Source organism: Artemia sp. Qi Xiang Cuo, chromosome 10, assembly GCF_049724085.1.
Source record: "Artemia sp. Qi Xiang Cuo chromosome 10, ASM4972408v1, whole genome shotgun sequence".
NCBI classification, from domain to species: Eukaryota; Metazoa; Arthropoda; class Branchiopoda; order Anostraca; family Artemiidae; genus Artemia; species Artemia sp. Qi Xiang Cuo.
In genome coordinates this window covers 52,183,274-52,243,145 of record NC_142803.1, presented here as the reverse complement: position 1 = coordinate 52,243,145, position 59,872 = coordinate 52,183,274, and the positions used below count along the sequence as shown (strand labels likewise).

Genomic DNA, 59,872 nt, shown 5'->3' with positions numbered 1-59,872 from the left:
GTGACGTCCAAGTCAGCTATCTTCTAATTGAGCTTCCAAAAATTTACTCTCTAAAAGGAGATATATTCGCAATATCTTTAGTAAACCCTTTTTCTGACACTTGTAAGACATCCAATGAAGGGTGTCTTGCACTACACCTACGCTTTCAGATATCCTCAAATTTGAATAGTGAAGAATATACATTGTTGAAATCTATCATACATCTCTGGTTGTTTTGAACTTTAACATTACTCTAAAGCTTTTTTTTTCTATTTACCTTAAAGTAGATAGGAAACTATGACTGGGACAAAAAAAAAGTTTACCTCTAATACACATTGGCATAGTTTCATATACTATTCAACACACTGAATTCGCGTTATTTATCTGCATGCTTTGCTTTAATAGACTTTGTTATATAAATTATCGCGCAAAAATCATTCTCTTAAATAGCTTGAATCCTTGTTTTTGCTCTTCTAGAAATATGAATCCATAGCAACTTTTATTTAAAGAACAATTTTTTTTTTGTCTTTTTAGATGTCATTTTGCAGGTTTTCGACAAAGTAAAATCAAAACGGCGATTTTACAATAGCCTGACATGGACAGTAAAATTACAATAAGGAAAGTAGAATTTTTATTTTGAAATGAAATTAAAGCCTAAAAGTAGAGAAACCATTGTAAAATCTGTATTTAAGGAATCTCAGATGTACGAACGGTTCTTCTTTTCTTATTTCGTGGCAAAATCACTGCGGGATTGGACATTTAAAGCAGTTTGAAATATTTATTTTTATCTTTGTCACATTCAGCGTATAGATAGAAACTTCTTCTAAGCTTCCATTTTTGGTAATTTCAGAACAAAACTTGCCTTCTGAAAGGTTTGAGCAAAGCAATAATCAATCTTTATCATAAACTGTTCAAGAGTTGTTAACCCACTTCATATATATGAAAATTTCTGTTTTGATTTATTTTATTTAATCAAAAATTAATAATCAAATAATTAAAAATTCATAAAAGAAGTTTTCAAAGGAAAGAGCTACATTAAAGCAAAGACGAGTGGAAATGAAGTAAAAAAAAACTTGCAAACTTGAAATCAAACTGTTTGTGGTAATGAACTGTAAGTAAGGAGCGACTCGGTCCAATAGTAGCTGAAACTCTAAGAAACAGAATTTTGACAACAATAGATCCATCAAAAGAATTGACTTTTTATGCTGATTCCAAACATATAAGATTTATTAAATTTAATGTTACCTTTCAAAATCTACGAGCCTGAGAAAATTTGCCAGATTTTTGAAAAAGAGGTGGAAAAATCTTCTAAAAGTCAAAGAATCTTAATTAAAATCACACCATCAGATTCAGCATATCAGAGAACCCTACTGTAGAGGTTTCAAGCTCGTGTCTGCCAAAATATGGGATCTTGTGTTTTGGCAGAAGAAAGATCATGTGTGTTTTTGTTTGTTTTTTTTGCCAGGGGTGATCGTATCGAACAAATAGTCATAGAAGATCGGTAGAGGGTTCATTTGAATTAAAAATTCTAGTGCCCTACTTAAGTGACCAAAAACATTGGAGGGCAACTAGCCCCCCTCCTACGCCTTTTTCTCTCCCAAAGTCATCCGATCAAATTTTAAGATGTCCTTTTTGTTCAGCATAGTTGAAAGGTCCAATAAGTATATCGGAAGGACAACATAATCCCCCAGAGCTTCAGGGAAAACGGCCTCTAGTTAAAAACTTCATCCATTGTTTACATATAGTATTTATTATTGGAAAGTACACAGATATTTTCCGGGAGGGGGGGGGTCTACATGGAGAATCGCGATTTGTCTTACTTTGTCTTTGACAACTTAATGTTACATATGTAGATTTTCTAGGGGAATTGTCCGGGGGATATTTTTAACGGTGTTGAACTCCACCTTGGGGGGGGAGGCCGCGGGAGAAATTCTCTGAAGAATTTTCCAAGGGAAAAACTTTCCATTTCCGTCGACAAATTTTCCATATAGGGGGGATTTCTGGCATGACTTGAAAAACGATCTGAAATAAAATAAGAGAAGTCTCTTTTTTGTCAATTGAAAGTATGCTAAGGAAAATCTTTGGAGATTTTATGCGGAAGAAACTTTCTATGGAGAATTCGTTTTGGGAGGATTCTCCATGGACGGGGAGGCGGATTTCCCCGCATTATTGAGAAACGATCAGAAATTAAATAAAAAAAACATTTTTTTAACTGAAAGTCAGGAGCAACGTTAACACCAAAATCGAACAGAAATTATTCCATATATGAAAGGGGCGATAAAGTTTGTAGTTCCTTCCCAATCCCTTAAAAACGACTGTTGAAACACAAAACCATTTTATTAGAATCAATATTAGGTTAGAATCAGTAATCAGGTTAATAGGTTTGCTAATAAAACACTGTTACGAGCTTTTTTGTCAGCCTTTATTTTACCTCTGCAAAAAATGTAGATCGTTAGAGTTCACGCAACAGAGTTGCCTAAGTTTAGAGCGATGTGGACACAATGCATTATTTATTACTTTTACCTTTGTTCATTTCATTAAGGCACTTCGTATAGAACGAGTTGTCGTAGAAACTTCGGAAGGAGTTCATTTGATTGAAAATTGAAAGTCCTAGTACCCTTTTTTGGTAGTCAAAAGTAATTGGTGGACAATCGGCCCATTAACTCCCTAAACACATCCAATCAAAATTTTTAGATAACCATTTTGTTCATCCTAGTTGAAAGGTCCTAAAACTATGTCTCTGGGGATATCGACCCCCCACAGCCCCCGGGGCAAGGGCAGTAAGATATTGAATTCGCCCATTGCTTGTAATTGGGAAAGAGGCAATGTTTGACCTCAAGTGTCAAAAAGACCAAGGCTATTCAGGCGAAGCTTTAAGAGAATGTTAAGGGGAGTGCTAAACTAAATCAAAACCGTTAGTACATGCAGGTTTTCAAAAGGGCGTAATTCAGGAGCGACTAAGGGTATTAAGTTGGAGCTTTCTGGAAATGACGAGGAATCGATTGACCAAAAAGGCAATATTTGCATGCTGCTACTACCGCTAATACCACTGATTCTATAGCAACTATTGCTAAGGTTGAGGACATTGTGGCGAAAATTTTAGAAAAGTTAAACTAAATCAAAACATACTAGAAGCATACAGATTGTCTCAAGAACTTAGAACCAATATCTTAGAAACGGCTAACCATATCTAGCTGAAACTTCCAGGGAATGATGAAGGGGATGCTAAACTGACCAAAAGGCAATATGTACATAATGCTACTGCTACTATTGTTACTACTACTGCCAATAAGACACTATTAATATGATACCATTACTGCTAAGGGTAGGAAGATGAATATTTAAGAGAGTGTTGACGGGAAAGCTAAACTAAATTCGAACAAACTTTGTGCATGGAGGTTGTCAGAATGGTGTTTTTTCAAGAATGCCTTAGGGAATTAAGTTGGAACTTTCTGGGGGTGTTTTGGGGGAAGATCAAAAGGCAATGTATATACGCTACTACAAATATTACTACCATCACTACAACTGCTATACCTACTGCTACTTCTATTGTAACTAAGACTAAGAGCGTTAAGATGAAAATATGGGGTAAATCGATCCAACTTAAAACACACTATGGTGTCAAAAGGGCATATTGGCAATATCATAGCAACGGCTTATAGTATTGAGTTGAAGCTTCCAGGGCTTTATGAGGGGGGTGTTCAACTGACCAGAAGACAACATACTACTACTACGAGTAATACAGTTACTGCTCTTAGTAGCCTATTACTAATGCTAGTAGTAATACTCTTACTACTACTTCTGTCACTGCTGCTACAACTAAGGCTATGAAGGTGAAAATTTCCGGGACTGAAAATGAGGGAAAAATGTAATTAGATCGAAACACACTATGTGCGTGCATGTTGTCAAAAGGACGTATAAGCAATATCTTAGGAACGGCTTGGAGTATGAAGATGAAACTTTCATGGCTTGTTGTAACAGATGTTGAACTAACCAAGAGGCAAATATTTGCATGTTGCTATTTCTACTACTACTCAGAGAAGGCAGAAAAAATAATGACAGTTTGTCCAAAAAGAGATAAAACGATGACATTTTGTTCAATGGTAGAAAAAAAACAGACTATTTTTTCTATATGCTTTTTCTAATGACAAATTAAAATAATAGTAGCGTTCAATTATTTTTTTTGGCTGATTCCTTGGCGTGTGAATTCTACCCTATGATTACGATGTGTGTATGACATTGAAAATGCTCTATGACCAACCAGACGTGTCATCTTTTTTTTCTGTCATTGAATAAAACATCATTGTTTTTATTTATCATCGGTCGAAGTGTCATTGTTTTTAACCGTCACGGGAAAATGTCATTCTTTTTCACCCATCAAACAGACGGTCATTAGTGAGGTTTTAGCATGCGTCTAGCCCCTCCCCTAGCTTATAAGAAAGGCTATCTTATAAGGCGTTTTCATTGATCTTCCACTCAGGCTAAAGCGCCAATGGCAAAATCCAAAATTGAGGCTAACGCTGTTCTTGAAGAATTGTTTTGCTGTTTTTAGACTAACTTGACTTGCTAACAAGGCTTTTTCGTCGGGGATTCACAAGGTAAAGTCCAAAGGCTCAGGGAGAAAAAAAAATTAATGTGTGTTGAACAAAATGTGTAAATGGGAATATATAGCCTAAATTATATAATTCCCACCTATTCTGTCACTTGTCTTGTTTCACGCTAAGCTGAAAGAAACGAACGAAGAAACCGGTTTGTTCTCGAGTTTTACACAGCGTAAACTTGAGTGAGTGGTGTATAATACACAAGTACCAAAATTCCTTCCCCCTACGGAAAAAACTCAAATAAAATCCTCAAATTTGGAAGACCTTATTTTCCGCGGGGGGGGGGGGGGATTTTCAGGGGGTAAATGCCGGTTTTTGGGGGGCGGGGGGCGCCTAGAATTACAGCTAATACTACTACTATTGAACTAAATGAAAAGAACTTAAGTAAATCCAAGCTGTCAACATAACATAGATGCAATATATCTGAAAAGAAAATATGCCGTCAAATTGGAACTTTCAGGTAAAGTTGAGGGGAATTTTGGACTAAATTGAATTATAGTTTGTCAATCCAAACGCTCAAAAAGACGTATATGCAATGTATCAGGAACGACTAAGGGTAATAAGTTTAACTTTAAGGGTATGTTTAACAAAATCTACAGACACTGTGTGCATCCAAGATTGTCGAAGGGGCTTACTGAACAGTTCTCTACCTCTAAAGGTGTTCTCCGAGAATGCTCACCCACCCTTTTCTGCCTACTCCTACATAGTGTGTTGGCACTTGCCCCTAATAATACGAGAATAGTCTTCGATCTACTTGCATATGCTGATGTTAATAATCGTCTGAATGGAAAAATAGAGGAGATCCAAGCAAGTGCAAACACTATCGATAACGCAGCTAGTTCCTTTGGAATGAATATAAACACCAGCAAGACCAAGGTGATATTCACTATTCGGGGCGTGGAAATCGAATGGGTTGACCAGTATTTTTTTACCTAAGGAAGTGTGCTGACATCCACAAATGACTCCTCAACGGACATCAAACAACGCCAGGCTCTTGCCTCCGCACGCTTCAAGTCACTGCGCTCTATTCGAAAAAAATTATACCTGATCTTAAAACTGGATGAGTTTTCTGTGACTTAGTAATCCCAGTTGCAACGTATGGAGCAGATACATGGATTCTAAAAGCTAATGACAAGCACTGACAGCTGGAATTTGAAACTAAATCGCCCCGGAAGCACACTGGCATCACTTATCTTGACCGAGTATCAATCGAACGACTACTGTCCTCCCTGAATTACTATCATGCAGACCATCCAACAGCTTCGATGGTTAGGACACATTCAGCGTATGTCCCCAGACTAACTGCCCAAAATAGCCTTCGAAGGAAGAATAAATGCCTCTCGCCCAAAAGGATGACCTCCCAAGCAATGGCGGGAAAACTTTTCTGATTTTCTGAACTCGTCTCAGTACTGCTGAGCACGGCAACAAACAGGGAGGCATACCGAAAATATGCTATGATGACATTAGAGCAAGAAACCCCGAATCAGCCAACCCAGCGGGATGGGAGTTAACTAAGTAAGCTGATTCGTATTCGTTGTACGCTTGAATTACTATTTGACCATATTTTTGCTCGTCTTAGGCTTAAATTGACTCTTTTATTTTCATTATGAAATTCTTTTTATACGGAAAAATCATTTCTTTTAAATAGAGCACTTAAAAAGTTAGTTAAATTATAAGAAGTTTCTTGCATTTTTCACAGAAGAATCCTTTGGATCATGGTTTATGCCATTGATCCACATAATATGTGAAAACATATTTTTCGCCGTAGCACCTTTGTCTTTGGTAGGAGCGAAAAATCAATTTCTTTCAATTAGAGGTAGCTTTTCTTCTTGGAAAATCTGGTGAGAATTTATTTTATTTTTTCCATCATATTTTCTTTATTGGCTATTTCGTTTGGTTCGTTAGTATACGTAATCTTGAGATTGGTGCTTGAAACAGAATTAATTTTTCGCTGTCAAGAATTCGTAGATTGTAAAGGGAAGTAGTGAAATCATTAAAAAAAAGCTTTTTTGGCATAAAGGCTTCTTGGAATGATATCAGTCCTAAAGGCCGAGCCATGTTAATGGGAATAATAAGGCTTCCAGTCAAATTTGCTACTATTGGTGTTAGTACTGTGAATAAACCTCGTCCTCTTTGGACATCCCTTACTTGTTAAATGTCTAAGATTTGTTTTTCTGCTAAGGAATCTTAGAGTGGGCTTGTGTTTACAGAAAGCTCCATTCAAAGCGTCTGGCAAGTTGATGTGCGAACCAGGATTATTTACACAAAGCTCAATAATTATTCTTTATAAAATGTGGGTTCACATTTTCGAGAATTGTCGTTCTAAATTTCGGCTTTGATTTGGAGAGCAACTCTCAAAGAAAGTAATGCTGTTTCAACCGCCCCACAATTACAACTAAACTATTTCCTCTTTCTACACTGTAAATAAATTCGTAGTCAAATATATGATTAGTGACCATATAATTTCTATCCTTTTCATAGCAGGATGTGAGTTAGCATGATTTTTGTCAACAAAATAGTGAGGGTTTGTTGGCGATATGTTTCTTGGTATGGTCATGATTGAATACATATCTACAGAAATTCAGAATATAATTAAATGAACTATGTCAAGAGATAAAACTAAAAACTTTATTCAGACTGAATAATTATGACTACTTGTGAACAAGTAACACAGTATACAAGTGTAAACAAGCACTGTATAGAACTGAAGATGATATTAAAACGGTCCAAAGCTCAAGTATAGCTCAAGTATGTTATCTATTTCATTCATAATGTGATGTGTGATTAAGAGACCATTTTTTGTGACATTCTTTAAGACATCTTACTTAATGAACCAACATTGAGCAAACTTAATGTAAGGGGTATATAGTTTTATTTCCTAGCCATAGTATTTGGTGCCTATATAGCCATGGTGCCATAGTATATGTAAGTGTTATATAAGATATTTAACAGTGAACAATGCATTTAGGGCAGGATTCATCAGTGTCTAGTTTAAGGGAGCAAGAACTGAAAAAGTATGAATTAGCTGAATAAAAATTAAAAAAAGCAAGAGTTTGCAGACTAAAAACAATGTGTATTTAAACTTCGTGACAAAAGTTTAAAATAGATGAATATCTTTGATAAGATTGAAAATTAAGCGACCAAAATTGAAAATTAAGTGCATAAAAGTTTAATACAAAAAACTATGTAGACAAACTTTAAAATTGTGAATTTTCTCGACAAAAAAAAAATCCAAATTTTCTCGACAAGAACTGAAAAATTCTGATTTTTTAAATTATGAAAAATACGTAGTTATAAACTTCCCTTCTTGGTAATTTCCTTCAAACGCGAAATTGACCAGCCACAGAGAAAGTATGGCAAATAAAAACAATCAAGGACAGAAGGGTTTGTAAGTATTCTACCTAGCTTCCAAAACACAGGCGGAATATTTGGTGTAGAAAATCCCATAGCATCAATTTTTACATTTTCGTTTATTTTAATTCTCTTTTCGGGTTTCGGGGGTTGAGTTATCATAGAAGGGTAAAATAAAGGTTGAAGAGAATAATTTGAAAATATGAAATTACCAGCAACTGGTGAAGAGCTGTCCTACGATGTAATTGCACTGAGATAACAGGCTGGAACTAAGGACCAAGAGATTATTCAGAAATTCAGCTCATTTATTTGAATAATATTCCCTTTGCCTACCCATTGAAAGTTCGATAGTATAATTATTATTAAATATGTTGCGAAATTTAACAAAGCTGTAGCAGACATATAAATAATGAATCAAAACCTAGATTTTTAGGAAAAAAACAAAAAAGTAAAAATTTCTTTGATTGACAAAAAAATATGGCAATTCAAAACTAACAGAAATGGATTAAAAAAAAGAACTTTTCCACAGGAGAACATTTTCAAGGAAAAGTAAAGAGCTATGTTAAATTATAGACAAGTGGAAATACGGTCCAATAAAATTTCAAACATAAAGCAAGCATAAATCAGGATAAATAAATAAATCAAAACCGAAACAAACATAAATTTAAATAAATAACACAGTGTAACTTAAAACAAACAGAAACTGCTACAAAATGGACAAGTTCAAGCGTCCTTGTGTTCTAAAGACCAGAACGTTATTTACGCTTTACTAAAAGCGTACATTACGATATATTTTGAGCGTTTTTTTTTTTCTTTTTTTATATAGAGTTATAATATATCCGATATTGAACACTTTTATGAACAAATTCTAAGAATATATTAAAAAGTCAATCTGCATTCATTAGGCTCTTTTTAGTAATCGTTGTTACTACAGTAATTTTCTTTCTATTTTTTGTTGATGGTAAGACAAACAAAACACATGGCTCTAGATATGATTAAATAAAAAAAAACAAGTTTTTTTAAATAGAAAGTAAGGAGCGACATTAAAACTTAAAACGAACAGAAATTTGGCCTTTTCTGACAGGGGCTGGCCCCTCCTAAACGCCTAGCTATTTACTATAATTTTTTTTATTTTTTAAAAAAATAGTTTTTTGCGAAAGTAAAAAACTTTAGCGTAATGAGCGAGGTGTTGTGGAGGGAACAGCCCCTTTCATATACGGAATAATTTCTGTTCGTTTTAAGTTTTAATGTCGCTCCTTACTTTCAGTTTAAAAAACTTGTTTTTTTTTATTTAATTTCTGATCGTTTTTTAGCTAATGCAGCTTTTATTTGCATAAAAATTTTACTTTTCTTTTGCTAAATGGATGTCTTTACAAATTAACTTACGTAACTAACTTCTATATTCGTATATTTTTCTTCTGGCAAAAAATACAAAGTTGCAGATTTTTGCAGATATGAGCTTGAAACCTATGTAATAGGGTTTTCTGATACGCTGAATCTGACGGTGTGATTTTCATTAAAATTCTTTCACTTGTAGGGGATGTTCCCCCCTCTTTAAAAAATCGAGTAAATTTTCTCAGGCTCGTAGCCTTTGATGAGTAATACTAAACTTAATAAAATCTATATATTTAGAATCAGCATTATAAACACATTCTTTTAATACATTTATTGACATCAAAATTCCGTTTTTAAAAGTTTCGATTACTATTGAGCCGTATCGCTTGTTTTTTTATTGTTTTTTTTTATTACGTATATGTTATTACGTATATGAGGGGGTTGTGCCCTTAGTGAAGAAGCCCCTCTGTACGTTAAAAGTTAAAAAAAAATTTTTAATTAACAAACCCCAGAATCACAAAGGCCGTTTAATTATAATAGATAGCTCTTTTTAAAGCACTAAAAAAAAACTGTAGCGTAAAGAGCGAGGTATTGACTTGGGGGAGAACCCCCTCACATACGTTTTAATTTCTGTTCGTTTTAAGTTCTAATATTCCTTCCTACATTTCAGTTGAAAAAACTTGTTTTTTTTTATTTAATTTCTGATCGTTTTTAAATAATGCTTGGAAATCCGGTGCCCCCTTCATAGAAATGTCCCTTACCCCAAAGAAACATCCTCCACGGAAATATTCTCCAGAGTAACCCCCTCCTCTAGCCCCCCCCCTCCAGAAAAAATCCTTCCTGAAAATGGTTGTATACTTCCCAATAACCAATAAATAATGCTGGCAAGTCCGGTGCCCCCTTCATGGCAATTTCCCTTCCCCCCTGAAAACTTCCTTTATGAACAGATCCTCCAACATAACCCCCTGCCCACCCTTCCCTCCCACTACCAGAAAAAAAACCTCCTGAAAACTTCTGTATACTTCCGAATAACCAATACTATATGTTAACAGTGGGTAAAGTTCATAACTTTTAGCCCTCCCTCTGGGTACTTCGGGGGATTAAGTCATCCTAATAGACATATTTATCATATTTTCGACCCAGTTGAACAAAATGTATATCTCAAATTTTGATTGGGTGACTTTGTGACCAATATAAGCGTGGGAGGGGGCCTAGTTGACCTCCGTTTTTTTTCGGTCACTTAAAAAGAGAACTAGAGCTTTTATTTTTCGTTCGAATGAGCCCTCCCACGATATTATAGGACTACTGGGTCGATACGATCACCCCTGGAAAAAAAACAAAAAAAACAAATAAACACGCATCCGTGATCTTTCTTCTGGTAAAAAATATAAAATTCCACATTTTTGCAGATAGGTATTTGAAACCTCTACAGTTGGGTTCTTTGGTATGCTGAATATGATGGTTTGATTTTCATTAAGGTTCTATATAACTTTTAGGGGGCCTTTTCCCCTTTTTTTGAAAATCAGTCAAATTTTCTCAGGCGCGTAACTTTTGATGGGTAGCACTAAACTTGATGAAAGTTATATATTTGAAATCAGCATTGAAATATGATTCTTTTGATATATCTATTGGTATCAAAAAACCGTTTTCTAGAATTTCAGTTACCATTTAGCCGGGTCGCTCCTTACTTACAGTTAGTTAACACGAACTGTTTGAAATGAATCATTTTCAAAATACGCACAGTCAAGTTCTTTGTGAAATATTGTTTGGCATAAGTTAAAACTTTAACTTTAAAAGACTGGTTTATTGGGCAGTAGTTCACTTCATTTATATATATATATATATATATATATATATATATATATATATATATATATATATATATATATATATATATATATATATATATATATATATATATATACAGTGATGTATATATATATATCAAATCGGTATTATAACTCTATATAAAAAAAGAAAAAAAAAACGCTCAAAATATATCGTAATGTACGCTTTTAGTAAAGCGTAAATAACGTTCTGGTCTTTAGAACACAAGGACGCTTGAACTTGTCCATTTTGTAGCAGTTTCTGTTTGTGTTAAGTTACACTGTGTTATTTATTTAAATTTATGTTTGTTTCGGTTTTGATTTATTTATTTATACTGATTTATGCTTGCTTTATGTTTGAAATTTTATTGGACCGTATTTCCACTTGTCTATAATTTAACATAGCTCTTTACTTTTCCTTGAAAATGTTCTCCTGTGGAAAAGTTCTTTTTTTTAATCCATTTCTGTTAGTTTTGAATTGCCATATTTTTTTGTCAATCAAAGAAATTTTTACTTTTTTGTTTTTTTCCTAAAAATCTAGGTTTTGGTTCATTATTTATATGTCTGCTACAGCTTTGTTAAATTTCGCAACATATTTAATAATAATTATACTATCGAACTTTCAATGGGTAGGCAAAGGGAATATTATTCAAATAAATGAGCTGAATTTCTGAATAATATCTTGGTCCTTAGTTCCAGCCTGTTATCTCAGTGCAATTACATCGTAGGACAGCTCTTCACCAGTTGCTGGTAATTTCATATTTTCAAATTATTCTCTTTAACCTTTATTTTACCCTTCTATGATAACTCAACCCCCGAAACCCGAAAAGAGAATTAAAATAAACGAAAATGTAAAAATTGATGCTATGGGATTTTCTACACCAAATATTCCGCCTGTGTTTTGGAAGCTAGGTAGAATACTTACAAACCCTTCTGTCCTTGATTGTTTTTATTTGCCATACTTTCTCTGTGGCTGGTCAATTTTGCGTTTGAAGGAAATTACCAAGAAGGGAAGTTTATAACTACGTATTTTTCATAATTTAAAAAATCAGAATTTTTCAGTTCTTGTCGAGAAAATTTGGATTTTTTTTTTGTCGAGAAAATTCACAATTTTAAAGTTTGTCTACATAGTTTTTTGTATTAAACTTTTATGCACTTAATTTTCAATTTTGGTCGCTTAATTTTCAATCTTATCAAAGATATTCAGCTATTTTAAACTTTTGTCACGAAGTTTAAATACACATTGTTTTTAGTCTGCAAACTCTTGCTTTTTTTAATTTTTATTCAGCTAATTCATACTTTTTCAGTTTTTGCTCCCTTAAACTAGACACTGATGACTCCTGCCCTAAATGCATTGTTCACTGTTAAATATCTTATATAACACTTACATATACTATGGCACCATGGCTATATAGGCACCATATACTATGGCTAGGAAATAAAACTACATACCCCTTACATTAAGTTTGCTCAATGTTGGTTCATTAAGTTAGATGTCTTAAAGAATGTCACAAAAAATGGTCTCTTAATCACACATCACATTATGAATGAAATAGATAACGTACTTGAGCTATTCTTGAGCTTTGGACCGTTTTAATATCATCTTCAGTTCTATACAGTGCTTGTTTACACTTGTATACTGTGTTACTTGTTCACAAGTAGTCATAATTATTCACTCTGAATAAAGTTTTTAGTTTTATCTCTTGACATAGTTCATTTAATTATATTCTGAATTTCTGTAGATATGTATTCAATCATGACCATACCAAGAAACATATCGCCAACAAACCCTCACTATTTTGTTGACAAAAATCATGCTAACTCACATCCTGCTATGAAAAGGATAGAAATTATATGGTCACTAATCATATATTTGACTACGAATTTATTTACAGTGTAGAAAGAGGAAATAGTTTAGTTGTAATTGTGGGGCGGTTGAAACAGCATTACTTTCTTTGAGAGTTGCTCTCCAAATCAAAGCCGAAATTTAGAACGACAATTCTCGAAAATGTGAACCCACATTTTATAAAGAATAATTATTGAGCTTTGTGTAAATAATCCTGGTTCGCACATCAACTTGCCAGACGCTTTGAATGGAGCTTTCTGTAAACACAAGCCCACTCTAAGATTCCTTAGCAGAAAAACAAATCTTAGACATTTAACAAGTAAGGGATGTCCAAAGAGGACGAGGTTTATTCACAGTACTAACACCAATAGTAGCAAATTTGACTGGAAGCCTTATTATTCCCATTAACATGGCTCGGCCTTTAGGACTGATATCATTCCAAGAAGCCTTTATGCCAAAAAAAGCTTTTTTTTTAATGATTTCACTACTTCCCTTTACAATCTACGAATTCTTGACAGCGAAAAATTAATTCTGTTTCAAGCACCAATCTCAAGATTACGTATACTAACGAACCAAACGAAATAGCCAATAAAGAAAATATGATGGAAAAAATAAAATAAATTCTCACCAGATTTTCCAAGAAGAAAAGCTACCTCTAATTGAAAGAAATTGATTTTTCGCTCCTACCAAAGACAAAGGTGCTACGGCGAAAAATATGTTTTCACATATTATGTGGATCAATGGCATAAACCATGATCCAAAGGATTCTTCTGTGAAAAATGCAAGAAACTTCTTATAATTTAACTAACTTTTTAAGTGCTCTATTTAAAAGAAATGATTTTTCCGTATAAAAAGAATTGTATAATGAAAATAAAAGAGTCAATTTAAGCCTAAGACGAGCAAAAATATGGTCAAATAGTAATTCAAGCGTACAACGAATATGAATCAGCTTAGTTACTTAACTCCCATCCCGCTGGGTTGGCTGATTCGGGGTTTCTTGCTCTAATGTCATCATAGCATATTTTTGGTATGCCTCCCTGTTTGTTGCCGTGCTCAGCAGGACTGAGACGAGGTGATCAGAAAAGTTTTCCCGCCATTGCTTGGGAGGTCATCCTTTTGAGCGAAAGGCATTTATTCTTCCTTTGAAGGCTATTTTGGGCAGTTGGGCTGGGGACATACGTTGAATGTGTCCTAACCATCGAAGCTGTTGGATGGTCTGCATGATAGTAATTCAGGGAGGACAGTAGTCGTTCGATTGATACTCGGTCATGGTAAGTGATGCCAGTGTGCTTCCGGGGCGATTTAGTTTCAAATTCCAGCTGTCAGTGCTTGTCATTAGCTTTTAGAATCCATGTATCTGCTCCATACGTTGCAACTGGGATTACTAAGTCACAGAAAACTCATCCAGTTTTAAGATCAGGTATAATTTTTTTCGAATAGAGCGCAGTGACTTGAAGCGTGCGGAGGCAAGAGCCTGGCGTTGTTTGATGTCCGTTGAGGAGTCATTTGTGGATGTCAGCACACTTCCTTAGGTAAAAAAATACTGGTCAACCCATTCGATTTCCACGCCCCGAATAGTGAATATCACCTTGGTCTTGCTGGTGTTTATGTTCATTCCAAAGGAACTAGCTGCGTTATCGATAGTGTTTGCACTTGCTTGGATCTCCTCTATTTTTCCATTCAGACGATTATTAACATCAGCATATGCAAGTAGATCGAAGACTATTCTCGTATTATTAGGGGCAAGTGCCAACACACTATGTAGGAGTAGGCAGAAAAGAGTGGGTGAGCATTCTCGGAGAACACCTTTAGAGGTAGAGAACTGTTCAGTAGGCCCCTTCGACAATCTTGGATGCACACAGTGTCTGTAGATTTTGTTAAACATGCCCTTAAAGTTAAACTTATTACCCTTAGCCGTTCCTGATACATTGCATATACGTCTTGTTGAGCGTTTGGATTGACAAACTATAATTCAATTTAGTCCAAAATTCCCCTCAACTTTACCTGAAAGTTCCAATTTGACGGCATATTTTCTATTCAGATATATTGCATCTATGTTATTTTGACAGCTTGGATTTACTTAAGTTCTTTTCATTTAGTTCAATAGTAGTAGTATTAGCTGTAATTCTAGGCGCCCCCCCCCCCCAAAAAAAACCGGCATTTACCCCCTGAAAATCCCCCCCCCCCCCGCGGAAAATAAGGTCTTCCAAATTTGAGGATTTTATTTGAGTTTTTGTTCCGTAGGGGGAAGGAATTTTGGTACTTGTGTATTATACACAACTCGCTCAAGTTTACGCTGTGTAAAACTCGAGAACAAACCGTTTTCTTCGTTCGTTTCTTTCAGCTTAGCGTGAAACAAGACAAGTGACAGAATAGGTGGGAAATATATAATTTAGGCTATATATTCCCATTTTCACATTTTGTTCAACACACATTAATTTTTTTCTCTCTCTGTGCCTTTGGACTTTACCTTGTGAATCCCCGACGAAAAAGCCTTGTTAGCAAGTCAAGTTAGTCTAAAAACAGCAAAACAATTCTTCAAGAACAGCGTTAGCCTCAATTTTGGATTTTGCCATTGGCGCTTTAGCCTGAGTGGAAGATCAATGAAAACGCCTTATAAGATAGCCTTTCTTATAAGCTAGGGGAGGGGCTAGACGCATGCTAAAACCTCACTAATGACCGTCTGTTTGATGGGTGAAAAAGAATGACATTTTCCCGTGACGGTTAAAAACAATGACACTTCGACCGATGATAAATAAAAACAATGATGTTTTATTCAATGACAGAAAAAAAAGATGACACGTCTGGTTGGTCATAGAGCATTTTCAATGTCATACACACATCGTAATCATAGGGTAGAATTCACACGCCAAGGAATCAGCCAAAAAAATAATTGAACGCTACTATTATTTTAATTTGTCATTAGAAAAAGCATATAGAAAAAATAGTCTGTTTTTTTCTACCATTGAACAAAATGTCATCGTTTTATCTCTTTTTGGACAAACTGTCATTATTTTTTCTGCCTTCTCTGAGTAGTAGTAGAAATAGCAACATGCAAATATTTGCCTCTTGGTTAGTTCAACATCTGTTACAACAAGCCCTGTAAGTTTCAACCTCATACTCCAAGCCGTTCCTAAGATATTGCTGATAAGTCTTTTGACAACTTGCATGCACACAGTGTGTTTCGATCTAATTACATTTTTCCCTCATTTTCATTCCCGGAAATTTTCAACTTCATAGCCTTAGTTGTAGCAGCAGTGACAGAAGTAGTAGTAAGAGTATTACTACTAGCATTAGTAATAGGCTACTAAGAGCAGTAACTGTATTACTCGTAGTAGTAGTATGTTGTCTTCTGGTCAGTTGAACACCCCCCTCATAAAGCCCTGGAAGCTTCAACTCAATACTATAAGCCGTTGCTATGATATTGCCAATATGCCCTTTTGACACCATAGTGTGTTTTAAGTTGGATCGATTTACCCCATATTTTCATCTTAACGCTCTTAGTCTTAGTTACAATAGAAGTAGCAGTAGGTATAGCAGTTGTAGTGATGGTAGTAATATTTGTAGTAGCGTATATACATTGCCTTTTGATCTTCCCCCAAAACACCCCCAGAAAGTTCCAACTTAATTCCCTAAGGCATTCTTGAAAAAACACCATTCTGACAACCTCCATGCACAAAGTTTGTTCGAATTTAGTTTAGCTTTCCCGTCAACACTCTCTTAAATATTCATCTTCCTACCCTTAGCAGTAATGGTATCATATTAATAGTGTCTTATTGGCAGTAGTAGTAACAATAGTAGCAGTAGCATTATGTACATATTGCCTTTTGGTCAGTTTAGCATCCCCTTCATCATTCCCTGGAAGTTTCAGCTAGATATGGTTAGCCGTTTCTAAGATATTGGTTCTAAGTTCTTGAGACAAGCTGTATGCTTCTAGTATATTTTGATTTAGTTTAACTTTTCTAAAATTTTCGCCACAATGTCCTCAACCTTAGCAATAGTTGCTATAGAATCAGTGGTATTAGCGGTAGTAGCAGCATGCAAATATTGCCTTTTTGGTCAATCGATTCCTCGTCATTTCCAGAAAGCTCCAACTTAATACCCTTAGTCGCTCCTGAATTACGCCCTTTTGAAAACCTGTATGTACTAACGGTTTTGTTATATATATATATATATATATATATATATATATATATATATATATATATAACAAAACCGTATACTAACGAAACGGTTTTGTTATATATATATATATATATATATATATATATATATATATATATATATATATATATATATATATATATATATATATATATATATATATATATATATATATATATATATATATATTTAACCCTAAGGATAATGTTGAAACCAAACAGGATTATATAAAACAAGCTTTTCAGCTGAAAGTAAAGAATAACAATAAAAATTAAACCAACAGAAATTATTCTGTGTTAATTTTTACTGTCCTAATAATTTTAATCTGCCCCCTCCTTAGCCTAGCCCCTACTCATCATGGTAAATTCTAACTTTTAGTCCAAATCACTCTCAGAACGCCTTCTCAAGCACAAGGGCAGTAAAAATGGGATGCATTTGCTTCGCACCGCAAAAGTTTTCAGTTCAATTTTATTAAAGCCCCTCGGTAAATACAAACTTAACAATTAGCTACATATGGAGCTTAAAATCTATTTACAGTGATGAAGTAAAGTAAATTAGAATCAAGTTTGTACCGAACGTATCAAAATAGTTCTTCTGCAATATTTCAGAACAGCAGCATAAAATATTATGCTTAAACAGTTTCTCCCCAGTGTGACTTCTTTGGTATTGAGACAAATTAGTAAAAAATTGAAGAGTTTTCACATAGTTCACACTTGAAAGGTTTCTTCCCAGTATGAATTCTTTGGTGTACAGAAAAATCAGAACTTTAGCTGATCTTTTTCATAAATATATCACTCCAGCAAAGATTTTTCCTGAATTGGCTCTTTAATGCATTGATAATTCAAGGCTAGAAATGAAGTTTTTCTTTGCTTTCTTGACAGGCATATGATTTGCCACGCATATGATACCTTTGGTGTTTTTCCGCAATGTGAGTTCTTTGATGTTGAGATAAATTAGTACTAGAATTGAAACTTTTTTCCCAAAGTTGGAACTTGAAAGGCTTCTCACCACTGGAATTCTTTGATGCACTGTTAAATAAGAACAGTGATGGAGGCGTTTCATACAAATGAACCACATGTACTGGTTTCCCCCTAAATGAATTCTTTGATGCATAGATAATTCAGGGCTGGAAATGAAGCATTTTTCACATACTTAACATTTGAAACGTTTCTCCCCCGTGTGAATTCTTCGGTGCACAGTTAAAGAAGAACTTTGGCTGAACTTTTTCATACATATATCACACTTGTAAGGTTTTTCGCCTGAATGAATTCTTTTGTGTTTAGATAAATTAGAGCTAGACGTGAAGCTTTTTTCACATACTTGACACTCGAAAGGCTTCTCCCTAGTGTGAGATTTACGGTGTTTAGATAAAAGAGAACTTTGGCTGAACTCTTTCATACATTTATTGCACTCAAAAGGTTTTTTTCCAGCACGAGTTCTTTGGCATAGACATACGTCATGCATCATTTGGATTGGACTTGATGTCTCGAGTTCAAAATCTGAATCTGTTTCTTGTTTCAGATAAATATTGGTTAAGTCAGGCATACTAGGTATTCCACTAACTTGATTTGATGGATCATTCTCAAATTGCAATGTGACAGCGTTGTCTAAAATAAAGAAAAAACCGTCAAATTAAATAAATACTTTGGGAGTTTGTTTAGCAACATTGTATTTGAAAACTAAGCGTTAACAGTAAATTACAAAATCACTGTACAAGAAATTCACATGACTCTTCCTCAATTGATTAATTTATAAAAAACAATTTGACACTTTTTTCAATATATTTTTGCCTTGTTGATCTTAGTAATTTTAAAGTGATTATAAATATTTTAAAACTTAAAGTTTTCCAAGACTAGATTTTACAAGATTTCAGACTAAAACTACTTACATTCTCTTATTTTCTAATTATTCACAAGTAAGATAAATCTATTAATACAGACCCTGAATTCAAGCCCTTTGTCAGGAGAAAATGCAGTTGGCATATGATACCTTAGCTTTGTAAATTCCACTGTAAGGAGTCTGTTGAAGAACAAAAGAGCAATTCCCGATATTTTTCTTGGTATGTAAGACGACACTTTTTGATTTCTCACTATTTCAATTAATTTCGCCATAATGATCTATCCCTTACTCGGCAAAAAAGATATCCAAAAATGGCTAAGACCAAGAACACAACTATCTAAGAGATTGCTGCTACCTCGAACCCCCTAATATTTTCCTTTGACAGGGTTCAGAAGTGTCTTTCATACAAAATAACTTTTTTTTTTATTTGAAGCACAGGGTTAAGACCAAATTTAAACTTCGAGATTAATTCTATCGTACCATCAAGCGTGAAAAGGTAACTGAATTTTGGACTAATTTATTAGTGATAAGTAAACAAAAAGACTATAGGAATGAAGGTTTTCAAAGGGGCAAATAAGCACTATCATACGCAGCGCTGCTCAATCATAGCTAGTAATATCATTGAAACTTTCAAAGGAGCTAATTCACTTGGAAATTAAAAGTACCGGTGCTCTTTTTAAGAGTCTTTTACGAGCTTCTTGTGCTCTAAAATTAAACTAAATCAAACAAGTGTAAGTGTATCCAGGTTATCAAAGAGCATAGATAGATTTTTTGGGGGATGGTATTTTTATTTTTCAGGTTAACTAGAGGAGGTATAAAACTAAATTAAACAATACTATTTGTGTCCAGACTTTCAAAATGTTGTATCTTGTTAAAAACTGTTGAGAAAGTTTCCCTGTCATACAAATAGCAAGTCAAACTATCGATTTTTACAGAAAAAAACAAAAATCTATAAAATATCATTTTCTTTCCCATGAAAAAGACAACTTTAATGTAAAACGAACAGAAATTAAATTAAAAAACTTTTCCCTCAAAACAAGTTTTTCATAGAAAAGCAAAATTAGCCATACTTAGCTTAATCCTAATGCCAGGATGGCGCTGAGAGCATCATCAGCCTTCTCGACATGGGGCGGTCTGCAGCAATTGCCTCTTTATCAGACAGCAAAATTTAAGCATGGTCCAGGAATTTCCCGAGACTATCATACCCCTAGAACTTGGGTCTTCCTCTCAGATGTTTCAAGCCACCACTAGTTGGTTGAAAGTCGTATAGAATCCGAGCCGGTGTGTCAACACGCAGTCACAAGAGATGTTCGCACCAGCGAAGTACCCACTCAGCAACCAGGTGTGACAAGGGTGACTAGGAAGTCATACTTTGTAGGCAGTCATTGCTGACAAAATATGTCCATTGAATTTCCTGGATTGCTCGAAGTCACTTAGATTGAACAGTGTCAAGACAGCACTGGACAGCTGCACTAGCAGGCCAAGTTTTAGCTCCGTATGGCAGAATCGAATAGACTGACCAACCAAGGATCTTCATTCTGGCAGCTCGTTTGATCATTGGCTTCTTCCAAACATGGCTCAGTCTATCGAAGACGACAGAGGCCATGGCTGCGCGGGCAATAAGTTCATGATTGAAACAGCTGTCCGATGATATGATAGAACCAAGATAAGTGAAATGGTCAACCACTTCAATTTGGTTCCCATGGACCAAGTAAGTAGAATTGTCATCAGCAAAATTTCGCTGCACTAGCATAACTTTCGTCTTCGGCCACTTGATGGATATTCTGGTACTTGCAGCTTCTCCCAAAAACTTGTTTAGAGCCAAGAGCAACTGTGACTTGGAGTTGGTGACTAGTGCTGTCATCAGCAAAATCACAATCAGTGACAACTCTATCCCTGTACTTGAGTCCAAAGCTCAACTTCTGGGTTGTGCAAGTCATAAGATGATCTTTATTACAGCTAAATAGCTCAGGAGCAACTGAGCAACCTTCCCTTGTACACAAACTGAGTCAAATGCTGCCTTGAAATCAAAATAAGCGATGAAAGCCTGCTGGCGGAACTCGTTCGCCTTCTCAATCATTTGTCCTATGGAGAATATCTGCTATGTCGTTGATCAGCCAGGCATAAAACCAGCCTCCTCTACTCTGTGATTTCGTCGGGAGGTGTGCAAAACATCGCTGCAACAAAACCATAGATAAGAGCTTATCTAGTACTAAGAGGAGCGTTACCCCTCTAAAGTTCTTGCAGTCCCTCTTGGAACCTTTCCTCTTCTGCCAGTCTTTGGATGTCTGAGTCCCGTATTGCATTGAATAGCATTTGGAGCCATAGCAATATAATGCCGCCGCCATTCTTAAGCAGCTCCGCAGAGATATCACAGATAGCAGGAGCTCCGTGGTTTTTCAATTTCTTCACAGCATTTTGAATTTCTACCAGTGAGAACGGTTTAATGTCAAAATTAAGGAGGTCATTATGGATCACAGGTTAGGGGATGGCAGGAGTCTTTACCGATAGAGAGAGAGGGGGCGCATTAAGCAGAGATGGGAAGTTTTCATACCACCTTGAAAGTTTGGACACTATGTCTTCAAGAAGCACCCCATCCGCAGATAGTACGTTTTCTATGGGTTGAGCATACTACCCTCAGAGGTCACGCATGTGTTTGTATACTGCGCCAACGTCCTTCATCATGGCAGCTTCTTGTAGCTCATCAGCTTTGCCGTAAACGGATAACTTGAGATCTCAATGTATCAGCTTATTCCTGACGCCGTTGAGATGTTGATAGGTCATTTTCTCCTGTAGTCTAGCCTGCCTTCAGAATGTAATAGCATCCGCAGCCTTCAATGACAGCCAAGGCTTTTGACCTAAGCTTACAAGGCATGAGTTGTTCTAGCTGCGTTGGTGACTTCAGTTTTAAACGATTCCCACATGACTTCAATATCCGAAAGCTGGGACAAGCTTTCAAAACGGTTTTTATTCTCAATTGTGTACTGCTCTTAGATTGCAAGAGCATCAAGACTGCAGAGATTTAGCATTGCAATGTGCTTGTTGACCTTCTGGAGTTTCAGCTTAAGACGAATTTTCGGAATTACAAGTTTGTGATCAGTATTACCAAGGTCAGTAGCACGAAACAAGCAGCAATTGGAAGCCGATGACCTCCATCGCCAAGAGATGATGACACGATCAATCATTTTCTTTGTGACGCCGTCGTTACTATATCATGTATACTGATGGATTCAAGGTCTTTCAAAAACTGTGTTGAAGATAACAAGCTGATGGGCACTGCAGAGCTGAAGCAGACGACTTCCATTGTCATTAGTTACGTCCGGGGTAACACGTCCCTTGACGTCTTTCCAGATGCTTGTGGGATCATTAACGGTAGCGTCGAAATCTCCAAGAAGAAGCAGTACATCATGAGGAGAAGCAAAACAAATAAGTTGCATGAGGTAAGTACAAAACTGGTCCTTAACATTGGGGCCAGTCTCATTTGACGACACATAGAATATAACTACAAAGAATCTTCCATGACGGTGTCCCAGGGGGCCTGCGATGAGATGCTTTGATATAGCATTATATAATGTAAGTACATTTCTAATAATCTTATGAAAAACCAGAACAACAACAGTTCTCCTTCTGTTGCAAGTACCTGACCAAAATAGACTGCAGTCCTTGCTGATGAATTTCTCACCTTCTTGTAAATAAGTTTCTTTAACACCAGCAATAGCAAAAGAATACTGCTTGAATTCATTAGCAAGAAGTAGCTCAGCGCCTGGAAAATTCAGAGTCAGAAAATTCCAAGTAGCTATTTTCATTCAACTCATTTCAAGGAGGTTCAATCTTTGGGCAGTTTGACCACCGTCGTGAGGATATCCGGGGATATACTGGGATCGGCATCATTAATGGGACAAAATGTTTGAGGCTTTCCTGACACTTTTCATTTCAAGATGGTTTTCCCAGCCAAAGCAAGTCCAGGGGACAGGGGGCCAGTCTGTTGCCCAAACCTCTTCACTTTATCTGGACGTGGGATTGGCAACTGTGACCAGACAGTACACAGCAGGTGGGATACACAACAAGTTTGCAGAGACCATTGTCCTGAATATGGATCCTATGCCCTGCTGCAGTTGTCCTCTAATAGAGGATCCTCCTATGATGGTGTTCATAGGAAAAAGGTTGTATGTCTTAATCGTAGATTATACAGTGTATGTCCCTCCCTAAGTGTGATAGAAGATTAACAGTAACCATGAAAGGAGGCTCAAAGAATTTTTTTTTTCAGAATTTTTAGGCATATTATTATTTCATTCTGGATTTGCAAATGCACACAAAAAATTTGAGATATTTGAAAACATACCTTTCTCCATGCTAGGATCAAACTCCAGTTTAACATGATCAGAATCAGGCTCAATTTTTATGGACATATCTGGAGAAATGGAAAAAATATTTTCTCCTTATTCAGGCTACAAAATTGGATAGTTTACATCCAAGAGGGTTCTTAGTAATATTTGGGAATTTGTCTTCATTTTCTGGAAAAAAAATTAGCAAATTCACATAAGAATACTCAGGAGAAACCTTTTTACAGGAGAAACCTTTTGCATGCTCTTTTTACAGGATTTCAAAATCCACCACAATTTTGCATAGCAGTTTAAGAGATGAGAAAATAACTAAAAACAAAAGATTCTTAAAAGAAGCAGATGGTTTGGAAAAAAAGTCTTAACTATACAAGGTTCATCACAACATAAGAAGTATGAAAAAAAAACTTGTCTACTCAGATAAAATCAATATTCTTCTTGATTTACATAGTGATGATGAATGGAGTCACATCAGAGACTATGCTTTAAGACAAAAATATGCATTTTTTTTATGTAAAAGGGCCTACAGTTCCTTCTAACACTTATCAATAGACTACATGACTCAGTTACCATCAAACCCATATTGTACTACTGATTTATCTTTTACTCAAATCTACCAGCTCAATTATGGAAAAGGTTTAAATAATTTCTTAGACCACACTGCTTTTCCATTTATGAAAAATTAAGCAAGAAAAACAGGTTTTAATTTTTATAAAGCAGTGAATACAATAAAATAAACACTTAAGTAAACAAAATACTCAAAATATTTTGGCCCCACGTCCGGGAGCATTTCTCAGTGGGAAAAAAAAGAAAAGAACAAAAATGAAACAAAAATGTTCTTTTTAAAACCTTAACTTACATCAAAATAAAAACATACTAAACACATAAAGAGAAAAAAATATAAATAAATAGGAAACAAAACTCACATATTAAATAAACACTTCCATTCACTGGCGTATAAACAAAATCGAATGTCTATATTGATTCACACAACGCCTCCTCACAATATATAAATCGAAATCTATCAAAAAATGAAGAATATATTTATACTTAAACCAAAACAATAAAGGTCAGTTAACCCCCGGCCCATAACCCCTAATTAAATCTCATAAGTTCATCAACCAATGTTTGAATTGTAAATTGAACGGATTTGTTTGCTTGCAAGCTTAGCAGTAGTTTGTTTGCTTTTCCCAGTATTTAACCCATTCTGACCTTTGTTTGCAAGGTCATCTTTTGTTTCAGAACTATTATTAAAATCAGTACTGGTTGAAAATCTTACCTACTATTTAATTAAACTATTATAAATTGAATTGATCCTAAATTCTCTTTCCTCTCTATTGATACTAATACCCCCATATATTATCTTTTTTATTTCTATAATTTCCCTGAAGCTTTGTAAAAGTCCTAAAGACGTATCTACTATTTTTGTTTGATCAAATAAAATACTTGATATTAGACATCACAGTATTTTATTTAAAGATGAAAGATCTTAGATGTAAGATCTTAGTGCTAAAAAACAGCCCTATTATAATGTGACATAGTCCCCACATTTAAATTGCAACCATATTTTAAATTTAAAAGTGCTCAAAAATAAAGTAGAAATATCCACTTACCTCTTGAGCACTGTTTGATAAAGAATAATCAAAAAAATCAGAACAATTCTTGGCAGCATTGTAGCAGAAACCTTGTATTATTCAAAATTTGCCATGGATGCCAACCAGGAGGGAAAAATTACCCCCTTGAGTTTGGAAATTACCTTTCCCTTTTGGATTGATGTACAAAAAACGAAATCTAGAAAAATCCCTCAAAATTTTTTATTCTGTAAATCAGGGTATGCAGGGGGGGGGTATACATTTTCAGGGGGGGTATAATGAATATTATACTTATGTTTAAAATAATTTTCACCAAGCAAAGCTCAGTCTCCTAGTGCTGCAAGTTAAAACTGGTAACAATAGAAAAAGAATTTGGGTTAGTACTGCCTATATGTACACACAAAATATCCAAACTGTGAAAAACATACATATATTGTTTGAATTCACTTTATTCTACTTGAACCAGATATGGCATGCATGCAAGGCATGCATGAGGTGTTTGTGAAATTTGATTTTTTTGCATTAGTATATTTATCTTAACACTTTTTTGGAGCTGGTTAAAAGAAATATTTAGAAAAGCAAAATAGTAAGAAGTCAGCAAGGAACTATACATAGAGGTAGTTCTACATTTATGGGTTAGTATGTGAATGCAAAATTATAAGGAATAGATATTGGAAATAAAAATTAAAATAATTAAATAATGCCTGGGGCAGATCCCACTCTGTACCAACTTCTGTGACCAAACTACAATTGATTTGACCATATCTAGCTATAGTGCTAATATTATTATAAAAAGCAATAAGTCTTGTTTTCTTTTGATGATTTCTTTTTTATTCAGGAAATTATATTCACTGTATATCTACCTTCTTTTCCTTTAATGATTCCATTTCTGTTCTATTTGTAGATGTAGAGAGTGCATTCAAATTTGCTTTTGCTAGTTTTAAAACACAAAAATCTAATCTTGAACTGATAGATTTTAGGAAGTAAAGGAACCTTAAATAGCAGGGTAACAAATTTGATCAGAGCAAACGCAGCAAAACATGAAGTATAGAAAATTTTCACAATTTTGCCATTAACAAGTCCCACCTATTTACTGAATGATAAGGTTTCAAAGGCGGCATATTTGCATATATATTTAAGTTGAACATGTGAGGAAGTGTAAAAGACCTCTGTTTTTGGGTTTTCATCTATTATAAACAAGCATGGATTAATTAAAAAAAACTTCTGTTTTTTTCTCTAAATTATTGGGGAGGGGGGGGGGGTTGTAACAACCCCCCCCCAAACAGTGACCACTGATAAAGAAAACGTTAAATCCATAAAATTACTGCTTTATAACATGCAGTATGTTTCTATTGATCATATCTTATAATTTCTATTCCACTATTATCCACAGTTTTAAATTATCAAAACTAGTAAATTCTTAGACAAAAGAATTCTAAGGCTAGATACTAATTAGCCAGACAGCTAATGATCACTTTAACAGTTAAGACATAGTGCAATCCCCATTGTAGGCATAGCCTATCACCTGGAAAGGGATTGTTTTTTCATAAGTTTTTTCTAAAGTTTCTCAGTAAGATTGTGACTAGGTTGAACATTTTAACCATATACAACATTATATATATATAAATATATATATATATATATATATATATATATATATATATATATATATATATATATATATATATATATATATATATATATATATATATATATATATATATATATATATATATATATATATATATATATATATATATATATATATATATATATATATATATATATATATATATATATATATATATATATATATATATATATATATATATATATATATATATATATATATATATATATATATATATATATATATATATATATATATATATATATATATATATATATATATATATATATATATATATATATATATATATATATATATATATATATATATATATATATATATATATATATATATATATAGAATAAAGGCACCAATGATTTGAAAGTGCAATTTGGGAACCACTGTCAAAATCTTCCTTCAAAACAGGATAACTGCTTAGTCATGACTTGGAACACCATCTTTTGAAGCTGTTGTTATATGTTGACAATGCAAAACGTGGACAATATATCCAATACACCCAGATACAAAAATAATATTCAATTCAATCAGTTTCCTTTTTTCAATAAAAAATGAGCTCCCTACAATTTTCTATGTAATGTTCAAACTGTCATTACTTGGTTATTTTTTGCAAAAAAGTTGGGATCAGCCAATTTGCCAATATACATCTGATCTTCTCTAAAACGTAACCACGTTGGCTTTATCTTGATAAAATTAAGTTAAAATGGCAGCTAATATTACATTGACAAAATTATGTTCCAAGTGTAGAAAATTCTTGTCTGATATGGTGGAATACCAGATTGACTAAAAATGTTCCATCAGCCAAATTCAAATGTAGATATTGGCTTCTATTATGAGATTCATTTCTTTTGAGAATATCTTGTGGTAACCTTGTAAAATTTTTTACAGACAGCAACAGGCCCTGTCAAAATATAGGTGACTCTGTCAAAACATCACTGAACATGTAAAACAGATGAGAAACAGTTGGTGTCAAAATTTAAGGGTCATATGACAAAAACATAGTTGTTAAATTTACAGGTATCTTCTCAACAATGAGAGCTTTTGATGATTATTATTTGTAATAATATTTCATATAAAAAACATCAAAAAGTCTTATTTTTTAATTTTAGTTTTACAAATTTGATGCTAGATTTTTCCATCATATGATGAACCACCACTTGGCTTTGTGCTATGTCCATATTTTTAAGCATTTGACTTGATGATCACAACACCCTAATTCATTTATCACTGAATAACCATGATTGCACTCCATATGATTATCTAATTTTGTCCCTATGCTTAAGGCAAATTGTTCAGTTTTTTTTACTTCCACTATACATAAATAAATATATATATATATATATATATATATATATATATATATATATATATATATATATATATATATATATATATATATATATATATATATATATATGTGTATATATATGTGTATATATATGTATATATATGTATATATATATGTATATATATATATATATATATATATATATATATATATATATATATATATATATATATATATATATATATATATATATATATATATATATATATATATATATATATATATATATATATATATATATATATTAATAATTGACAGAGGAGGCTGATTACCCATCTCAACCTTTGTAACTAATACTTCTATAGATGACTGAACGTCAATATTCACCACAGAGCTAGTCAAATCATTTCTCACAAGGGTTAAAAGGCCTTCATCTTTTTGAGAATAGAGATTAAAGACCCTATCTTTTGTATGTATTGTAAAATTCTTAATATTAAAATTTCAACAAGATGACAATGGATGCAAACAATTTCTGGGGATTCAACCTCCAAAAACCTTTTCAAATCAAACAGAGGATCAATTGGTATACCTGTTGTGTTAAATTGAACTGTATTCATTCTAAACTGTTTACTGTCTTTGATACTAAGGGTTGTTTCCATTTGTTTTTATTTTGAAACAGGTGAGAGTGGACTTACATTTCTTTTGAGGAATTGATTTTTTGTTGAGGAAGGTTTTTTTGTGATTTATGATATTAATTATAAAGGTGTACTTGATATTGGGAAAGAATCAATAGATTTCAAGTCATCATCAGAAATAGAATGATTTGGGATGGAATCTATAAGTATTTTATTATATGATGCATGTGAGGTGCTAAGATCCTGAAACATTGTTTCCAAACAACCTGAAATTGAATCTTCAATTTGTTTAAATGTTGATGATAAAAATGAATTGATCATTTCAGGAACTCTAACTGTTAAGATTTCATCAATTATTTCTTAATTAGGGGTTCTAAGGCTCTCTGTTGTGTTGACATGATTGGGCTTAGAGTAAGGTTTTTGGGGGTTGGAATTCCTTATTAGGAAGAACTAGAGCCAAATCTTCCAGTTGTATGCTTGATTTAAGAATATCTGCATACTTTTGTTTGCAGCACCAATGGTGATTTTTTCTTGTAATGCCTTAACAATAACCATTTCAACTTTCTTTTTAATGGGACATGCTTAGTCTTTAGCATGATGGTTGGCAAGACAATTAGGGCACTTGAATAGCCTAGTGCATTATTTTCTCTATTAATAGGACAAGATGATGTTAGGTGGCTGTGGGCAAATCTTGAACAGGTCAATACATACCAAATCATATTATTGAGTTAGGACTAAAGTGAATACACCATTCAATGCCTTTTTTTATGCTGATTACAAATATAATACTCATTTCTATCGGAAATGAATTTCACCCCCCTCCCCCCTATATATGCCAATTCAGGGTTAGGTTGGGTTAGGTATCGCCTATATAGGGGGGGGGGGGGGCTGAAATTCATTTCTGCTAGAAATGCTTATTATATTCGTAATCAGAATAAAAAATGGCACCAAATGGTGTATTCACTTTATTTAAAACTCAATAATATGATTTGGTATATATTGACCCTTGAACATCTAGGTTTACTGCTACATACTTTGGCAGTGGTTGCAAATTGCAAATCATGATACAGGGAATTTATCTCTTGACCTTTTTTCTATACCCAGAATAGAAATAGTTTCAGGGCGGTCAAGTAAGGGAGCAATGATAAACCCTCAACATTCATCTTGTCACATGTCTGTTGAACAAAGAGTGGACATACTCTTGTTAAACCTTTGTCCTTCCGTTCCTCTAATAAAGTCTCTACTATAAAAATACCCTTATCAAAGAAGACCAGCCCCTCAGGCATGTAGGCTAGCCCTTTGGGAGGGTTAGTTTGACTGTAATTCCTGTGAACTGTTGACAGGGAAATCCTTTTCACAGGAAAATGTTGACATTAGGTCATTAGCCAAATCTAGCAGTCCTACCTCCAGAACTTTGTTCAGCACTTTTTAATTTTTAATCTTAAAGCAGTTGGCAAGCACCATTAAATGACCCTAGGCCTACCAATATTGAGTCCTTTTGATAGTCTTTAATTTGCTTTCTTAACAGCATAATTCCTTTCATAATACTAGGCCTAACTTCTTCTTCTCTTCTTCTAATTCACAGCAGGCGGGCTATTCAGTAAAACTATTTAGCCCTCTTCTTTTTGCTTCACTCTGTAGGCTACAGAGCTACTGGCTTGATTGCCTCATATTTATTAGATATATTCAGATATCTTTCAGTAGATCTTTCGACTCTAGTAGTTCAAATATAAGATGATAGATGTCGATTTCTATGCTCTGTGTGCAGGTATAGTTGGCAAGGCTCTTGGCTGATAGTGAGATTTTGTGGTGTTTGAAGCATTTTAACAGTTTACAAAGCAAGGTATGTTGTGCAGACGTCAGCATATTACATTCAAATAGGCAATGGTCAATTGTTTCATTATTCATATTACAATGCCTGCAAAGAGGGGACAGGGGAATTGAACCACTTGAATTAGAAAGCTTATATGAGAATGCAAGGAAATTTAGTCCATTTGTTCCAGAACGAATTCTATGATAAATTTTAGAAAGATACTTATTGGGAAAGGGGGAAGGGATAGGATTAATCTTATTAAAATTAATATCTGATAGCCTCCATCGGTAAATATCTCTAATTGGGATTGGTCTCCCACTTGGCTGGTCAATATTTATAGCATTTTTTGCTATTTCATCAACCTGATGATTACCACTTATGCCAGAGTGGCTAGGAATGTATTGAAAGTAAGTTTTTATGCCACTTGAAGCAAGATTATCAATAATACTGTGACAATGATAAGTGTCAATGTCCAACTTATATTGAGGAGCTGAGGCCAGCAACTCAAGGCTTGATAAAGATTCGGAATAGATGATAATATTATTCGAATTTTCAATCAAAGATTGGTTTTGCTTAAGGTGTTCTAATGCCATGATTATGGCATTTAACTCAGCAGACATTGTAGATAAATTATTAAATAATCTCTCGCCCATTGCAATTTTCAGGTGAGGAAGGAAAACACCACTTGCAACCTTCTCATTCATTTTTGACCCATCAACAAATATTTGGAAGTGATTTTTATAGGTAATTGTATTAAGTTCTGCAAATTTTTTCTGAAAAAAAGCAATGGGGGTTAAATCTTTATTCCATTTTTAAAATTCAGTATTTATTATTGGAAATGACAAATTCCATGGAGGGGATTGGGGGAAAGTAGGTGCAATAGACTTTGCAGGTACAGGGAACTTCTTTTGAATATTGGCATACTCATCTGCAATACCTCTATACATGGCTGGATTTCTTAACCAATTATGTAATGTGTGTGAGCTATTTGATTCAATTTTTGTAAGATGTTTTATCAACAGAAAGCTACGTCTCTCCCTTATTGTTGTTAATCCACTCTCCATAAGCAGAAACTTGGTGCTTGTGGGTTTCCTAAGACCAAATATGAGACGTATTATATCATTTTGTGTTGTTTCAATTTTTTGCATCTGAGTCTTTGCACATGCACCGTAGACAATGAACCCATAGTCAATATGGGGTCTTATATATGATTTATAAAACTGGAGTAAGATTTTCTCCTTACAACCCCAGGGTGTGGAAAGAAGTCTTTTTAGTATATTTGCTTTTCTATAACATTTTTTTATTGTGTTTGAAATATGAAGGTGGAAATTAAGTTTTTGGTCAAGCATGAGACCTAGGTAATTAATATTATTATTTTCTGGAATAGTTGTTTTATTTAGAGTTAGTTTTGCATTAACATGGTTTCGCTTCCTGTGAAATTGGATTATTTCTAACTTGGTGGGTGCAATGGGTAAATCTGAATGTTGAGAGAATTTTTCAAACTGGAAAAGTGACTTTTGCAGATTTGACTGTGCTATCTGAAAGGTGTTGCCAGATGACCATAGCACCAGATCATCAGCATATTGTAGATTCGTGTGGGGTAGGTTCATGTCCCAGAGATATAGGGCAAATAGGAGGCAACTGAGGACTGCTCCCTGAGCTAGGCCTTTGGATATTGTCTTTTGGGGTGAAGAGGCTTAACCAACACAAACAATGAAACTTTGCACTTATATGAAGGATTTAATAAAGGATACTAGCTTAGGAGGTACTCCAATGTTTGCGAGTTTATTTAAAAGGATTTGGTGGTTCATATTGTCATATGCTCCTTCAAAATCTAGGAAAGCTGCCACTAGGATATTATTTTTTTAGAAAGATTCATTTATTGCATTTGTTAGCAAAATGAAAGCATCTGTTGAGGAGTGGTATTTCCTGAATCCAGTTTGAGTGTGTGGGATCATGTTATTTCCACACACTCAAACTGGATTCAAGAAACGTCTTCTTCTTCTTCTAATTCACAGCAGGCAGGCTATTCAGTTGGTACTATTTAGCCCTCTTCTTTTTGCTTCACTCTGTAGGCTACAGAGCTACTATCTTGGTTGTCTCTTATTTATTAGATATTCCCAGATATCTTTCAGTAGATCTTTTGACTCAAGGAGTTTGAATATAAGATGATAGATATCGATTTCTGTGCTATGTTTGCAGGTATAGTTGGCTAGGCTCTTGGCTGATAGTGAGATTTTGTGGTGTTTAAAGTATTTTAACAGTTTAGAAATCAAGGTATGTTGTGCAGACGTCAGCATATTACATTCAAATAGGCAATGGTCAATTGTTTCATTATTCATATTACAATGCCTGCAAAGAGGGGACAGGGGAATTGAACCACTTGAATTAGAAAGCTTATATGAGAATGCAAGGAAATTTAGTCCATTTGTTCCAGATACGAATTCTATGATAAATTTTAGAAAGATACTTATTGGGAAAGGGGAAAGGATAGTATTAATCTTATTCAAATTAATATCTGATAGCCTCCATCGGTAATTATCTCTAATTGGGGTTGGTCTCCCACTTGACTGGTCAATATTTATAGCATTTTTTGCTATTTCATCAACCTTATGATTACCACTTATGCCAGAGTGGTTAGGAATATACTGAAAATAAGTTTTTATGCCACTTGAGGCAAGATTATCAATAATACTGAGACAATGATAAGTGTCAATGTCCAACTTATATTGGGGAGCTGAAGCAAGCAACTCAAGGCTTGATAGAGAGTCGGAATAGATGATAATATTTTTCGAATTTGCAATCAAAGGTTGGTTTTACTTAAGGTGTTCTAATGCCATGATTATGGCATTTAACTCAACAGACATTATAGATAAATTATTAAATAATCTCTATCCCATTGCAATGTTCAGGTGAGGAAGGAAAACACTCCTTGCAGACTTTCTCATTAATTTTTGACCCATCAACAAACATTTGGAAGTGATTTTTATAGGTAATTGTATTAAGTTCTACAATTGTTTTCTGGACAAAATCAATGGGGGTTAAATCTTTATTCCATTTTGAAAACTCAGTATTTATTATGGGAAATGACCAATTCCATGGAGAGGATTGGGGGAAAGTAGGTGCAATAAACTTTGCTGGTACAGGGAACTTCTTTTGAGTATTGGCATACTCATCTGCAATACCTCTATACATGGCTGGATTTCTTAACCAATTATGTAATGTGTGTGAGCTATTTGATTCAATTTTTGTAAGATGTTTTGTCAAGAGAAAGCTACGTCTCTCCCTTATTGTTGTTAATCCACTCTCCATAAGCAGAAACTTGGTGCTTGTGGGTTTCCTAAGACCAAATATGAGACGTATTATATTGTTTTGTATTGTTTCAATTTTTTGCATCTGGGTCTTGCACATGCACCATAGACAATGAGCCCATAGTCAATATGGGGTCTTATATGTGATTTATAAAACTGGAGTAAGGTTTTCTCCTTACAACCCCAGGGTGTGGAAAGACGTCTTTTTAGTATAATTGTTTTTCTATAGCATTTTTTCATTGTGTTTGAAATGTGGAGGTGGAAATTAAGTTTTTGGTCAAGCATGAGACCTAGGTAATTAATATGATTATCTTCTGGAATAGTTGTTTTATTTAGAGTTAGTTTTGCATTAACATGGTTTCGCTTCCGGTGAAATTGGATTATTTTTGACTTGGTAGGTGCAATGGGTAAATCTGAATGTTGAGAAAATTTTTCACACTGGAAAAGTGACTTCTGCAGACTTGACTTTGCTATCTAAAAGGTGTTGCCAGATGACCATAGCACCAGACCATCAGCATATTGCAGATTCGTGTGGGGTAGGTTCATATCCCAGAGATATAGGGCAAATAGGAGGCAACTGAGGACTACTCCCTGAGGTAGGCCTTTGGATATTGTCTTTTGGGGTGAAGAGGCTGAACCAACACAAACAATGAAACTTCGCTCTTCTATGAAGGATTTAATAAAAGATACTAGCTTAGGGGTACTCCAAGGTTTGCAAGTTTATTTAAAATGATTTGGTGGTTCACATTGTCATATGCCCCTTCAAAATCTAGGAAAGCTGCCACTAGGATTTTAGTTTTTGAGAAAGATTCATTTATTGCATTTGTTAGCAAAATGAAAGCTTCTGTTGAGGAGTGGTATTTCCTGAATCCAGTTTGAGTGTGTGGGATCATGTTATTTTTCTCAACAAACCAGAGGAGTCTGTGATAAATCATTTTCTCCATTATTTTCCCCATCACAGGTGTAATCATTATGGGCCTATAAGACTCAGGGTTTTCTTTTGGTTTATTTTTCTTTAGGATTGGTAGGAGGGACGAACATTTCCATATATTTGGGAACCTAGAAGATGCCCAAGCGTGATTATAACAGTTTAGCAGTTCTTGTTTATATGAAGGTGTGAGATTCTTTATCCATGTAGGGTGTATATTGTCATAGCTGCTGCTAGTTTTGGTCCTAATATGATGTATTGCATTATTTAATTCCTGGATTGAAAATGGATTAGTTATGTACTCGGATCCTGGGCGTGGTTGGTAACTTGGGCTCATAGGAATTGTGGACAGTTTGCTTTGATTATTTGATGTTAGCTTATTAACAAAAAGAGTTGCAAATAGGTTAGCCTTTTCATTATCATTGTCATACTACTACTACTAGTAACAAGTCACCGCAGCACCATGCCGCCTGAGCCCAACACAGTTACGCAGGCTCCTCCTCCACCCCAATCTATTCAAAGCCTCCCTTTTTACACCCTCCCACGAAGTTCCCATTTCCTTTAGATCTTTTTTTTTGACGTTCTCCCACCCCAGACGGGGACGACCTGCCTTCCGTTTAGCCCTAGATGGTTGGCCGAAAAGAACAATCTTCGGCAATCTGTCATCCTTCATCCGCACAACATGCCCTAACCACCTCAACCTTTCTTTCATTATAGACCTAGAAAGCGGTATTGAACCACATTTTTCGTATAGCCTATTGTTTGAAATACGGTCAGTCAGCCGGGTACCCAGAACAATCCTTAAGCAATTTCTCTGGGAAACATCTAGAAAATATTCATCCGATTTTCGGAGCGGCCTTGCTTGAGAGCCATATTTGATCACTGTCATCACTTTTGCTTATAAGATTCTAATCTTGGTTTGCATACCTATCTTCCTTTTCTTACAAACTTTTTTCAACTGGGAAAAAACACTTTTAACATCTTCACTGGTCTCACCATCTTTATTAATAATACTACCAAGGTAAGTGAAGCTGCGACTAGTGACTTAGTCTTCCTTATATTAATTTTCAAACCAATACTAGCACCCTGAACTCGCAAAACCTCTAAAACTTCATTCATTTTGCTCACACTTTCATCTAGGATGCTTAAATCATCAGCATAATCCAAGTCCAGGAGACTTTTTCCTCCCCATTTGATTCCGTGGTCTCCCATTGCTTTTCCTGTGCTCCTTAAAACAAAGTCCATAAAAATAATCCATATAAAGGGGAATAGAACACAACCCTGCTTAACTCCTGATTTAATACAAAACCAGCTGCTAACCTCAGTTCCTACCTTAACCGCAGCAGTGTTATTCTCGTACATAGCACTAATCACTTTAATGTATTTATCTGGTGTACCATACAAGGATAAATCCTTTACTAAAGCTCCTCTATCAACAGAATCGAACGCTTGCTCATAATCTGTAAAACTGAGGACCAAAGGTGTTTGAAAACTTAGGCACTTCTCAATTATTAACCTAAGAGTGAAAATTTGGTCAACACATCCTCTACCTTTTCTAAAACCGCACTGCTCTTCTCTTAAAACTTTGTCTACGGCATCTCTCAGTCTAAGAAGTATCATATTACTAAGCAATTTGCTACCTACAGAGACCAGACTAATGCCTCGATAATTACCACACTCACTTTTATCACCTTTCTTATAAAGTGGCTTAATTAAGGTTTTCCTAAAATCGTTAGCTACTTCCCCTTTTTCAAAAATCATATTCATAATCTTCAGTAACTTATTTCTAACCTCAGAGCCACCATATTTAAGAAACTCATTTACTACCCTATCAGCACCCGGAGCCTTATTATTCTTTTATCCTTTTAGTACTGTTGCTAATTCCTCCTCACAAAACAAATCTTCCTTCACATCCAAGGTATCAAAAACTTTTTCATTTTCCTCTCTATATTTTCTTGCACCTCTATCTTGGTTTAGCAAGTTCTCAAAATGTTCGGCCACTCTTCCTTTAGTTTTTTCATTATCGCTAATTGCCACACCATTCCTATCTTTAACTGGGACAAGTCCTGATTGACTACTACCTCTCAATTTGTTAACGTGCCAGTACAATATTTTACTATTATGCCGTCTAGCTGCATCTTCTAAATCCTCGGCAATTTTATCCATGGCCTCCACTTCACACCTCCTTAGTTCATATTTCAATGCTTTCTCCACTTTCTTTACATTTCTTTTGTTTTCATGCGATCTATCACTCAGATAATTCTTGTACAAATCCTTTCTCCTTTCTATTAAGCATAAAACTTTTTCACTAATATTCTTAGCTGCAGTCCTAGCTTTCTTCCCTAAGACACCTTCAGCAACTTCACAAATTATTTTGCTAAAATTGTTCCAACCAGCTTCCACATTGTCAAATTTTAAACTCTTAAGTTTAGTATTAAACTGTTCCTGGATAGTTTCTCTCAAATTCTCATCCTGGAGTCTACTAACATCATAACTTCTCGGGAAGTAATTAACCTTCCGTTATTTCAGTTTTAAATTAGCCCTTGACACTACTAGATAGTGATATTTACTTTTAACATCAATAACAGCACTCCTATATACCCTAGTATCTTGTATTGATCCTGCCGGTCTTCAGTTTACTATAACATAATCAATAAGGTTCGCTGTCTTACCATCACGTGAATACCATGTTAACCTATGATCCATTTTATGAAAAAACACCGTATTGAATATAACTAGATTGTTATACCTACAAAATTGCAAAAGTCTGTATCCATTACTGTTTTCTTTTCCTACACCAAATTTACCTAAGCGTGGGATACCATCTATCCTTATTTCTTCCAACCTGGGCGTTAAAATCTCCCAGTAATAACATCATATTTCTACCTGGGACCTTTTCTATTTGCTCCTGTAACTGTAAGTAAAATTCATCTGAGTCACTAGTATCTCCATTAGTCGGTTCTACAGGGGCGTATACTACTATAACTGATACTCTGAACTTTTTAGTCATAAAATAAGCAATTAGTATTCTATTATTAATACCTTCCCAGCATAAACAAGACTTAGCAGCTTCCTTGTTCATCATGAGCCTTTCTCTCTGTCTATGTACCCCATCCTTCCTGTCTGAGTGAACAAATTCTATATCGCCTAATTTCCTGCTTCCAACCCCTTGGATATGAGTTTCTGAAACTCCTAATAAAATTCAGTTTGAATCGTCTGAATTCGTCAGTCAAAATGTCGATACGATAGTCGTTTTTTAATGTCGTAACATTCCAAGTTCCAATTTGCATGTTCTTTAAATCATTGAAATTTTTTTCGCTTCAGGAAAAGCAATGATCCTGGATACCAGTGCAGGACAGGGATCACATATCTTCTCAAGTCTACACCGAAGTGCTTAAGCTGGCCTAGAACCGGAATGCAAGAAGTCCCTGGGACCTCCATCAATGGAGGCTTTGTGTAATCCTGGGCCCATCTTGGCCACAACATGGTTTTCAGCACTTGTCGATGCTCTTCTATCAACAAGAGTCGAAATCCTGCACAGACAATCTCAAGCCTATTACCTCCGACTCAGTATATATTCATGCCCACAAATATTATGCTACTACGGGGGCATTATGCTACTATGCTACCCGTAATAGATAAATTAGCTAGGAAGAGGTTTTTCAGCCCAAAGACGCCCCTCAAAACATACCAATCCCAGAAGAATTGTCCATTAGTCATAATCCCGTGCGAATGCTGTGTCGTTTACTAGGCTACAATTTCCTCGAGGGGCGCCACTCCTCAAGTGGGAATAGAGTTGACCGCAAGGTCCCCAGTCTTGCAGGTACCCCGAAAGGGTCGAGGCAGCCCTTTGCAGAGGCCGTTGTCCATAGATCTGGATCTTACGCCCTGCCACGGTTGTCCTCTTATAGAGGATCCTCCCGCGATGGTGTTCTGCATCACCATGCAATTTAACCCATTGCTGGGAGAAGGTTTGCAACTCATGGAACTTGTGGACAAACCAGTCGGCCCTTTTGAGTGTACATTTGAGGGGCCTTCTTCCTCCTCCGCCTGTATTTATGACCCCGGGCGAGGGTGCCCCAGATTCTATTATGGACCACCAGGGACAAGGTCCCCCCTTGTTCCGTTCCTCCTATGGAGGTACCCTACATATCTGTAGAGCATTCCCCTATCGCCACCTGTGGACACGCTGAATGGCCTGGGGGAGGCCAGATAAACGGATCACTTTTTTTTTGTAAAGGCCATAACTCAGTGACATATTTAACCTACTACTTATAAATATGTGTAACTCACTGACTAGGCCTATATAAGTTATAAATGGGTATTATTATGTATAAGCTCATACAGGAGTGGGTTGGGGGAAGTCTTTTTCCCACATATGTGGCTTATGACTTTATGTATAATTGGCTCATGCGTTTCTCTGGAGAGATTATTTGCAAAATTATTCCAGTATTTATATTTAGCATCTATTATAGTCTTTTTTAGATTAGATTCTGCTTGTAATTTTTTTAAATATATAGTAGGTGTTTTTTTTTTATGAATTCTGTCCTAGCTGCCTTTTTTATCCTCCATTTATTTAGGCAGTCATTTGTCCACCATGCTTTAGGAATTTGTTTAGGGAATGTTTTCTTAGGTGTTGTCCTGGGTATAGCATGATTAGCTGTATTTATTAGTAAAGATGTCAAGGCTTCAGCAAGTGTGTCAACTGTTGTGTTAGAAATGCATACACTTTGGGTGAAACTTGTAATTTCATCATTTAGCTTATTTTAGAACATAGACCAATTTGCTTTAGTGTTGATATATTTGGAGGTATGAGATAAAGTTTCAGCAGGTTCATTTAGGAAGCAAACTATAGCAAAGTGGTCTGTACATAGACTATCAATTTTATTTATGTAAATTTTGTTCAAAAAATTTAATTACACAAGTTGTAGGTCAATTGTAGAGAATCTGCCACTTTTGGGGATGAAATATGTATTCAGGTTTGGAGGGGTAGCAACAGCTAATTCATTATTATTTGAAGTCATATCCTCAATAAATTTACCAGCTTTATTTGCTGGTTTATTCCCCCACAAAAGGCTGTGAGCATTGAAATCACCACAAATAATGATATTTTTTAACATATTAGAATTATTTATATAATTAAAGAAATCCTTGGCATCTGTAGTTTGGCCATTAGGGTTATGAAAGCTTATTATGTAGGTTTTTAAATTGTTCAGCCAAACACTTATACCAATTACATCAACATCATTTTCAAAATCTGGAAAATTGATGCCAAAAAATTTTATATTATTATTAACTAATAAAGCTACACCACCTCCTTTTCTCTCTGAAGATCTATCCTTTCTCAGGATAGTATATCCCGGAGACTTAATTTGTTGATTTTGGGTTGCTTGGAGGCAAGCAATATTAATGGAATTATTATTCATAAATGATATTAGTTCATTTAGCTTATTTTCTGTGAGCGATCTTACATTCCATTAGAGTATTGATAAATTTTGTGTTGTTGATTTATTCTTCATATGACTGTGTATCAATGTTCAGCTTTGTTAAAAGTAAAGCAAGATATTTTTTGCTTGAATGAGCATATCATCTGGGATGTAGATTTTTGCCAATTCTGAAATAATTTTTGTTTTCTGTAGTTGATGCATGTTCATGGCCTGAACTGCATTATACTTTAGAATGAATAAGCATATATTTGGGGATTGCATTGTTGGTAGTGCATCCTGTTTGTTGGTCAAGGGATTGATTCCTGGTAGTGTTTCTGGTTTGTTTCTTTTTGGGAGGGGGGGCCAGGCTGACCTCATCTCACCAGACAAGGGGGCTTGTTGGCTTGGTGATTCCTTCTGATAGGGATTTGAGCTAGGGGATTTAGAAGATGGTTTTTATATGGGGTGCTTGATGCATTGGGGGCGTTTGACTTGGGGGTTTTGGTTGGTTTCATTACAGGCTTTATTTGGTATTGTTGGGCAGCATTCGCTTCCATTGCTGCAAAGGGGTATGGGATGGCCTTCTCTGTTGATATTTGGAGTGTTAGAGCTCTTTTCTTGTATGCAGGGCATAATGATTTATTTGTAGATTCATGTGGGCCTTTGCAATTGATGCATGTAGGCTGAGTGTTGTTGCAAGTTGTCAGCTCTTTAGGATGGAAAGATTTACAATTACTACACTCTTGGAGAATTCCATTGCATTTGTTTGTCGTGTGTCCCAGTTTGAAACACTTCTGACACTGAATAGGCTTAGGTTTGTATTCCTTGTGTGGTTTGATTTGCCCAAATAGGAATAATTTTTCTGGGATATCAATTTTATCCTTCAGTGTGAATAAGAAGGATCTACTTGTTTTTAGGCCATTAGAGTAAGGTTTTCCAAGTTGGGTAACATCCTCAACTGGGATTGTGTTTCCAGCCCTATCTGAGAGGCCTTCTTTTAACTCCTGAGTAGATATCTCTGGGGGAACATTATAAACTACTATTTTTGTTGGTGATTGTATTGGGTTCCAATTAGATGCAATAATTGGGGTATTCAAAAGGGATTTTAGGCTAATTATTGTATATACTGATTTCTGATCTTCTACAGCTATTAGAAGAGATCCATCACGGTTAATGTTAAGAGAGAACATTGATTTTAGCAACTTAAAAATTGAAACTCTTATTGCAGTTATAATTTTATTTCAAAGGGGCGTGGGGTTTTAATTTTAGGGTAAAGTTCTACGCTTGGGGAGAGGAAACTCAAAGCAGAGAGGGAGGAAAATCTGTTGCTTGGGGAGATTTTTTTTCCTTTTTTTAGAGTTTCTAGAGGGGACCTCAGTAAACCCATCATTACCATCATTTAAAGTTGCATTAGCACCTGAAGTTATCATTGTCCTATTCTCCGAATAGGACTTCTTCTTTTTACTAACTTCTTCTTCTTCTTCTATTTAACAGCAGGCAAGCTTTTCAGTGATACTGTCTAGCCCTTTTCCTTTTGCTTCACTCTGTGGGCTACAGAACTACTGGCTTGATTGCCTCATGATATTTTCAGATATCTTTCAGTAGATCTTTCGACTCTAGGACTTCAATTATGAGATGATAGACGTCGATTTCTATGCTCTGTGTGCAGGTATAGTTGACTAGGCTCTTGGCTGATAGTGAGATTTTGTGGTGTTTGAAGCATTTTAACAGTTTGCAAAGCAAAGTATGTTGTGCAGACGTCAGCATATTACATTCAAATAGGCTATGGCCAATTGTTTCATTATTCATATTGCAATGCCTGCAAAGAGGGGACAGGGGAATTTAACCAGTTGAATTAGAAAACTTATATGAGAATGCAACAAAATTTAGTCCATTTGTTCCAGAACGGATTCTATGATAAATTTTAGAAAGATACTTATTGGGAAAGGAGGAAGGGATAGGATTAATCTTATTAAAATTAATATCTGATAGCCTCCATTGGTAAATTTTTCTGATCGGGATTGGTCTCCCACTTGGCTGGTCAATATTTATAGCATTTTATACTATTTCATCAACCTGATGATTACCAGTTATGCCAGAGTGGCTAGGATTATACTGAAAATAAGTTTTTATGCCACTTGAAGCAAGATTATCTATAATACTGAGACAATGATAAGTGTCAATGTCCAACTTATACTGAGGAGCTGAAGCCAGCAACTCAAGGCTTGATAAAGAGTCGGAATAAACAATAATATTACTTGAGTTTGCAATCAAAGGTTGGTTTTCCTTAAGGTGTTCTAATGCCATGATTATGGCATTTAACTCAGCAGACATTATAGATAAGTTATTATATAATCTCTAGCCCATTGCAATTTTCAGGTGAGGAAGGAAAGCACCACTTGCTACCTTCTCATTCATTTTTGACCCATCAACAAATATTTAGAAGGGGTTTTTATAGGTAATTGTAGGAAGTTCAGCAAATTTTTTCTGGACAAAAGCAATGGGGGTTAAATCTTTATTCCACTTTGAGAAATAAGTATTTATTATGGGACTTGACCAATTTCATGGAGGGGATTTGGGGAAAGTGGGTGTAATAGACTTTGCTGGTATGGGGAACTTCTTCTGAATGTTGGCATACTCATCTGCAATGCCTCTATACATGGCTGGATTTCTTAACCAATTATGTAGGGCGTGTGAGCTATTTGATTCAATTTTTGTAAGATGTTTTGTCAAGAGAAAGCTACGTTTCTCCCTTATTGCTGTTAAGCCACTCTGCATAAGCAGAAACTTGGTGCTTGTGGGTTTCCTAAGACCAAATATGAGACGCATCATATCATTTTGTGTTGTTTCAATTTTATGCATCTGGGTCTTTGCACATGCACCATATACGATGAGCCTATAGTCAATATGGGGTCTTATATGTGATTTATAAGACTGGAGTAAGGTTTTCTCTTTACAGTCCCAGGGTGTGGAAAGAAGTCTTTTTGGTATATTTGATTTTCTATAGCATTTTATTGTGTTTGAAATGTGGAGGTGGAAATTAAGTTTTTGGTCAGGCATGAGACCTAGGTAATTAATATGATTATTTTCTGGAATAGTTGTTTTATTTAGAGTTAGTTTTGCATTAACATGGTTACACTTTTAGTAAAATTGGATTACTTTTGAATTAGTAGGTGCAATGGGTAAATCTGAATGTTGAGAGAATTTTTCAAATTGGAAAAGTGACTTTTGCAGATTTGAATGTGCTATCTCAAAGGTGTTGCCAGATGACCATAGCACCAGATCGTCAGCATATTGTAGATTCGTGTGGGGTAGGTTCATGTCCCAGAGATATAGGGCAAACAGGAGGCAACTGAGGACTGCTCCCTGAGGTGGGCTTTTGGTTGTTGTCTTTTGGGGTGAAGAGGCTGAACCAACACAAACAATGAAACTTCGCACTTCTATGAAGGATTTTATTAAAGATACTAGCTTGGGGAGTAATCCAAGGTTTGCAAGTTTATTTAAAAGGATTTGGTGGTTCACATTGTCATATGCCCCTTCAAAATATAGGAAAGCTGCAACTAGAACATTATTTTTTGAGAATGATTCATTTATTGCATTTGTTAGCAAAATGAAAGCATCTATTGAGGATTGCTGTTTCCTGAATCCAGTTTGAGTGTGAGGGATCATATTATTTTTTTCAACAAACCAGAGGAATCTGTAATAGATCATTTCCTCCATTATTTTCCCCATCACAAGAGTAATCATTATGGGTCTATAGCCTCCTGAGACCTGACCATAGAAATACTTTTCTGATTATGTTCATTTCTTTGTAGTTGACTTAAAAAAAAATCATTTTGACCATTGATCAACTAAAAAAAAAAGTTGAGCCCCCCACCCACCCTCTGGTGGATTTCCACAGGTGTGGCCAGTGCGACCCAATCGAGCTAAGTGTATAGTAAAAATCTGTTTCGTCTATTAAAAGAGATTTGTCAAAACGTTGAAAACAAAACATTACTCTTCATGAAATATCTTGAAGCAGTTGTTGTCTCGTTTCAAGCAGAGAATGATTTTACACTACGAGCACATCCATCTTGACCTTTTGCAGCATCCAGGCCTTCTGCATCGGGCTGCATTCGCCAAGTCACAAAATTCTGGTAGATGCAGTGCAGCTCTGGCATATGGTGGAGGGATTGGCCTCTTTTTCACACTCAAAACACGGTGTTGAGTTTCTAACGGCTCTTCGTTGCTATTTTCTTGACCTCGTGAATCCGAGCTTCCTGAATTGAGCAAAAACTTGGCCACGTTGAAACAAAAATCAATGAGCTGTTTGAGATCACCAGAAACTTCTGGGCCATGGCCCTTCAGCTCATGAAATGCATTGGCTAGTGCAGCATCCAGAAAATGATGAAACAGACGCACAGTCCATTTTTTAGTACGCGTCTCAAATCGGTAATAGCTGACCATGCGGTCCACAAGGTCGACCCCACCCAGGTAGGTGTTGTAGTCGGAGACTACTTGTGGACATTTGACCTGCACGTAAGACCCCTGGCGCTTGTCATACCGTTTGACCTCTGTCTCCTCTTCTATACCTTTGCAGTTTGAAGACAGGAGAACCACTGTGTCATCATACCACTGGGTTCACAGCTACTTTTCTATCTGAACACACAGACATGACAGAGGTTTTTCTGCCCTTTCTTTTCCTTTCTGTTTCGGTAAAAAGCGCTGGGCTGATGGCACTTAAACGGTTCTTCATGATAGTTCCGGTCGCATTTATTTTTCTTTCAGCCAGCATGTCGAGGAGCTTAACAGACGAGAAGAATCGGTCAAAATAGAGGTATGTACCTTCTGGTAGGGTCTCAGACAAGCGCAGTACGATCCCAGCTGACAAGCCATGTGCTACCAGCTGTTCTCCCAGGGTGGTGGCTCCCTGGTAGATTTGGAAGTCAAGTATCAGCCCCGAGGAGCTGACGAGGACAAAATTCTTTAATCCAACCGGATAGGGCTTGTTAGGTACATGGTGTTTGAGATTTGACATGCCCTGAAAAAGTATCATCTATTCGTCAATTGAACAGTTCCTGTCACGTGGCAACTGGAGACAGATATTCCTGAAGTTGTCAAGGATCAGCTGCACCTTCCAAAATCTATTTTTGTTTTTTTCTGTCTGAGATTTCTGAATCAACAATGAACTTAAGGTTTGATCGGATTGTGAAGAATCTGTCTCGAGTCATCTTTTGTGATATGGCATCTACCCTAAACTTCCCAGACCAGTACATGCGGATCCGAGGAAACTTGAGGTTCCCCATCAGGCTGACAATGCCAGCAAAAATTTTCAGCTCGTCTGGAGTTACATTCAAGATTTTGTGGTGGGCCAACTGATAGTTGTAGTTCATGCAAACATCTATACGTTCGAAGAAGATCTCCGGGTAATAGTTCAAAAACAATTGTTCTCTACTCCAATCGGCGTGGTCCTAGAAATGAGCGGGACCCATTTCCGTGCCATAATTATTATCGAACCTCTGAGACTTCCTGCAGGACAAGGTTGCTGTTGCTTCGTCAGCCTTCAAGAGTTTGGCACGGGTTGCTAAGGGTACTTCATCATCAGATTCTTCATTTTTTACATCTGGAAGAACAGCATAACTGCTTGAATATTGAATGGCTGCAACAGCTGGTTCAACCTAACAGTCTGAACACGACAAGGAATGATTTTTTATCCATTACTCATCATCATATAAATAAGAGAGTCCAGGTCGCTTTCACCGAGCATTCCAAGGGCGTCATCAAGGGAAACTAAAATAAAGGAACAGGTTCAGTAAGCTTGAAACTAAAAGCTAGATAGATAGATAGATAGATAGATAGATAGAGATTGGCAAAAGAACTATCACAAACCCTAGTGGACCAAATTTGAATTTCTTAGTAAAAAAAAATACAATAACAAAATAATACAATAGAAACACATAGTTACCACTGTAACGAAAACACGACAGGTAACAGTCAGAAAACACAAAATACAAAAGTCATAAATATAGGTCATAACTATAAAATATTTTTAAGGTCATAAGATAAAAAGATAAAAAGGGTAACAAATAAAATAAACAAATATTCAACAATGAAAAAATAATATATACAATATAGTTTAATTTTTAGCAGACTTACGGTTTTTTTTTTTGTTTTATTTTATTTGCAAAAACGTGATTAAAAGTTTTTTATAAAGTAAGTAAGAAACGGGTATCGGAGACAGAATGGGGGTGGGTAGGGAAACTTTACGGGGGTGGCGATTTCTTATGGGTGAGTGGCGGCTAGGTTGTTGCCAATTTAGTAAATAAAACAATCATTGGCTTCTGCTATCCCCATTAGAATCAAGATTTGAACTACGAAAAATCAACCCTAGCTTTTTACTCGATTGGAACCGCCTGTCCACAGACGTGGACATGGAGGTTTTCCAAGTTCCAAAAGATGGCACTTATCAAACTAACTGCTTTTAAAACTATATAAGCACTGTCTACAATCAAGAGAGTACACCTGATTTTTTTCAAAACTCGTTCTCACCACTTTCTTTTTTTTTCTTTTTTCTCACATTTGCTTTTTTTCATCTCCTTATTTTAGCCTTTTCTAGTTTGTAAAAACACCACTAAAAGTCGCAGAAAATTTCTGAAAAAAATCGTAGATGGCTTTCCAGGTCCAAAAAGCACGTTGAAACAACGAAATCTTTGCTAGATGGCGAGGCCTTTGCACAAAAAATATTTTATGGGGGTGTCCACAGACGTGGACACCAGGTCCCAGGAGGATAGGACTCAGGGTTATCTTTGGGTTTATTTTTCTTTAGGATTGGTAGGAGGGAGGAACATTTCCATATATTGGGGAACTTAGAAGATGCCCAAGCGTGATTATAACAATTTAGCAGTTCCTGCTTGCGTGAAAAGGTGAGAATCTTTATCTATGTGGGCCGTATATTACCATGGCTGCTAATAATTCTTGTAATAATGTTATGTTTTGTACGATTAATTTCCTGGACTTAAAATTTACTACTTATATAATCGGATCCTGGGCGTGGTTGGTAAATTTAGTTCATAGAAATTTGGGACATTTTGCTTCGATTATTTGATGTTAGCTTATTAACAAAAAGAGTTGCAAATAGCTTAGCTTTTTCATTATCATTGTCACAATGGGTATTATTATGTATAAGCTCATACAGGAGGGGGTTGGGGGAAATCTTTTTCCCACAGATATTGCTTATGACTTTATGTATAATTGGCTCATGTGTTTCTCTGGAGAGATTATTTGCAAAATTATTCCAGTAATTATATTTAGCATCTATTATAGTCCTTTTTGGATTAGATTCTGCTTGTAATTTTTTTTAAATATGTAGAAAGAAAAGATATAAAAGATATTTATTTCGAGAAATTACTATCACAAGCCCTGAAGGGCCGAATTCGAATTTCGAAGTCCATAAAAAAACAAACAAGCAAGAAAATCATAACAAAAGCACCACAACAAAAAAATTGGCAAACAATGAAAAAAAAAAAATAAATAAATAATTAAATATCGGAATGTTATATTATTGCTTCGTCACTTATATTAAAAACTTCAAAATGGCAACTATTTAAAAAGATAAAAACTGATAAAACTGAAAAAATAAATAATATACACATTAACAAATGTCTAAAAAAACAACATAAAAAGGGGATAGGGAACAAAAAAGAAGTATAAAGAAAACCGAGCTGTTTCTTTTATTATATAAGAGAAAAGACAAAATTTATGTACAAATTAACCACTATTTATTATATCAGTAAAAAAAGGGATAAAAGATTTCTTATACCGCAAGGTAGTACAAAGAATGGGAGATAAGGTTGGGATAGCCTGGGACACAGTTCGTGTAGGACGATTTCTATCAGGTACATGGTATTCAGGGAAAAGGTTCGCAGTACGGGGGTTCAAAAGTGCCAACTTACCAAAACGGAGGCACAAATTATTTCTTCGTCTCTCGAGGGTCTCTAGGTTTGAAATATTTAACAAATGCAAATACGGTATCTTGCCCTCTTTAAAAATAGTTCTTAGAGCTCTTTTGGACATTTTCAATTTTTGTGTTGCTTCATTTGAAGGGCCAGGCTGCCACACAGGACAAGCATACTCTAATATGGGACGCACAAAAGATATGTATACTTGTAGTAAATGTGATTGGGGGAAACTGAAATTGTTTAAAAGTTTAAGGAGGGAAAGCGAGGATTTTGCTTGTTGTAGGATATTATTTATATGGGCATCCCATTTCAAATTGGAAGAAATTGTAACACCAAGGAGTTTAAGGGATGTGACAGAGGTTTCAGGAGGAATAGGAGCAAGAAAAAGGGGAGGGGATTTCAGGAAACTTACTGAGACTATTGCGGATTTAGAATGGTTAACTGTCATGTCAAGGGAAGAGGCCTCACAGGCAATATCTTGGAGTATGCCCATTGGGTTGCTAAAGATGTTTTTATGACATATCTCTAAAACTGTCAAGTCATCGAGAAATTTCCACCTATTGTCATAAAGGGTGGAAAGGCTATTAATAAAAAGAGAAAAATGGAGAGGACCTAGAATAGTCCCCTGAGGAATGCCATTAAATATGGGGAGATGATCTGAGAAACAATTTAGATATTTAACTGCTTGAGATCTGTTAGAAATAAAAGAGGCAACGAGCTTAACAAGGAAATTTTCAATGTGGAATTCATTTATAAGTTTATCTATGAGTAAATTGTGGTTAATCAAATCGAAAGCTTTTTTGAAGATCAATAGAAATTAGATTAAGCCAAGTGTTAGGTTTTTCAAGTAATTTACCCATGGTATCAACAAGATGGATCAAGTAATGAGAGGTTGACGTGGATTTGAGATTACCAAACTGTCCAAGATCAATGAGGGGGAGGACTTTCATCTTAAGCCAGTCTGCGAGAAAACTTTCATAAAATTTTGAAAAAATCGAGGTGAGGGTAATAGGACGAATGCCATCAAAGCTAGGCTTCCCATTTTTCTTTTTGATTGGGGTAATAAAGCCTTGTTTCCAATATTGAGGGAACTGTTCAGATTTGGTAATTTCATTAAACAGGGTGGATAGGGGTTTTGAGAGGTAATAACTGAAAGCTTTAATCAGAGGAACAGGAATATCTAAAGGGCAAATGCTTGATCGTTTTAGTTTTTCAATTTTTTTTACAACATCAAGTGGAGTTACTAATGGGAGTTAATAAGGACCAGGAATGCCTGAAAGTGCATAAACGAGTAATTGGAGACTCTAAATAAAAGGAGCCAGAAACTTGCTTAGGTTACAATTAGTGGTATTTGGAGGTTCATTTATATAAGAATATTGATGTTTCTTGACTCTTGTTGGTAAGTTTTTTGATTTCAGAGTACCAGTTCTTTGGTTTATCATGGCGCAAGTCTTTAATTTTATTTTTATAATAGGCTCGGGCAGCTTTTCTAATTTGACTTTTTAATTCCTTTCTTAACTTAGTTGCTTCAGTTAAATTACCCCTCTTAAATATGCTTATTTTCGTGCGGATTAATATTTTTATGGGATTATTTATGTAAGGTTTATCACTGGAGCATTTTCTGATTTTTTTTTCTGGGAAACATAATGAGTAGGAATCAATTAGTTTTTTGTGAAAAATCAAAATTTTCTCACCAAGGTTATTAGAATTATAAAGGTCTGACCAACTTTCACTGGTCAGGCATGATCCAAAAGAAAAAAGGCCTGTGTCAATGAGGGGACGGCAAACCCCAATGGAGGTAGTAAAGGAACGTTCAATGGCTGAAGAGGGAGAAAAAAGAAGACAATAGTGGTAACTGCCTCCTAGTGGTGGCAGTGCTTGCGGGGAGTTGTAATAATTACTCATGTTTGAACAAATAACATCCAGAGAGGTGTTACCTTTTGTTGTAGATATTTTAACCAGTTGTTTAATATTAAGAGAGGTGCAGATAGAGTCTATCCTCAGGTCATTCGCATCGCCAAGTACGCAGATACCAGCGTTCGGATACTTTGATAACACAAAGTCAACACTTATAAGAAATTGTTGTATGAATTTGCGTTTCTGGTCAATACTTTGGTTAGGGGAATGATAAAAGACGGCGGTTACAATTAAATTGAAAGGTCGGGGGAGTACTTTTGGTCTAAGGCTCAGCCATAGAATTTTATCGTAATCTGATAAGTTGGAGGTGGGGATGAGTTTTGGTTGGAAGTTATCTGGGACAAAAAATAATATACCACCCCATTTTTTCCCGAGAGGGTGATCGGGAGGGCGAAGCTTTATAAACTGAGCATAATTACTGATTTTTAGGAAATCTGGGTTCTGGGACTGAACCTCTGTCACAGCAATAATATTAATTTTATGAATTTCAGAGATACCCTCGAGTTCGGTAATTTTGTCCAAATTCAGGCTCTCAGCATTGGTAAGTAGGAAAGTTGGAAATTTAAACCGAATGGGTATTGGGATTTTTTTTTCAAATCGGGAGGGAGTTACTTGGGGTTGAAGTTTATGAGAAGGATGCTGTGGGTAAGGGTGTGGTTTTGAGGCACTATTAAAAGGCTGGACTGGACCGGGCATGAGAGAAAAGGAGGACAGCGGACAAATTATGGGGATATTATTAAGTTGGGATGGAACTACGGTGGAATTCGTCTTACTATTTGAAGTTTTAGAAACTCTGCATGGATGTGTTACCTGTGGATCGTTCTGCCTGCTTACTCTTAAACCAGAGTCATACTGGTAGGGTAGCCAGGGGGGATAAAGTGCAAGGGAAGAGAGAAAGGTTTCCTGGTGATCTGGGAATAAGTCAAATTGGGAGTGTTCTTTATATGGGGGGTGGGAGGCAAGATGATGTTGAGGGAGGGAAGTACGGTGGGGGGTGTCTGAGAGGAGAGGGGTTGGGTTTGTTTCGGCAAATAACGGGTGGAGTCCAGAACCGGTCGGTAACTTCTTGGACGCACGTAGAAGAACGGAGTCAAAAGGAAGTGGATTTTTGGGAGGAAAATGAGTGAGGGGGGTTTGGGGATAGTCCGAATTGAGTAAAGTGATTGTGGGGTTGGACTGACTGGGCAGACGTAAGTACTTGGGGCGGAGGATTGTTTCGAGGGATGGATTCCTGAGGTATACTGCGCTGTATCGGGTATGCAGGGGGATAAGACTGAAAGTCAAATGGAACACGAACTAGGGGAGGGGGGGGGGGGGTCGTGAATACTTTCGGCGTTGCCCTAAAAAACGTTGGGTTACCTTGTTACCTTGACTGGTAACAGCTGGAACTGCCCAAGTTTGTGCACTTTTTTTTGTTTGCAGCTCGATTTATTTCGTAAAAAGGAAGGGGGGACATAAATATGCAGGCTATCACACCCAAAACAACGCCCACTTGATGCTAACTTACATAAAGGAACGTGGTCAAAATTACACTTTGTTTTAGTACACTTGCCAGTGAGGTAAAAACGACATAAGTGCAAAAACGAGCACTTCTTTTGGTCGCACTTGTTATATAAAAATTGAGAACAAACTCTTGGACTAGCTTCATTTTGTTTTTTGAAGTTACGGGTAATAGATCCATGATTATTGGGGCACTTTGGACCTAATTTACAATTTCCTTGCTTAAAAAACTTGCAAATTTTTATAACACTATTATCAGGAATACTTTTTTCCTGCAGCTTGCTTGGAGCACGATCATGTCCAAAATGACATTTATCCCCTAATTTGCAAATACCTGCCAAAATTATATTAGCACATTTGCGATTATTTGCAGAGAAGTCCTTATTATTAGTCAGAATCACTTCATTACTTTTAAAATAAATTCGGGCATCTCTGATTGAGTTCTCAAGGTCAGGATTATAATTAGGTTGAAGAGAGGTGATATTGGGGTCAGGTACAATTTCTGAACTTAGGTTTATGTCACTCGCAGTGGCTAAAGTTGATGCACTTAATCCTCTGCTTCCTTCATTAATATTCATTGAGCTTGGGGACGATGCACTGTTTTGATGATGAGAATCTAAGGTGTTATTTACCTCGTTTGTGATGGAATAATTTGTAAATTGACTTCTTGAATCATTTTCATAAATTGACAAAAAATCTCTAATTAGCATTAACACATCCGTTACCTTTTCTTTTAAAGTCAAAATTTTTGTAAAATCTGCTTGTGATGAGGGGGATGTCGTGACGCTGTCCGTTCGAACATATTTATCCATGCTGCATTCAGTGGTTTGGCATGATACATACGTTGGACCTTCGGGAAGAACTTCAAGAACTTGGCACTGGGGTGGGGCAAGGAAAATTGTAGGACCAACTGAACTAGCCTCCTGGGGCTTGTTTGATTTTTCTGTTGAAACAGAAAGCTGGCTGTGTGGAGGGTCAGGATAAGGAGTAGGACTGTTTAGGTCACTTAGGATGCTAAGAATTCTTTTTCTTTCAACTGGGGTACGAGGCATTCGAGGGAAGCCAGAACGGGGTACAGAAAGACCCGGAGAAGAAGTAAGGTTTACTCTGGATTTAGTGGAGCAGACAAGGCACATCCAGGAGTTACTCCAATCCGTAATATCTATCCTGGCACACTTTTCGGCCCCTGCGTGGAACCGAGAGTCACAATTGGTACATTTAATTGAGCTAGAAGTAACTTGTAGTCTGCATTCTGAACAGTATTGTTTTTGTTTTGTCATTGGGACAAAGGTCATATTCACTATTGCTTTGAACTTAGAGAGGTGTTGACAGGTTGAAATCTGATGAAGAACTGACGAATATGTAGTAGGTGATGGTTTTTGTTATGAATTCTTTCCTAGCTGCCTTTTTTATTCTCCATTTATTTGTAGCAACAGCTAATTCATTATTATTTGAAGTCATATTCTCAATCAACTTACCAGCTTTATTTGCTGGTTTATTCCCCCACAAAAGGCTGTGGGCATTGAAATCTCCACAAATAATGATATTTTTTAACATATTAGAATTATTTATATAATTAAAGAAATCCATGGCATCTGTAGTTTGGCCATTAGGGTTATAAAAGCTTATTATGTAGGTTTTTATATTATTCAGCCAAACACTGATACCAATTGCATCAACATCATTAGCAACATCTGGAAAATTGATGCCACAGAATTTTATATTATTTTTAACCAATAGAGCTACTCCACCTCCTTTTCTCTCTGATGATCTATCCTTCCTCAGGATAGTATATCCCAGAGACTTGATTTGTTGATATTGGGTTAAATGAGTTTCCTGGAGGCAAGCAATATTAATGGAATTATTATTCATAAAAGATATTTGTTCATTTAGCTTATTTTCTGTGAGTGATCTCATGTTCCACTGGAGTATTGATATGTGTTGTGTTGTTGATTTATTTTTCATATGACTGTGTATCAATGTTCAACTTTGTTGAAAGTAAAGCAAGATTTTTTTTGCTTGAATGAGTATATCATCAGGGATGTAGATTTTTGCCAATTCTGCAATGATTTTTGTTTTCTGTAGTTGATGTATGTTCATGGCCTGAACTGCATTACAGTTTAGAATGAATAAGTATATATTTGGGGATTGCATGTTAGGTTGTGCATCCTGTTTATCGGTTAAGGGATTAATTCCTGGTAGTGTTTCTGGTTTGTTTCTTCTTGGGAGGGGGGGGGCTGACCTCATCTCACCAGCCTAGGAGGCTGGGGAACGTGGTGAGGCAGGTGGAGCAGGATGTGCGGTAGGGAGAGGCGAGGTGTGTATCTTACCTGGGGTCAGGGCTGCTGTGGGGGCGTTTGACGTGGGGGTTTCAGTTTGCTTCTTTACGGGCTGTATTTGGGGTTGTTGGGCAGCATTTGCTTCCATTGCTGCAAAGGGGTATGGGATGGCCTTCGTTGCTATTTGGAGTGTTAGAACTCTTTTCTTATATGCAGGGCATAATGATTTATTTGTAGATTCATGTGGGCCTTTGCAATTGATACATGTAGGCTGAGTGTTGTTGCAAGTTGTCAACTCTTTAGGATGGTATGCTTTACAATTACTGCACTCTAGGAGAATTTCATTGCATTTGTTTGTTGTCTGTCCCAGTTTGAGACACTTCTGACACTGGATAGGCTTAGGTTTGTATTCTTTGTGTGGTTTGATTTGCCCAAATAGGAATAACCCTTCTGGGATATTAATTTTTTCCTTCAGTGTAAATAAGAAGGATATACTTATTTCTAGACCATTAGAGTTAGGTTTGCGAAGTTTGGTAACATTTTCAATTGGGATTGTGTTGCCAGCCCTATCTGAGAGCCCTTCTTTTAACTCCTGAATGGATATTTCTGGGGGAACATTATAAACTACTATTTTTGTTGGTGATTGTTTTGGGTTCCATGTAGATGCAATAATTGAAGTATTCAGAAGGGATTTTAGGTTAATTATTGTGTCTGCTGATTTCGGATCTTGGACAGCTATTAGCAGAGATCCATCACGGTGAATATTAAGAGAGAACATTGATTTTATCAATTTGAAAATTGCAACTCTTATTGCAGTAATCTTTTTTATTTCAAAGGGGGTTATAGGAGTAATTTTAAGGTAAATTCCTAAGTTTTGGGAGAGAGGATCTTGGGCAGGGAGAGGGGAAATGCTTTTGATTGGGGAAATTTGTTTCCTTTTTTTAGAGCTTCTAGAAAGGACCTCTTGAAACCCATTATCATCATTTATAGTGACATTAGCCCCTACACTGATCATTGTCCTATTCTCAGAATTGGAGCTATCATTTGAACTTTGAGATAGTGAGCTTGACCAGCCAAAATGAGTATCAGTTTCACTGGTATTTGAGGTGGGATCAGGGGGGACTTTTTTTTGGAGGACTTCTAATCATTGCCTATTGGAAAAACAGTGGCGCCAATTCACGAAAATGTAGGGGGGGGGCAAGGATTTTTTTTTTCGAATTTTTTGTAAATTAAGATGAAAAAAAAAGAAAAACAGTTGGCAAAAAGACCACACACAGTGGGTAGTAGCAGAGTCACAGCGTGGAATAATAGTCGACTAATCTATCAAAATCCAGTCTCTTTACCACTTCGTTTTCAACGGCCCTTATAATGATATCACTGAGTCTGTCCTTTCCCATCGTCGATCGCAGAGAGTCTTTCACACGCCCTAATGCCGAGAAGAATCGATCATTACTGGTAGTGGTCACAGGCAAAGTAGCAACTAGCTTCATCAGTTTCAGCACTGCAGAATAGGCAACTGGGAGGTCAGATAAGATTTCGATAGCTCGAAGAAGATCCATTTTTGAAATATCACTTTTTGACAGATGCAGCGTCGCAAGAGAAAGCTGGGATTCTATGGCATGGTCTTCAACACCGAGAATCTCTTGATAATGACACATAACTCTTTCCACTTTTGAAATTTCGAGAAAATTGAAACTTGAGGGGTCGAAGGCAGATAAAGCGTCGAGCAGAGGCATATTCTGCATGAAACGTTGGTCCATCTCACTCGTGAAACGATCTATTACCTCAAAGTACAGAAGTTTACCGCAGTCTGATTTAACTGGCTGACTGATATTGCGTTTACCGGTTGTTGAGTTTGAATGAAAGGCTTTGAGACGAATGGAAATGGCTTGACTTCTCTTGTTTCGAGCACTGGTTTTAGATTGTGGAGATTTCGATTCCTGGATATTGTTTAGAGCCAAGAATTCAGATATGTTTTTGCTTAAGTTGTTCCATTCGTTATCATTTCTCAGCTTTTGGAGTGTCTCATATGTCCCAGAAATCAGTGCAAGTGCCTTATGAATAAAAAAACTTCCGGATTGAAGTGGCTCTCAAAAACAATTTACAATGACTAATACTTATGTGTAAAGTTGAAACAAAAGAGGCAGAGTTGATTTTGTCCAGTAGTCCTTTTGCTTCACACGCTGCCTCGCCGCTGGAACTATCAGAGACTGCGGCAAGCACAGCAACAATAGAATCAAATCTGGCCTTCACCTTCGAAATAGAGTGGACTGCATAAAACCAGCGAGTCTGGACGGTCCTCTCTAGCTCCAAGACTTTTTGCCCGCTAATACGCTGGGATTCCACAAATAGCTCGTGACGAGTATCGCTGCATGATATAAATGCGTAAAGTCTTTGCACCACAGAGAAAAACTCAGAAAGTTCACTGATATTTTTTAGGCAGTCAGTCAAAACCAAGTTCAATCTGTGGGCGTGACAGTGTACATAAACTGCATGAGGCACCTTCTCCCTAAACTTTGCTTGAACTCCGTTAAAGTCCCCACTCATAACAGATGCGCCATCATAACATTAGGCAATACACAGCATCGAATCTACACCAAGCTTTTCTATAGTTTCACAAATTGAGTTGGATAAGCTCTCGGCGTTTAATTTGTGCATGTGATAGCAGCCGATTGGTCGCTCCAATACTTTTCCATTTGATATGTACCTGAGTAGGATCGCTAATTGTTCTTTTCTAGAAACGTCTTTTGTCTCGTTGACAAGAATAGCAAAATAATTAGCTGACTTTACTTCTGAAATAATATCTTGGCGCAAGGCATTTCCTATCAGTGTAACTGCGTCATTTTGGTACTGATGACTGCAATAGTGACCATATCGGCGCTGTAACTTGGCCTTCAGCTTTTCGTCGCCTTTAGACATTTCCTCCATCAATTCAACCAAATTACCCCGGTTTGCAGATGTTTCTGATTCGTCTTGACCCCTCAAAGCAAGACCCTGGCGGCCAAGAAAGCAAATAGCGCGAAAAATGTACTTCACATGATCTCTATTTTCCTGAACCTCTTGAGATCTGGACTGAATTAAGTCATTCGCTATAGATTTCTAAGTACCAGTACTCATTATCTTAAATTCCGTCCATGCTGACATACAATGCCAATGTCTTTCAGAACCATCATGTTGCTTTAATAGAGCAAAACTGTCTTTCCACTTGCAAAATCCTGACTCAATGAAAGCCCTTTTTCCAGCAGTTTCTCCAGCCCTTAGAGTGCCCATTGAAAAATGGTAGCAAGCAAAACAAAACACAGAATTCAACTTTTTTGAGCATTATATCCATTCATAAGTCTAATAGTAATGTGCACTAAATTTCATTCCGTTAGAAGTGGAAGCTGGATATCTCTCAAGAATAGGTTGAGCTGGCTTGTTGTGACGCGTCCTAGAGATATCTGAGAGAGTTTTTCGACTGCTATTGGAACCTGCAAGGGGTTCAGTAATGCAGACTAAACATTCATGTTGATCTGAGCCATTTATTATTCCGCTTGTTTCCGGAATTCTGTCACAGGTGGGGGACTTTATCTAAACTAACCCAAGACTTTGGGCACTGACACTATAGCCAGTTTTTTGCACTAAAGTTCCTTCATTTTTCTTCCGCATTTTCACTAAAAAAAAATCCAAAGTTTGTTGTCACTTTTTACTCATAGTTAAACAAGTAGTAGACAATGACTTCACTCAGACACGGCAAGAGAAGAATTGAAGAAACACGTAGAAACTCACTTAGAAAATCACTCCCATACTCCACAGTGAAACTACCCCGCTTAGAAACCCCATAAACCAATCACTTACATTTCCTGTTCACGACAGTCCCATGCACTCCACTGGGACTAGTTATCCCATAAACTATTCAACAACGTCAAGAATCTGCTGACCAAAACCCCTTGAAACCCTAGAACACATTTCCTTTCCCAGCTACTAAAAAAGGCAATATACAAAACTCATAGTTTACAACGAATTCTTCACAAGAACAATAACAAACGGGTACTGACCACATGAAGCTTAGTTTTGAATGAACCCTACTCGGAAATAAAATAGTGTAGACACGCTCGCTCTTGGACATTTCAAAACAAGATTATATAATTAGGGCACCAGTTTGTTGGTCGTATTTATTGGACTAGTTGCTGGTTTAATATAGCAAATAGATAAAATATAAATTAGCTTTTAATTATAAATAGAAGGTAATTTTCAAAGTGTAGGGGGGGGAAGGGCCCCCCTCTGCCCCCCCTAATTGGCGCCTCTGTGGAAAAAGCTTTAAACTAAAACAAAACTAAAACAAGAAGAGATAATACAATGATATCAAACCGTCTGCACTATACTATGGGGAAGAGAAACACCACAATATAGCCCTGAGGATGATTTGAGCAGGAATGGTTCGGTACAACTGCTGATTAATTGAGATAATATTTCACAAGAAAATTTAGTTTAAATTTCTTAAAATGTTGCTGCTGTGTTACTAACCAATTTAATATTAAAATATTCTTCCAGTTCCTCAATTGTGTGCTTAATTGGGTTGGTAATTTTCGACTTCTAAAGAGTGTAAATCAAGCCAAAAAAAGAGTGAATTTTGCTCAAAATGAGTGCAAGTAAAAAAACACTGCGCATCCCCTCTCCTAATCCGCTCTGTGGCGAATAAGAGTGCATTTCACACGAAAACTGTGCAAATTGGCAACCTTGTTCCTTAGTTTAAATGTAGTTTTGACAAATGGGCCAACTACTGACGTTTCAAGCAAATGAAACCTGACACCCAAAAAGAGTCATATTCACTCTTTCGTATCCTCTCTGAGGTAAAAAAGAAGAGTTCATTTCGCACGAAAAGTGTGCAAGTTGGCAGCCCTACCGTAAATATGTCAAGAAACCCTTCAATTCAAGGCTCTCTTCTTTTGTGTTTCACACTGACCTTGGTGTCATCATTGGCGAGAGTTTGAGGTTCTATAGCCACGTTCAGCATGTTGTTTCTTAAAGAAATTCCATCCTTGGCCTATTGATACGGACCATTAGTAGCCGAGAGGCAACAATACTCATAAAACTGTATAAAGCTCTCGTTTGACCCCATTTTGATTTTGAAATGTGCTTTGCTAGTCTTTCTCATCGGCAAGATGTAAAGCTCATCGAAAATGTTAAGAGGCGAGCAACGATGTGCGTGGAAAATCTAAGAATGTGCTGAAAAGATCAGCTTCATATGGGGACCACCTAAAGCGACTTAAGCTACCAACACTCGTTCACAGACACATGCGTAGCGGTATGATGCTGATTTACAAACTTGAAAAAAAAACTCTACTATCTTCATTAGCAGCCATAGTACCAACCATCATCACACAGGAGGGCATTCCAAGAAGCTGCCAAAGCTAAGCTTCCGATCAAGAATACGTCAAATGTACTTCTTAAAAAGAGTTGGGTCGGTACTTAAATACATGTACTTAAGTACAGTTCCAAGTACTGAAATACATACTTAAAGACATTTTTTGAAAAATACTTTAAGTACATGTTTGAATACATTTTTCATGGACTTATCGGTACTTAAATACCAAGTACATTTTCGTCTTCAACTTCTCTAAACTCGTCTAGAAATTAGAACAAATTTCAAAATCTTGGACTTATTATAAATGAAGAACAGGGAATTGCCCAGACAGGATCTCTTAAGGTGACTACCAACTTTCACAAGCATCTGAAGGTAAGTGTATGGTGAAGAAAAACAAATAATTTTAGTCTTCTCAATTATAGGACACATCAGGCTTGTGAAAATAGAATTTTATTTGGCAACTATTATTTCATTACCATGATCTTTCAACAGCCTTAAGTGTCCAGTAATTATGCACAACTGCATTGCACAACTGACAGAATTGAGGAAGAAGTGAACTGTAGCGTGGCTTTGAAGCTCAATCACACCAGGGACGAAGCTGATAGTTATTTTTATTAGTTTTCGAGTATTTTCAGCTAACTGCCATCGTCAAGAAGACTTTGTCAAGTTGCCATGTCCAACTATGGGATGCGACAAATCATACCACAAAAGCTGAAGAAAATCTTTTGGAAATTACTGGAAGGCGTCCAGTCGCACCAAATGCAACACGCTGGAACTCTCTCCACGAGGCAGTAAAGCGTGTTGTAGGCATATCTGATGCAGAGAAGCTATCCAGTGCCTGTGATGAACTGAAACTTCCAAAGTTGAAGCCGGTGGAGAGGGATCTGCTTAAGGAGTATGTGCTTATTACAGATCCATTGTGCCGAGTCTTAGATTTTTTGCAAGGCAAAGAAATTGCTCTCTTGGTGCT

At 36.0% G+C, this 59,872-nt stretch overlaps 1 protein-coding gene across 1 annotated transcript; it reads right to left on the bottom strand.

Annotated features, from left to right (window-relative positions):
* Positions 1–18,192: 18,192 nt before the first annotated feature.
* Positions 18,193–29,986, bottom strand: LOC148947873 (uncharacterized). The gene is made up of 3 exons (XM_089095507.1): positions 29,928–29,986; positions 23,284–23,455; positions 18,193–18,709 (listed from the first exon to the last, which is right to left on the bottom strand). The coding sequence occupies exons 2-3, from the start codon at positions 23,348–23,350 to the stop codon at positions 18,255–18,257; spliced, it is 522 nt and encodes a 173-aa protein (XP_088951633.1). The 5' UTR covers positions 23,351–23,455; positions 29,928–29,986; the 3' UTR covers positions 18,193–18,254.
* Positions 29,987–59,872: the final 29,886 nt, after the last annotated feature.

What these genes read in the sequence shown, in the direction of transcription:
- LOC148947873 (XM_089095507.1), bottom strand. Translation starts at nt 23,350, where the DNA reads ATGTCCATAAAAATTGAGCCTGATTCTGATCATGTTAAACTGGAGTTT. An exon ending in TGATCCTAGCATGGAGAAAG is followed by an intron (nt 18,710 to 23,283) that starts GTATGTTTTCAA and finishes TCTTTATTTTAG; the next exon opens with ACAACGCTGTCACATTGCAA.